This window comes from Ascidia mentula, chromosome 2 (assembly GCF_947561715.1).
Source record: "Ascidia mentula chromosome 2, kaAscMent1.1, whole genome shotgun sequence".
Lineage (NCBI taxonomy): Eukaryota > Metazoa > Chordata > Ascidiacea > Phlebobranchia > Ascidiidae > Ascidia > Ascidia mentula.
Genome location: NC_138567.1, coordinates 19,077,965 through 19,148,352, shown reverse-complemented (window position 1 = coordinate 19,148,352; position 70,388 = coordinate 19,077,965). Strand labels below are relative to the sequence as shown.

Here is a 70,388-nt window from a genome sequence, read left to right as displayed (position 1 = left end):
AAGCAAAACGGGGAGTACCGACATGACGGCCCTGCGCCACCATTACTTAAGCGCACACCCCTGGTCAGGTCAACACCAGCCCATTGACAGCTGTTTTGCAGTGACATTTGTGGAACAACCGATGGCCATAATACCATATTTTTTGAACAAAAGGTATATTGTTGTATTTCACCAGACGAACACCAGATTCATATTTCATTATGACACCTGGCGGTCAAAACCTATTTTCAGTATCCAGAAACCTTTGTGTCAGATCTGCTAATCGGACCACAAGAGACTTGGAAAGACACTCTTTTGTATACACATCCGGCCTCCGCTACACTTCAACCAATACATTGCGGAATAAAGATGATGCCCACAGAGAACCGTCAAAAAGAGAGAGGCTTTGTGAACGGACAAATACCGAAAGTCCAGAGCAAACACTGGACAAGATATGCGTCTGGACCCTTTCTTCTCAACGGATATGCATATGTTGCCCGAGTTAGACGGAAGGAGGATGAAGTTGGAATTGAGTCAAGATTTAATCGGTGATTATTCGTCAACGGAATCAACAATCAAACTTGGACTTGAGATCATGAGGAAACAGTTTGGTTAAAACTCAGCAAAACCGAGGAATTGTTTGAAAGGAAACCGAACGAAATCGTGGACTTTACAGAATAGCAACAAACACAACCGAAAGGGAAACAATTTGCGAGAAGTTACAGAATTGTTACAACAGTCGGCATTATTACGTCACATAGCCAAGGTGTGAAGTAAACATGATTGAAAACTTCACACTGTGCCCCCTATCACTGCATCTTCACAACTACGAACTGCACCACTGTGCAAGGCTCTCTGCAGCGACCTTAAGGTGTGCAGAACGAAACACTGCCGTTTATCTGACTCCTAACACTATTAAGAACATCTGCCAAAGAAACTACCTTTGCAACCTTTTAATTATTACACAAAACGATAAACAAACATACCTTGGTTTAATACACTTACAATGTTTCTTAGTATTCGCGTAATTCGGTCAATCTCCTTCCTAAGGCTGTGAGGCGGTTTTTATAATATTATCGAAAATGAGAAAAATGCGATTACTACAGGCGAATAGAAACGAAGCGATTGACCTACATGCCAGCTGCGCTTTGTACGGAATTTCAATACACAAAAAAATGACGTTTAATCAAACAGTTTCTCTGCATCTCAATTACGTAAGCACGTAAAATAATAATGACGCCCGCAGCATAAACGCACGACGTCATTGAAACAACGTTAAAAGCAATGATAAAAGATGTACTCCATCCATATAAACACAACATCAAGCAAAACTACCAGCAATTCTGCGTGGACCCGGTCTAATCAATGACTTTGGGAAGATGTTACAACAAAGGGTTGAGATGACCCTGTAAAAATAGCACTAGGTTGCTTACGTCTTAACATAATAGAAAAAGTTAAATCTGACACTCGAAATACTTTACTCAAAACTATTCTTCCTCTCTCCTGTTAAAAAAGAAACGTTAGCGTGTGTGTGCATATGTATCGTTTTCTTCTTGTACAGACTTTCTTAGACCGTATTGATTGGCATGCGATCCGAAGCAAATGGAAGACTTAAAGAATTTCACATGCGAATGACTGACAAGGCCGCATGTCGCATTATCTGAATTGAGTTAAACACTTTAGTGTCATTTGCGAAGATTTGAAAGCTTTAACACAGAGCACTTATTTCCGCAAGAGCACAAGATGACACAAGTGGGCGCCTCAATGTACCTCATTGGGATTCATTTACGTCTCATGCAGTCCAAATCCATGATGATTTTTTTGTTCACATTTAAGCAAACAAAAAGTTTTTATCTTCTTGCGATGCTATTTGTAGCGGGCTTGGCCACATTTCTGCGCAAACAAGTGCAAGGAAAAGATCTTTCAAGGACTTTGTTGCAAGCTCATACAGCAGTGAAAGCTCTGGTGATTCAAAGGCGAAGCGATCACCAAGTGCAACGCAGAAAAGACAAGTGACAACCAACGATTCGGGTGATGATGCGTTATTGAACATGGAAAGTGAGAATTCAATGCGACGGGAGGAGCTGATGGGAAGTTCAAGAACGTCACAACATGTTGAGACCGTGCAAAGGAAGAAAAAAGCTTTGAAGAAGAAGGAAGCGAGGAAGGAAATCGTCAACAGAGGAAAGAAGATAGAGGCTGGGAAAAGCGAAGTAGCAGCGAAGAGCAAGAAAAGGAAAAAGAAAACACGGAAGCAACTTCCTTCTGTGAACTTAGTTTCTTGTTTTCTACATTTTCACTATTTTCTTCACTTTTGTTTTCGTGTTCCATTGATTAAATGTGTTTCTGGTTCACAAAATGTCGTTGTTTATATGATACGTGGTTTCAATTTGTTCAATACATTGTGGAAAAAAAGTGTTTAGGGACATCATTAGGTATGTGTTTGTAAATTGGAAGAGATTGAGAAATGCACGCGTATGGTTTTCACGATGAGATGTGCTTGGCTGAAAAGCCAATGGTGCGAAGCTACCATCTGGGGGATTATGACTGAACGCCTCTAAGTCAGAATCCCGCCTAGAAAGCGACGATACTTTTGTGCCTCGCCCACGGCCGGCCAACGTAAGCGGTCGAAAGGCCGCCGTCTATGCCGGTGCTGACGTTCGACGGGCGCTGCAAGAGTTGCCCGTCGGTCGGCACACCCCCTGCCCGAAAGGCGTGGTGCTAAATAATTCGCAAACGACCTAGTTGAAGATCGGGGTGTCGTAATCACTAGAGCAATATTTTCACTGCGATTTGTTTTTGCCAAGGCGTCCATGGTGCGGGTCCTACTACGGTGCGTGTTGCGGCATAGTTGCACGTCGGCGTTACAGCTGGTTGGCGCTTCGGGCGTCCGGCCATGTTTCGCGAGTCCTTAGACGGTTTTGAGAGTTCGTGGCCGAACCAAGCGTTGAGAATCGTAGCTTAAAAGTGACTGTCGGAGCGGGCGGCGGGCCCTGCGTCTCCACACGAAGCTACCTGATCCTGCCAGTAGTCATATGCTTGTCTCAAAGATTAAGACATGCAAGTCTAAGTATGCGCTCTCGTACAGTGAAACTGCGAATGGCTCATTAAATCAGTTATGGTTCATTTGATCGTACATCGTACTTGGATACCTGTACAAAATGTAGAGCTAATACATGCGGCCTGCCTTGCGGCGGGTGCGCATTTATCAGTGCAAAAACCGACCGGGCCGGCTTCGCGTGGGTTGCAGTTGCAGCTTGATGCGGTGGTGGACCACCTTGGGAGGTCGGGGCTTAACGTGAACCCCAAAAGGGTGTCTGCCTCCACATTGTTGTTGACGGCAAGAGAAAGCGGTGGTTGGTTGACGATCAAAAAACCACCACCATAAATGGGAATCTTTTGCCTACCTTGGCAGTGAATGAAACCTTTCGATATCTGGGTGTGCGCGTGGGTGCACTTGATCCTAAAATCAAAGTCCACCTAAAGTTAGAGCATGGCTTGAGGCAGCTGACCAGGTCCCCTTTGAAGCCCCAACAAAGAATGTGTGCATTGACCCCGAGTTTAATCCCGTTATGTCTGCACCCTCTTGTGTTGGGTGAGCCCACCGCCGACTACGTCCCATTTCTCGACCGGATGGTCCGCGCCAGCGTTAGAGCCTGGCTGAAGTTTTCCCATGACACTTAACCTGGGTTCTTCCATGCCTCAACGGCATTAGGGGGCATCGGTGTTCTGTGCTTCGGCACTGGAGTACCCCTGCTCATGCGACGCAGGCTTAATAAGTTGTGCGGCAGCCGTGGTGCTGCAGTGGTAGCGAATACTGAGGGCAAAGTGTTCATTTAGAGAAGTGGCGCGGTGCTATTAATTTGGGGTGGTCGACGCGTCACCACCAACGCAGGGGCAGTAGATTCCGCTGACGGTCATGGTTTGAAAGAGAACTTGTGCGTGACAAAGGCATCGGCTTGGGTCCTTTCTGGGCATGGTGGGATAAGTGGGGCCGATTATGTCGGCGCCCTAAAAGTGAGAGGGAACATACTGGCGACATGGGCACGCGCAAGAACTCACCAACCACAGATTGTGCGCCACGACCGGGTGGCCAAAGTAGTCGAAAAAGCGGGATTAAGAAAGGGATGGAGCGCACTGTGGGCGCCGGACATCAAGGGTAGGGGCTTCCATTGGAAGCCCGACTTGGTGCTGACTAAAGGTGATAGATCTTTTGTGGTGGATGCCACGTTTGTGGCAGACAATGCCTCACTTCATAGGGAGTTTGAGGCCAAGGTTAGGAAGTACCGGCGTGCAGAGGTGACCGAGTTGGTTAAGGTCGAGTGTGCTGTATGGTGCCATCGTACTTAATTGGAGAGGCGCCCTCGCCGAGTCAGCGGACCTACTACGAGTGTTAGGAATTGATGGGGTTATGGCGACGCTCTCGCAGGTCGTCCTCGAAAAGGCCAGGAGGACCGGGGAACGCACGCCGCTACTCGCATTGTTTTTTTGCTTATTCAGTAAAGCTGGAAGCGACCTTCGGATCACGGTTCTACACCTGACGAAGCGAGGGAAAATCGCGAAATCTAGTGTAGTTTTTGCATTACAAAAGTCACTTTTACAACAGAGTGCCAATCAAGAGAATTTGGCTTGTACACATATATAGACTGATAAGGCACGTTTAATAACTCGTGAAATTGTGTGGCAGCGCAGCATCAGTGTACTGATATCGAACGCCGGGTTGTTTTCACTTCAAGGGCACTGCGTAATTCAAGGGTCAATGGCATTTGCATTGAAAAAGGGGAAGATGGGCAAAGATGATATTGAAAGTTATGCAAAGCGAATAGCATGCGAACGCGCAAAAAGTGTCAGAAAAGTTATGATCATAATGTATAATCGTTTAATCGTGTCACCCAAAGCAATCGCCTACGCGGACGATGTCACCCTTGTGGTGACCGGCCGCGACTTCCTGATTGTTTCCTCGACCATCAAGACCCAGGCGATTGCTATCATCAAAACCCATTGCAACATTACTAATAAATAAAAAAAAAAGAGAAAGAAACCAAGGACCCGATTCGATGCGTGGTTTGTAAGTTGTCGACACACATTGCCTTTATATCTTGTACATACATACATGTGCTGTTGACGCATCAATCGTAAGCACGCTTGTGACGTAACAGAGTCACTTCTAAAGCATTCGACGTTCAATCTGATAAAACAAAAGATAAGTTGGAGCAGTATTTGCAACGTTTCAACCAGTTTTTCACTCTATATGACATATCAAGTGCCAACTTTTGTCATGGTTGGGATGAGACTCCTACTCACTGCTGCAAAACCTTTCCAAAATCATTTGATGACCTGACAGAAGGCCTGTCACGGCATTTCGAAGACACTGTGCATATCCAAGCTGCACGCCGAGAGTTGTACAAGTGCAAAATGGAGCCTGGACAATCGTACAGCGATTGGGCTGCGAAGCTTTGTGGACTGGCAAGCAATTGCCGATTCATTTGCGAAAGAGATGAATGTAGTCAGAGCTATGCCGACAAACAAATCAGAGATGTCATTATCAATTTGACACTGCACGCAGATGTGGACCGTCAATGTTTGTTGGATCCTGAAAAAATATTACCGCTAAAAGGCCAGTGCTTCGTATCCGTAATTGTCGGAGTACGTAGAAAGGAAAGCATGCGTCTGCTGGTGGTCGACGACGAAAAAGCCACCAATTTGTTTGGTTTTACATGGAGTGATGGCTTTGGATGGTTTCACAACAACCCAACGTCGCCAACGCAGCTTTCACTAGAAGCCATCGGATTTTCCGTCTCTACAGACAAAAGATAAGGTTCTTCAATTAATTCGCCGTTATCCCAGGGTTTTTGCTTCCAAACATCTAGGTCTCTGCACGAAGATGAAAATGCCAATACGTTTAAAGCCTGGCGCACGGCCTGCTTTTTCAAAGCATAGACAAATTCCGTTTTCTCGAAGAGAAGCTGTAAAAGAAGAAATTGTACGAAAAGTGAAGCTTGGCGTTTTACATGACGTAGATTACAGTGAGTGGGCTGCACCAATCGTTGCAGTTGGCAAACCCCGCGGTTCTGTGCGCATTTTGGGTTCTGTGGGGACTTCAAAGCATTGAACAAACAAATTGAAGTTCATCAGCATCCTCTAACCTCGAAAATGTACTTAAACGCCTGCAACAAGTTGGATTTCGGGTTCGTTTGGACAAATATGAATTCTTCAAAGATTCAGTAAAATATCTTGGACACATCATCGTCAGATTCATCAATCGAAGCCGTACGTGAGCTACCATGTCCCAAGGACCTTCACCAACTGAGGGCCTTCCTCGGGAAATTCAACTATTATGGTCGTTTTATTTCAAGCCTCTCCGAGAAAGCAACACCCCTATACGCTCTCTTGCGCAAATCGCAACCATTTTACTGGAGCAAAGCATGCAACGACAGAGTATCCGATCGCTTATGCGTTAAAACCGCTCAACGAGCATCAAAAAAGGTACAGAAAAAGAAGTGCTCTCGATAGTTTACGGTGTAACAAAGTTCCATCAGTTCTTGTTCGGAAGGAAATTCACCTTCGTCACCGACCACAAACCGTTGCTGGCTATTTTCTCGCCAGACAAAAACATTCCCGTTCTCGCTGCGCAAAGATTGCAGCGATGGTCGATAAAGTTAATGGCGTACCAGTACGACATTCGATACAAGGCAACGAAAGAGCATGGGAATGCAGATGGCTTGTCACGTTTGCCTTTTGGTCCAGATAAAAAGTTCAACAACATGGACCTCCTACAAATGAAGAAATTTCGCATGCTGTGGAAGATTGAATGGATGGCATGCAGCTTACACATGAAACAATAGCAAAGAGCACCAAGCTTGACGCCAACTTCAATAAGTGGATCTATACTGGGAACTGGCCAAAACGCCCAAATGACGAGCTAAGTAATTACGCTCAGTCGCTTTGGATCCACAACAATGTGATTATATTGCAACGAGACAATAAGACCTGAGTGGTTGTACCAAAGGTGCTTCGTGCCAAAATATTAGAAATGTTGTTTAGTTTTTTCGAGCATTTCTACACCACTTCCTTCCAGGACATACCAGATATCTTGTTCCACTGGTTTGGTGTCGCTATCACTACTAATAGTATCAATTATCAGTAAAACTGAAAATCTGGAATGTTATACACCTGGCGTTAGAGTAAAAAAATATACCTCCTGCTGATCAGTGATCTGCAAGTCTAATCTGAGCAACTGGTATGTTGTTGGTAACCCAGTCAAACAATGGTCCTTTCACCTTGTAGCGAGTTGTAGTCTATGTCAATCTGTTAGCACTGCAATGAATTTATGATTACTACTACTAGTGGAGCATATTATTAGTTTCTCGGTAATTGTTTATGGTTAATAAACAGTGTGGTACCCAGCAGGTGTCGATTTATGCTTTTTCGCCATTCTAAGTGTTCGACACGGGTAAGGCGTACCACTTCTTTTTTTAGCAATGTTAAAAAGTGTATTTTGTCATTTTTAATATGAGCTGTTTGGTTTGCAAAATAAACTAGGTCCCTGTATACTGTTGCTTAACTTGATGCAATACAAATTGTGGATTAAATGGATCACCCTGAGGTTAGTAAGTATGTGCTTTTATTCACTTCATTAACAATTACATGTACACGTACAATAAACCAAACATCAGGCACTTGAACATTTAGATAACAATAAATGTTGTGCAAATGCAAGCTATTTTTGTTGTTCGATGTTTTGTGGATTGTCTTGCCGGTTTGGGCCTCCTGATACCAGAAGAATATGTTGACACATGAAAAGTAATGTTCAGTAGTATTGTTATTTCTTATCAAAGTGAAAATATAGCATTTTCGTGTTCTGTATTTCGCCTTTGGCAAATAAAATTTGTCAACAACAATTTCTTTTAGGTTAATTAATGTTGGGGTGGACATCATGAAGATACAAAGGAAAAAGTAATTTGTATATAAGTAGGATGGATGACATCGGAAAATTTTGTCCATGTTCTAAAATTCTTTGTGAAATTCAGCAGGTGCTCCCAAGAAAACAAAGTGTTGCTCATCATGGACAACCATGAATCCCACCTAAGCGTAGAGGCAGTTGATTATGCCAAAAATAATGGCATAGACCTGCTAACACTGCCGCCCCACACAATCGTTTCTTAGTAATGGTATTAGTGATTGGAATGTCACCCACCCAGGCAAAGTCATTTCAATATACGATCTTCCCAAAATAGCATTGCAATCATGGGATCGTACGGTGGCCCGTAAGGGCAACGCACGAAAAAGTTTAAATCGGTAAATATATTTAAAATCGACATAAGTATTGCGATCGGAGTTTCAATATTCACCGATCGGGATTTCAATATTCATCGATCGGGATTTCAATGTTCGCCGATCGGAGTTTCAATATTCACCGATCAGGATTTCTATATTCGCCGATCGGACTTTCAATATTCGCCGATCGGAGTTTCAATATTTGCCGATCGGACTTTCAATGTTTGCCGATCGTAGTTTCAATATTCGCCAATCGGAATTTCAATGTTCACCGATCGGACTTTTAATATTTGCCGATCGTAGTTTCAATATTCGCCAATCGGGATTTCAATATTCATCGATCGGGATTTCAATGTTCGCCGATCGGAGTTTCAATGTTCACCGATCGGAGTTTCAATATTCACCGATCGGGATTTCAATATTCATCGATCGGGATTTCAATGTTCGCCGATCGGAGTTTCAATATTCACCGATCAGGATTTCTATATTCGCCGATCGGACTTTCAATATTCGCCGATCGGAGTTTCAATATTTGCCGATCGGACTTTTAATATTTGCCGATCGTAGTTTCAATATTCACCGATCAGGATTTCTCTATTCGCCGATCGGAGTTTCAATGTTCACCGATCGGAGTTTCAATATTTGCCGATCGTAGTTTCAGTATTTTTTTGAGAAACAGGTAATTTGCCAACACTGAAACTGCGACCAGCGTGCAGTGCCACTTTACGTAAAGTCCCGATCATGCAAACAAGCTTATCATGTAAGGTACCACAACAATTTAAGACTGAAACTGAACGGGGTCCTTCACGGCCATTGTAATTTATAACAATCGCTCTGTATGCTTATGCCAGAAGAATTAGCAGAACATACAAGACGGCGACTGAAACAGAGTATAAGCAAAGCTAGCCGACATGCAATCGGTAGAATCTGAAGACAAAAAACCAACAGCCCAAGTTTAGCTTTGTTTTTTGCTGTGTTACTTGGCGTATGGGATTCGCGCTAACTTACCAGATAATAGAACCCGCCGCCCCAGACGACAGTAGGAGGCCTGTAAAAAGGATGGATTTGCTCTTGTGCCAGTCATCTCGAAGTTGATGCTAAATTATGTGTTTAATTTTTTTGCACAATGACAAAAAGGTAAAGCAAGAGTTCATCAATGAAGATGATAGACAACTATGATTTATAAAACATTTCATACTAAAACAGCCTGTATCAGGAAAGAAGTCATAAAATGTTTTGTTTACCTTTTATACAGTTATTAGGAAAAATGTTTTGTCAAAGCTGCGGTAAAACAGTGGAAACACACTTTAGGTTTTGTCCACACTGCTCTTTTAAAATTGCTCCTGCAAATGTTGCTGATGCAGTTTCACCTGAGTCTGCTTCAGAGGGAAAAAAATTGAAAAGACTGCTCAGCTTTGACTTTTTCAATGCAAAAAAAAAGGATGAAAAAGAATCATTTCATTTTAGAGGAAAAATGAAAAAGTCCCATCTGATGGATGTTGTAACCATAAACACAGGGATGATGTTAGCCGAGTCCGGGTCACCTAGGATCCAAAGGGGTAGCACTCTTTCCATAAAGGTCAAAAAGTCAGCCAGTGCAGAAGAAATAAAAACAAGTGCAATTGAGAAAAGAAAAAATTTTGACCAAAATTTTGATTCAATGGAAAAATTCAAACTTTTTTATCCTGATGGTAAAGAAGTGATCTCAATACCCGGCTCAAACCAACCATTTACCCTCCAAAAATACAAGGATGAGCTTTGTAAACCATACTCGAAAGTATTCCTCTACCTATGTGCATGTGAAGAGGACACTTTGTGTGTCAGTGATGATGATGATGATGATTTGCATGACTGGAAACAATATATTACCACATCAGGATCTGATAAAGATGTACAGAATGGAGATTCAAATAGGTAATTATGGCCGAGACATATTTTCATGTGTAAACTTTTTGGTGTATAATTGTCTTTTAGGGACATTCCTTCATGTAGCTATAAAGAAGTTTTGTTGAGGTGTCCAATATGCAATAAAAAATATCCCAAAGGTGAAATTGAAGAGCATGCCGATGCGTGTTTGGAGAGCCGACAACCACCATTTGCAGTCTCATTTTCAGAGACTGAGATATGCGACAGCCAAACAAGTACAGACTCTGACAATTTGCAGTCTGTCGCCTACAGAAAAGAAAGTGAAATTATCAGCAGCCTTAAAAATGGCAGTTATTGAAGTGGATAGTGGAAAGCTTACAGTCAATGTGGGAAGAGGTTTTGCATTTGAAGATTTTACAAAGTTTTTTCTTAAACCATGGAACAAGAAAAAATGGAATTGGCCATACCAAATAAGCTTCATAGGTGAAGCAGGCATAGACACTGGAGGTGTTTCAAGAGAGTTTTATTCTGGTAGGCAAAATTGCTTTAGATGGCCAACAGCTTAGCAGTGCAAATTAACCTTGATTGGTAAAAAAAAGACCAAAAAATTAAATTATGTTTTTTTGCAATTTACAGAGGCTCTTTCAGAAATAAAGAACCAATATTTTGTCGGGGATGAGGAAAACGGCTACGTTCCCTCATTTGGAATGGTAAACGTTGCAAGTGGTGTAGCAAGGTCAATTGGTCACCTTTTTGCTGCTAGCCTATGTAATGGTGGAACAGGACCTGCATTTTTATCTTTTTTGATATTTAAGTATATATTTGGTGGAGTGAAAGCTGTTACTGAATCAGTTCCGAAGGAGCTTTGTGGTTCGCTGTTTGCGTCCATTTACAAAAGGGTGGGTGTTACAATAAAAATTTCATTTGTAGTCAAGACAATGACACCTCTTACAAAATATAATTTTAGCTTTTAGTAACATATGTAACACAATAATGCCTGTGATTTTGAAATAAAAATTCCTGTTTCTGCTTTGTTCAACAAATTGTGTTTTTGAGCTGTGTTACAATACACTTACATTTTGTATTATAACCTTTTTTTGAAAGGTTTTTGATGCTGAGACTGAAGATATATTAAAAGAGATTTTGCAAACAGATGAGGGATTTTCAATGCTTGAGCTAATTGGATATCGTGGAAATCCTGGCAAAGCCACATTCTCAGACAAACAGCAAGTACTTCAGTGAGTAAATTATGATTATTGCTATGCTCTTCTGAAAACTATTATGCATATCTGATATATAATTTAAAATGGGCGAAACATTTTTTGATACATTATTAGGTGTTACAGACTTGCTCTTTATTCCACAGATCACTTTTGTTACACGACAAAATTAATCCTTTTATATCTGAAATGCATGAGATGACTATGGGCATGGAATGTTACAACATGAAAAACATCATTGGAAATCACATGTCTGCCTTTGAAGAACTGTTTTGCCTTTCCAAATCCCAAAATTGGGATTTTGAAAGCTTTTCGGAGATTGTTGTTCCAAATTTTGCAGATGAGGGAAGTTCAAAAAGGACCCTGGAAGTAACAACATATAAATGTTTTCTGGACTTTATGGAATCATACTACTATGACGGTATGTCACATCGTAAATGAAAATGTTTGGTAAAGAAGATGTAGCATAAGGTTATATTTGTGGTTTTTATATCATAGAAAAGTCTCCAGTATCATTTGAGGTATTCATCAAGTTCTTCACTGGATGTGCTAAAAAGCCTCCACTTGGTCTCCCACATGATATAACCATTGAATTTAAACATGGTTGTATCGCATCACAAAATGGTACCAAATGCAGCTGCTTACCCACTGTAAGCACATGTTCACTGACAATAACAATCCCAGTGCATATTAATAGCTATGAAAAAATGTCCAACGCTATAGTTGATGCAATTGCCTGTGGTGTTGGTTTCGGGTGTTGTTAGTCATATGAAATATCACATGATAAAGATAAATGGCTCAGATCTGTTGTTTTTTTTATGTCAGACACTTGTTTGTCCTCCATTTTGGCCAAGAAAGAGTTGTTGAAATTTCTTTAAATCTGTGCACCGCATATATAGGCACCTGAAGTTGTGCATTAACTTTTGACTGACAGGCCCCCCAAAATAGGAAATTTAAATAAACAGCTATATTTGTAAGTAAGTCATCCAGATGTTTTATATTTTAATGGTTGCACAAAAAATTATATACTTTCCACCATTAAGAACCCATGATGCCTTCGCTGTTTCTTTTTTCTCCCACTAATGGTTACCCACTGGTACTCAAACATTGGTGGAACTAATATGTTGTGAATAAAATTTGAATTGTGATGTGTTGACTACACGGGATGGAGTAACAAACATTTAGAGATTACTTGAGATTTTTTACATTTGAACTATATCTGCAAATTACAGAAAGGTGCTCGATAACAACCTGAAATGCCATGGTATGTGTACCACCGGTTGGGAAACACTGCTGTACATCCAATGGTTACCCTAAAAATAATTAAAATTTTATTGTAAAATTAATAACGTTCAATTGAATAAAATTTTGTCAGTATGCTGGCTTGGTCTCATATTAAATTGCATGTGTGTTGGTGACCCATGCGTTTCTGCCTGCTGAAACGAAAACACACCAAGCAACAACAGTTACTAGGGGAACCTAAATACAAAGTAAATGTTGACGTTTACAAAAGGAATAAATTTAATTTGTGTAGCACATACAGAATGGCAATATGTGCTACATAAGTAAGTTTATTTTTTTTAAATTTTGTCAATAACAAATAAAGGTTTATTTTATGCTGCAATAAGATTGATAAGGATTAGACAATTTTAAAGTTGGTTAAATTTCAAAAAAAAGTTTGTTGCAAAAGTGAGCTTTAATTCTCGCTGTGTTTATGCACAAGCTACCATAAATTAAGTTCCATCAATGACTGTTTGATGGTCGCACTGTTTAACCACTTATTTTTGTTGAAAGCACATCACTAGCCTTTCCTGCTCATTTTATTCCATGATAAACTTGCAGAAACAATAAGTGTCATATAAGTCACAATGTGTACATCTTGAATTATGACTGCTTTAGTGTACAATGTAACATATGTTTGGAGTTTAGACCAACATCATTCTTTGTTGTATACATTTACAATAAACAGGCATGTTAATGTAAAACTATGTCGAATTATCCGCATGATTTAGCAATGTTTGGTAAAGAGAAAGAGCATCCTGCCACTTTGCAGGTTGGTTAACAGCCAGTTCATTTCTTAAGTACTGAAAATACTCTTGATGGGTGTTTCTTGCCTGGTGTTTTGGTGGTAAATGGTTCTGTTCAATATAATCACACTGCCATGACTCCACTTCTCTCAAATAGTTTTGGGTGCAATATATTTCTGGGAAGTTAAAAATTACATTGGGCTGTCCTGAAACAGTGTTGTGTCTTGATTTTCTGATGTAGTGAGTATTCCAATGATTTTTGAAGTTTTCCAATTCATTTTCCAGTAGCGGGGCAAAACAGTGCCATAAACCCTCACCCTGAATAACATTTCCTGGGCTGTAAGTGTTCTGTTCAATCAAGTCTTTAAAAAAATTTATCCACCATGTAGTTACACTTTTCCTCAACAATGACCACCATGCTTCTATGCGTTGGTTGTGTGGTGAGGTTCCATAAATGTGGGCATCCACAGAATTCATTAAACAGCACTGAATACTGGCAAGAGTACCATTTTCTGTTCCACAGTCAGACCTTATTTTTTGGGGACAACCACCAAAGACTCTAACTGCATCCACATAAAGTTGTGCAATAATTAACGGGTCATTGTTTGAGTAAAGAACTTTTAACCAAATAATTTTTCTACTGAATCCGTCAATACAACCATGAATACAAAACCCATAAGGCTTTAATTTATCGTAACCATCGACATGCCAGCAAAAATTTGGACCAGGCACAAAGTAATTCCTGCGCTTTAAGCATTTTGATCTTCTTGTGGCAGTCCCTTCAGGATCTATCTCACGCAAATACTTCTGGACACAATGGCGTGGTAACATGACCCCATCCAAGCGTAATGAATGCCACAACCCTCTGTATCCTATTAGACAACCTGAACCATTTATCTTCCTTCTGACAAGATCCTCAATTGGGTTTGGCAATGTAATACACCTTCTCTTGAGTCCCAGACTAGCAAGTCGAGTTTTAAGTGTTCTTAAACTCGTGCAAATTCCATGATATTTTTCCAAAAATAGAATGATAATTTCATAAGTGTAACCATTGAAGAAATATCTCTGAATCAAACTTTCCTCACTGTTTAATATCTCACCACATTGATGACAGAAATAATGACTTAGCTCAATGTCAGTATTTTGACAATTTAAACAAGACATGCTGGAGCTTTTTCTATTCCTCTGTGAAAGATGCAGTACAGGTAAAAGTAAAAGAAACATGTCACAACATGTCCCAGGCACACTATGTTCTCAACAAGCACAGCGCTTGACTCCACTGAAATAGGTTGTCTCCACTGAAGTACACTATTGCAGTCTGCAACCTCAGTACACGCGACTTGCAGTCTCGGTTTCAAAGCATGTGTGTTTTTGCGGAAATACTCACCAATAGAAAATATTGAAATCCCGATTGGCGAATATTGAAATCCCGATCGGTGAATATTGAAACACCGATCGGTGAAAATTGAAACTCCGATCGGTGAATATTGAAATTCCGATCGGTAAATATTGAAACTACGATCGGCAAATATTGAAACTCCGATCGGTGAATATTGAAATCCCGATCGGTGAATATTGAAACTCCGATCGGCGAATATTGAAATCCCGATCGGTGAATATTGAAACACCGATCGGTGAATATTGAAACTCCGATCGCCGAATATTGAAATCCCGATCGGTGAATATTGAAACTCCGATCGGTCAATATTGAAACTCCGATCGGTGAATATTGAAATTCCGATCGGTAAATATTGAAACTCCGATCGGTGAATATTGAAACTCCGATCGGTGAATATTGAAACTCCGATCGGTGAATATTGAAACTCCGATCGCCGAATATTGAAATCCCGATCGGTGAATATTGAAACTCCGATCGGTGAATATTGAAATTCCGATCGGTGAATATTGAAACTCCGATCGGTAAATATTGAAACTCCGATCGCCGAATATTGACATCCCGATCGGTGAATATTGAAACTCCGATCGGTGAATATTGAAACTCCGATCGGTGAATATTGAAACTCCGATCGCCGAATATTGAAATCCCGATCGGTGAATATTGAAACTCCGATCGCAATGCATATGTTGACTTTAAAATATATTTACCGATTTAAACTTTTTCGTGCGTTGCCCTTACGGGCCACCGTAGGATCGAGCCGCTACACCCGTGAATATAAAATCCGGTTTCCTATCCACCGGCATTTGTCCCTTCGATCAGAACATATTTACAGAAGACGATTTTTTGTGTTCCTTTGTTTCTGACAGTCCAAATCCTACTTCATCCGATATTGAATTGCCAGCTTTTTCTCAACACGATCAGGAAGAACAGATGATCGATGATAGTAATGAGCAGCTTCCAGGATCATCAAACGCGTCTCATTCTGTTCAATTTACGCCAGAAAGCGTAAGACCATACCCCAAAGCTCAGCAACGAAAGCAAATGGGTAGAAAAAAGGAAAATCTTTTATTCCTACTGACACGCCTGAAAAAAGAAAAACGGAATCGGCAAAACAAGGCAAAACCAAACCAAAGCAGAAAAAGTCGAGACAAAGAAAACGACAAATTGTTTTCGAAAGTTCTTCCAGTGATGAGTGTTTACCCCATGAAATAGTTTACTCCACTGATGAACTGTCGAGTGAAGAAGACAATCCACTATGCAATTTAAAAGAAAAACCTGAAGTGGGTGACTTTGTATTAGTCAAATATGATTCAAAAGGAAAGAAAACTGTCTTCTATGTTGCCGAAGTAGTTGAGTTTGAAGAATCTGATGGGGATGGGTTGGAAAGAGATATCGCCATCAAATTTTATCGCAAGAGCTCCAACGTTCGCAATTCATTTGTTGAACCACAAGTTGAAGATATTCACTCTGTAGAAAGTACAAGAGTGGTCTTGGTGTTGCCAACTCCTGCGCGTGTTGGTGGATCAAAGCGGCAAAAGGCCACTCTGAGATTTGCTGTTAACTTGAATTGTTATAACATTCGCTGATGTGCCATAACAGACATTTCGTTCATGTTTTGTTTTTTTGTTCGTTAGTAAATAAAAATGTTTGCAAACAATTACTGTCCGAGATCACCCCAGTCTAGTCCCAAGTTACGCCGGTACCGGGGCAACTCCGGACATTTGAGACCTGTGCAAACTGGAAGGTGCTTTTACACCGGGGCACAAAGTTTTTTCAAACATGAATGGGGATTTTTTCAGTTTCCACGATCATCAATGAGATTCGTCTGCGAATGATTTTGTTTATCTCACATCAGTTATTATGTGAATGTAAAATCACCTGCGTCACGTGAGATTCTACTTACTGGATGAGGGGGAAACAATTATGTTGTCACTTTAATATCAAATATTCTACATTTTTGGTGAAAAACAACTTTGTTGTTATCACATCAAAATCAAATATTCTTATTATTTAGACCCACAAACTAACCACAGCATGTGCCACCTAGACATATCCAATTCTGCCAAAATAGCCTTAAAATATTCTTAAAACAGTCGCCTGAGAAAGCAACTACAACATAAACTGAATCCATGGAACACATGCTTATGTGACGACCAATAATCCACACTGTTACGTCATAGAGCGAACCGCGGGAAAGCAATCACGTGAACAAGGAACGTTGAAGCTTGCTAGTTGCGAGTGCAATTTGTCTTGTAGCCTTGTTAGAAGTCTTCCTTATTTTTTCTCAGCTATAAAACAAGTTCTACAATATGCGCATTTGCATTTTTAATAAATCGTTGCCGGACATTTTTTTTTATTTTTGCAGAAAAAAATGGACATAAAATTTATAAATTTGTTTATAAATACCGTCGTGCTAAATTCAGGGCAACAAAAGGCCAATGAACGGGTAAGTACATATTTGTTTCATACAAATAGTGCGTACAAGAAAAATGTCTGACTTTTTTCTAGCAGAATCCGGGAACCAAACGCAGAAGGTAATGATATTCCCTCGATGTAATCCACTGTGTTAATTTTTGATCTTTTTTAGATTTCTTCCATATCGAAGATTTAAAAAACTCCAAAAGTTCTTGCAACCAGGTTCCAAGAATAAACAATCAACATTTCTTCATCATAACTAAGCTCACTTAAATACCATAACAAAAAGTACCATTTTTAATTAGTTGTATTTACCAGTGTCAATTTGTCAATTTTTTACTGCTTTCTTTGGTTTCAGACAAAACAAAATACCCAAGAGTGCCCAGTAAGTGTAGAACTGTATATTACACTTGCAAATTATGACCAAAGTTTATTTTTTTTCAGATGGGTACCTGCAGAAATATTTTTTGGAAACAATGTAAGATTAGCAGCACCTTAAACACATAAAAATCATTCTTTTTTAATAGGCATTAAAATTCTTAGTTATACGCAGATGTTAAATATGCTACAACATCTTAAAATATGCTAACAAGCAAGTGCTCAATAATATATAAGAAACAAACTAAACAGGTGTTTCTAAGTACAATATGTATGTTGCAAGTGCATTTGGTGATGAGTAATGGGATATATAACATGCTCTTTTTTTTTGTTTCGCAGAGGAATGAAGGAAATGATGTTGTGGTGAGTATGCATTGTTTTGTTTTTAAAAGTAGTGTACTTCTTTGTTCAGTTACAAGTAGACATTGTTTAAAATAGTCCATTGGTATAAGTAATGGGATAAACAGAAAAAAGTCGCAAGCCACTCGTTGCCACGGATAATCTGGCAATACAGACGGATTAAGTGGTTCAGCAGAGTTTCTACGCCATTTCGCACAAACGGCACAATTGCCAACATAATTTTCAACGTCCGTATTTATTCCGGGCCACCACACAGATTTCGCCCTCTCTCTACATTTTACAACCCCTTGATGTCCTGCATGAATATTTTTTAGCACACTTGAACGCAACGAAGAAGGTATTAGCAAACGATCGCCTCTCATAATCAGACCTTGTTGAATGGACAGGTCTTCCGAGACCCTTTTAAATGGTATTAATTTGCAGGCCACTTACTTTGACAGTACTGCATCACCTTTGAACAAACTGGGTCCACCTTGATTTCATGAACAATTTCCTTGAGTCGCCGATCAGATACTGGCAAGGAGGCTATTACTGCCGACACATATTCCTCCACTTCATCAGAAAACATTTCCTCTTTTTCCGTGTTGCCAACAAGTGGAAATCTGGACAGTGTATCTGGAGTATAAAGACTCTTTCCGGGTACAAATACCATGTCATAATTGTACCACATTAGTCTCATGCGAAATCTTTGTATTCTGGGAGAAAGGTCATCTATATTTTTTTTGCATAAGAGGCTTTATGCTCTGCTTGGAAAACTCACATTTATCATTTAACGTGACACCCGCTTCCCGCAGTCTATTTAGAACACTTACTAGACGTTCATCATGCTCCTGTTTGGTCTTTCCACTAAAACGTCGTCCATGTGACAAACAACACCGTCCAGATTAACAAGAATGGACGACATCTGATGCTGGAAGTGCTCCGGCGCTAGCGATATGCCAAAGGGAAGTCTATTGAAGCAAAAACGGCCACTGGGAGAGATAAATGTCGTTAGTAGTTTTGAACTATCGTCCAAAGGAATTTGCCAAAAACCCGAATTAGCGTCAAGTTTAGTAAACAATTTTGCTTTCGACAATTTTGACAATGTTTCATCTACAGTGGGGAGCATTAATCTCTCGCGAAGTACACTTCTGTTTAGTTTTGTGTAATCCACACATATTCTAACCTTTCCGCTTTTCTTCCGAACCACCACCATACCTGAACACCACGCTGTCGGCTGGGTTACTCTAGATATAACACCAGACCGTTCCATTTCCTGCAATTCTTTGCGGACAGCTTCTTGAAGTGGAAGTGGCACTCTTCTGGGCGTAATCAGACAAAACGGGTTTGCATCTGGTTGTAGGCGAATTTTACTCTGTAAATTTTCCTAATCCCGTGAACACAGTGGGAAACAACTTACGATAATGCTCAGCGGAATCAAGGTGATTTATTTCGGAAAGCAAACACAGTTCTTTAATTGCAGGCCACCCAAGCAATGGCTTACTAACGGTATTAATCACGAAAATGTCATGAAATATTTCACGGTGGTCACTTTTTAAACAAGCACGAATTTTTCCACAGACTGCTAATTGCTCTTTTTGTGCACCTAGCAGTATTTGCGATGTTGGCGATAATTTGACTGATGGTGTATTGCGAAAATGTTCTAAACCGACGACTGTAACGTCTGCACCGGTGTCTATCCTAAAATGCATTGGTTTTCCATTAATCTTCAGCCATACCGTTGGTGCATCTAACGCAAAGTTAGTTTTAACATTACCTACAAATGGTTCAGAGTCATTCCAGCTTGCCTGTTGAACACAATTAGTTGCCCGTTCCTTGCACAGTCTTTGGTAATGCCCCCTCCTTCCGCAATTAAGGCAGTTTCTTTGTGCTGCGGGACAGGTGTGTCGGCCCGCAATTAAGGCAGTTTCTTTGTGCTGCGGGACAAGGAATAGACCACAATTCGGACAATTAGGCGGCTGCTTCCTGAATCTGGAAAAGTTCAATCGTCGCACCGCATCAACTTCCCCAGGTTGACTTGACACCTGTAGGAAAGCTTGTTGCTTTTTTATAAACTCCGTATTACGCACGGTTTGTACAGCTTTGGCCAATGTCAGTTGAGAATCCATTTGCAGCCGTTCCGATAAACTTTTGTCAGTTAAACCAACCACAATTTTGTCACGAATTAATTCTTCTTTCATGTTTCCAAAGTTACATCTGTCCGCTTGGACATACAAAGAAGTTATGAATTCATCACATGTGTTATCATTCTGCTCAAGGCGATTAAAAACGGCCCGCTCGTATATGACATTGATGCGGACATTGAAATATTCATTAAATTTTCCCACAACTACCTCAAATTTTGCGGAATCTTCGTTTGATAAACAGAATGACGAAAGGACGTCATCACCTTTGTCACCCAGCAAATATAATAAAAGATTTACTTGCTTTTTCGAACTTTCCTTGTTCAACTCCGACGCTTGCCTATATCGTTCAAATCTTCGCACCCAGTTGTTCCAACTGTTAGGATTATCAAAATTGAACATTTCTGGTGGTCATATCTGCTCCTGAAAATCCAACTTCTGACACCATGCAGCGTTGATTCGCCAAGCCAAGCAGTTTCAAAGAGACGGTCACACTGCATCGATCGTGAATATATATGCGTGTGCGACACCTAGTGGATTTGTACATTTTTGAAAAATTTGCAGAAGTATGTGTAATTTGTTGTATTACCTTTCAAAACTAATTTTTGTAGGAGGATGATCACACCATTGTAAGTATAGTCTAACATTTCTTGCAAGTGGGTGTACTTTTATGATATGCTCTTTTACTATGTATTTACGTATATCACCGTACTACCAAATTGAAACATTTCATTGTTCAAAGGACAAAAATAAATGTTTTCAAACTTAATCACTGAGCAAATTTGTTTTTAAAGATCATTATTAGGCGGAAAGTAAAGTGCTTATTAAAGCAAAAAACAGTGAATGAACAGAATAAACATGTCAGCATACAAATGAAATCATGTTTGTTTTGCACACAAAGTTACTAATATGAACATTGATAACACCATAAAGGTTCTCAAATCCTCATAACGTTAAGTAGACAACCAGCCATGCTGGCAAAAGCAAAACCCATAAAAATGCAAATGTTAACTCCTGCTGAGGACTGTTCGAAAAACCGACATATTCCAATAAAGTGTCAGATCCTTAAACGCACCATTTCCCCAAAGATTTGTAGCAACACGCATGTGGTCCAAGATGGCTGTGTCTTTGTCCTTCTTCACTGAAGACATCTTCCTAAAATAATGTTTGCCACACCTTCAATCTGTGACCTGAAAATGTAAATTTGTGACCGTAACAATTTTTTTGTGGATAAAGTTTGGTTATCCAAAAATTGTCCTAACCTCAAGCTTTTATTCCACATAATTGTAACTTTATGCAACCTTCATAATGCCAAGCAATTGCTAGCCCTATGTTCCTACAGGATTTCCCAACACGGCCAAGAGCCATCCTGCTTGTGGTCGCTGGCATTTTTGATAACCCAGACGCCTCGCCAATAGCCATATGAAACTGGGTGTTTGAATACATATACATGAAAAAGTACAGTAAACAAACATTGCTTAGGTTGAGGCGTTCAGCTAGCATCAGGTAAACCCATACTAGCTAGATGGCAACCACACTAAGCGTTCAGGCACATCACAATGTAATGACCTATTGGTCAACCACATTCATACATAGGGACATGTAGAACGTTGTGTCTTTAAATTTGGTTGACCACGCTTGTGTTGAACTAAGCTGTTACATTTACATGATAATGGTCGTTTTACCCACTTTTAACATAGCTGCACTTACAATGGACACACAAAGTATTTGTCGTGGTTTGCATTTTCAAATGAGTATTCAACACACTTTATATGAAACCACTGTTTACATCGAGTGCATTCAACCCAGTTTAATTTTGATGAGTCATCATCTTCAATCTTGCATGATTTACACAAGTCTTTGTTATCTGTTTCATTCAGGCATTTGCCAGCAATCATATTCAGGATTTCTAATCTATATTCATTTGTTGAAGGTTTTTCCCCAGTGCTAGTCGCTTTGCATACATGCAAACCATAACTCCACAACTTGACCCATCTGGCTGCTGTTCTCTTTCTGGCATTTCCACAGTTGCAATTTTTATCCCAAATTTTTCAGCAAATAGATAGTTTACCATTTTTTGTGCAGTGTCAACATTGTGATCTGTTTCCTTACATGGTGTTGTAATTGGGTTGATGTAAAGCATTACACCCCTTTGAATATCTACAGCAATAAGTACCCAATGACAACCAGAAGGGTTCCACGGTATAAAAATAAATCTTTTGTGCTGCAGTTTAATACCTTCCCAAAATTTTTTAATTGAAGCTCGTCTTTGTAATGCCTGAGCCACAGTTGAACAGGCATATAGGATGTGTTCATACTTACAACTTAATTGCCATAGAAAACTGTTAATTATTTCATCATACAGCCAACCAACATTAAATCTACTGTCATGCTTTCTTAAAATGCAAACTTCATGTGGTGTCAGTGTATCATCGATTGATTTTAATTCTAAAAACGAGGTTGAATGAGGTCCGTTTTTGATTGGCTTTTTTGTTGGATTGTAATTTCCGATTAGGTCTGTTATGTTATAAACGCTTTTGGGCTCAGAATATCCAGGTTTCTTGGTGATATTATCAATGCAAAAAGGTGGCTTGTGCAAACAACTGATTATTGTCGATTTCTGCTTGGTATTGGTATCCTGTTGCAACAATGGAAACAAAGTGCCAACTTGATGCAGTGGACGCATGATGTTTGCAAATTTTCCAACCCGTGAAGCAAATGGGTTTGGTTTGGGGCGCTTTAGGGGCAGTTTATCGTGTAAACTTTGTGCAGGAAGAGGTGCTTTTCTCTTTCTACTCAAGGACTTGAATTTAGAAGTTTGAGCAATTCTTAGACCAGCATCAACAGTACATGCCTTTGAAAATTTGGCCATAATTGCTTTAACATCTGCACATCCTTCGTCTAATACTTGGTTTGAAGTCACATCATATGACAGGTCTAACAATGATTTCATTAGGTCAACAAAATTCCGGTGACTTTCTTTGCGCTTTTTAATGTTATCTGTACATTCTGTGTTGTCTGATTCCAAATTCTCAATGTTTTCTGATGTATTGCTGGCAGGTTTTGCAGGCCATGATGTTAATAGGTCAACAACTTATTCATTTTGCATGTCTTGGGAAAAAGTTGTGGTCGAAATTTGATCCACAACAGCAGGATCCAAAACCATGTACACTGAGCTGTGGTACCACTCCGGTAGGCTAAACCAACCAACATCTAAAAACTTTTTAAAAACTGCAAATATGTGCTTGCATGGTAAGAAATTTAGCGTAAAAACAAGACCAGTGCATTTTGGAAACATGATACCATTGCCCAATTTTACAGTGTAGACTTGTGAAGTGGAACTGCTTACAACAGTAAAAACATCATCGCCTAGTCTACAAATTTTCAGACTCTCCTATACGTTTTATGCAATGTTTTACCACCTTCCTAGGACGATTTTGGAGAAAGATGGGAATGTTTTTGTGGTAACTTCTATAATTGCTTGAAGATTTTAAGTTTTCTTGTTTATACCTGCATAAAATAATTCTTTATATTTGATTTTTACCGTGTAATATTTTAACTTACTTGTTCCATCCATTTGGCAGAAATTCCTGTCTGTCCTAAATCTGACATGACATTCTTTCAAAACACGATTTTGTCTCTCCACACCATTGTTTGTGCGAACGAGAACCTTTAACTGGTCGGCTCGATGTAACCATAACCATCGCTAAAATATGTTGGTTTTTACATTATGAAACTATTCTATAGCTGCTATATAACATACTTTTTTTCTTTCAGCCAAATATTAGTGAAGTACTTTTGCAGTTTTACATTGTTTTTCCAATGTGTCGACTGCAAGAGTTGCAACGCTTTTTCATAACTCTCTTCACATTCAGCACTTGCTATATTTCTCACGAGTGCAAGCACTTCGTCCTTATGTTGGCCAACATTATTGTCAGACTTTCTTACCCACTGTTCTCCTTGTATCTGTAAGTAAATTTATCATATCAAATTATGTCTTACAAACTACAGAGAGGAACATGTATACCGGCAAAAACACTTTCAATTGCATGTATTTCTGCATCACATTTATCAACCATAAAGAAATTTGGTTTCCAAGAAGGTGATAAGATAGACAGTGCCTCTTCAATGTCTAATTGCCGTTCATTTTGTGTAATGAAGCTGGCCACAACTTGATAGCCAACATTTGTTTAAAGGAAGGGCATATTTGGATGTTTTGTATGTGCTATCCAGTAAACAAATATCTTGCCCATATCGAACAAGCAATCTGCGCTGCCAGGCAAACTGGTGTACAAACAACATAGTTTGTTCTGATTGAATTACTGGTGCTGATTCTCCATTCCCAATAACATCAGGTATCTTGCTGGCAACATATGGGCGATAATATATTTTATCATCTGCATCGCCACTTTGTTTCCACTCATTGGTTTGATCGATTTTTGCCAACCTGTATTTTGAAAAAGCTTTGTAGTAATGATTTTGCACATCCTTTTTTGTAGGATAAAATCGTCTATTTGAAAAGACTGGCCCCTTTTCGTTTTTAAATAGTTCATGGACTACATAGCGATTTAGGCTTCGCAAAATTTCCTCAGTATTGATCACTCCCTCATGAACCAGTTCATCTATTTTTGCAATCAACCTTTCATCAACAGGTTGTAGAAATCCAGCAGCCTTAATCATAAAAAGTAAAGATTATTTTATGTTTACACTATTTTCTACCTTATGCTGCAAGCCATTTCTTTCACCAATTGTCCATCATTGTTTGATAATAGATCTTTAATAATGGCATTTGCTCTTTTCTTAATGAGTATGTCTTGTAAGCATGACCAGGGGCGTATCCAGGAATTTTTCAACGGTAAGTATAAACTATTGTGGGCGAGAATCGCAAAATACGAACGCCAATCGTCACATAAACGGTGGCTTCCTGGCTTGCGCAATTGTGTAACGCTATGGAAAGTTATGGAATGGAAAGTTTGAACTAACATTCAAGGTTTACTGTTAACTTTACAACAATTTTACCGTAAGACAAAATTAAGCAATACAAATATCATAAATATAAACTAACCACTGTCTCATTGCCTGCTGGAAGCCATAATTGTTTGGGTACAACTTCGTCATTTGCCGTGACAGAGTTGCTGTACTGTCTTCCTTATCAGCCTTCCGCTTCCTTGGTGTTAGCGGTCTGATGAAAAACAGGCAAAATGCTGAAAATTTCCTTTGTCATACTGGATTTACAAACAAAATTATAATGCGGTCTATGTTATGAGCCATATAGTTTTAAGGTGGTTGTACACAGGATGCGTTTCGGTCCGTTTTCGTCCGTACGCAAACAGAAAGAAGCAGATAGACCAAGTGGCTCTGGTTACATACCTACACTAACCTGGCCATACTTTTCATCAGTGATGTATTTGGACAATTATACAAAGCATCGCAGGCAATATTGTTATAAAACTTATTTGGTTGTATCTGAACTTCCTGCATGTTTAGGACTGAGTCTAACATTTTGCAAGAGGACCCAACTTTGACAGCAGAAGAACAACAAGTTTACTCCGCTTTTTGTGAGGCAGCAGACATTGGTAATACAGTCAACAACATGTTAATAAACTGTTATGGTAAGGTCTTGTATTTTTTTAGGCATCAGTCCTGGTACTTCAGGTAAACAGTCTTGAAGCGTTCGATTACTTGCCTTAATATTACTAATGCGCTATCTGACTCAAAAGAAATCCAATGCTAGTAAAGCGACAAAAACCGAACCTTCATATACTAACAGTCTGACTCCATGTACGAAATTATTCTCTGTTTCTTACCAGTTTAAATATATGTAGGTCTGTTGACAATGTATTCGCCGGCTAACCTCTCACACAGCATACAATACGTCTCACCGATTAACGTAACTAAAAATCCGCGATGTTTTATTCGTACTGTTTCAACGTTTATGTATAAAGATAGGGAATGTGACGCCTTGTAAAGGACGAAGGTGTAAGAGAAGAGAGAAAGAATGATTAGAGGTTCCAAGCAGTGGTTGTTATCGGCGGTGCAGGTACGAGTTCGGTGATTGGAAAACAAAAGGGGAAGTAAAAAGACGAGAAAACGATACACAATACATGCAACGGGGTTTGGCGACAATGTGGCGATAGTCTAAACAAAATGCGGTTACTACAAGGAATTGTTTTACGACCAACACGAGACGCTACAGTCTGAAGTACATGAAATTGGAACACCTGAAGGTTTACAAACCCCCAAAAAACGAAAGCCACAAGCATTAACTGGTCGTTCACCCAGTTCAGTTGGTAAAAAGAGAAGGATTTAAATTAACACTAAAAAATAGTGTTTTAAATTAACAAAAGGATGTTTAAAATAATTTATATCATTTAATTGCAATGATTTTGCATAGGAACAATTGGGTGAAACTTTGGATGCAACCAACGCCCTCTTAAGTACCATGGCATTCCATTATGCCAAAATCATTGAACAACGATTAGATGCAATGCCAAATAACATGCATAAAGCTTTTGTAGCCATTACTCAAGTACTGGCAGATTATGACAAAGTTGAGATGCAGGAAAGTGCGGAGATTGTATAGCTTTGTATTAATTTGTATAAAAACTGCTTTCCTGACACACAACACAAGTATTGGTACTGTTCTTTTCATTTCACTGTTCACTTTCTTTAGTATTTTACTGCCAGTGTTCTGTTCTATTCATTTGCAGTGTTCTTTCATTTCTTTCAATACCTCTCCAATTTGCGTATGCATTCACTGTTCTTTCATGGTCAACATCATTGGCACCAATGTATTCCCTAGTTTCTATAGACTTCTTAAATTTTTGCCCTGCAACCAATTATGTAAAACCACAGTAGCCTTGACATCTTAAGTTGCAGTTTCAACTTAATAATCTGTTCTTCTGGCAAAGATAAAACGTAACTTTATTCACCGACGTTTCGCCTGTTATTCAACAAGGCTTCCTCAAGGTGCAGTTTCAACGTTTGCCATTATTGTTGATCTAAGTACCCGCCATCTTTGAGCAAGAATACCAAAGGCATTTTCTGCAAAAATAAAGGTTAAGCTGCTGTAAATTAAACATGCAAATATAATTTTACCTATACAGCGCCGAGCTCGACTTAATCTGTAGTTAAATATTTTTTTTGTCATCTGAAAGACCTCGATCAGGAAATGGTCGCATTAAATAATGGAAAAGCACATTTGAGGAAGGAAGCATAGCAGGTGGAGGAATGTCTATACCATCTTCAAAGTATTTACTTATTGGAGAATAATGCTTGTCTGGTTTTTGTATGGCAACATGTTTCCCATCAATACTTCCGATACACATCGGTATTCATTTGCAATTTCCATCCATTCAGAGTGATTTGCTGGAGGAGCAATAAAATGTTTTTACTTCATGAAATCTACCTAACCAGCAGCACTTCTTTCACGTGACACAAGTTAACCATCAATTCAATTTTAAATGTTACTACAACAACTTTGTGTCCACGCTTAGAAAACATGTTTCGCTTTTTATTAAAGCATCTTCAGTTCTACAAACAAAATAAACAGAAAAGACATAGTTAGACGCTAAAAATGATAAAACTGGCCGAACAGTAGAAACCTCTGGTGCTAACATACTGCACGACGCTCTGATCAGATGTTACAAGTGACCTACTTTTTTATCACCACAGGCGTACATTGGTTAATCAGGTGAAACAACGATAAAAAGATTGTAATAAAATTAATTTTTGAATGTTGATTTTTGCGTTTAAGTGTTTGTGCCATTTGTCCTCGTATATGTCCAATTGGTCCATGGACGAGTAGCATTCAGCTAGCTTTGGTCTTTCGCTGAATTGTTGATGGTGGTGTACTTCGTAATGGCGGAGTAAAGCACTTTTGTCACCCGTGGCCCTGGTGTTAAAAGTTCTCCACATTTGTCGATGTTGGTTCCATCTGGTGGAAAACTTGTTTTTCGCTTAATTGGTCGTGGAGCTTCACCAAACCAGACGGAGTGCCGACATGATGAACCTCGTCCACCATGAAGTGTCCACACAGGCCGCAGCTACCACAAGGCTTTGAATAGCCCGGCCCCGTGTGGGTGACTGTGGCAGTTGCTATAAAGGAAGTTAGCCAACTTTGCAATGTCCGTGGTTTTTTAAAAGTTACCCTGGCATTCGGTTCCAGTTCTTTGGCAGAAAGCGACATATAGCTTGGGAAGGATGTACCCCAGTATATACACTTGTCGGCGCCGGTATTTTCCTCGTGGTTGTTTTTAGGCCCAAACCTCTCCTTCCAATTACGCGCAATAGCAATGAGTATTTTCGTACTCAATGTAATCTTCTTGCTGCTCATTTAAGCGGCGCATCCTTACAGCCTCCCCGTACACAATTGCCTTAAAGATGTGCTGGGGATGATGTGACCTTCCATTGATGAATGTACGCCCAACACTTGTCGGCTTAGTGAAGTCTTTGGTTTTAAAACCCAGACACGAAATTGAAATGCCAAGTCCCGAAATATCATAATCAGCCCACTTACCCCTTGAGCTCCAATTTCCATTTTCTGCAAACAGCAAGAGGATACGTGCAATGATTTTGCACGGGAACAATTGGGTGAAACTTTGCACACAACTAATGCTTTGCATTCCATTATGCTAAAATTATAGAACAAAGATTATATGCATTGCCATTACTCTAATACTGGCAGATGCACAAGTATTGGTACTGTTCTTTTCATTTCACTTTCTTTAGTTCCATTTTATGCATTCACTGTTATTTTATTACGAAAAAAACAAGGGTTGTGCCCTGTGAAACTATGTTGTACTTCCCCCTGGCTGCTGCTGAAGTAAGTCCCTTATATGCCTTGCATACAAGGAATGGTGGTGAAATTTTTGATGTTGGGAAGACATGCAGTTTCCTCTTGTCGCCAAGCTCCCTCAACAAGTTCACCATTTTACTTCATAGGCACCAATCAAAGAAAAACCACTGATCTGCAATTGTTTTGTACATGTGCGCAGCAGCAGCAGTCATCGGTCCTTGGTCTGTGTACAATGTCCTTAACGGATGGTTCGGTATTCTGTCGATCCGTTTTTAGATGCGATTTACGCACGGAAACGCAATACGCAGTCTGTGCACAGCCGCCTTTATGCAAAAACAGCTGAGCAGTCTTTGGGCCTTCTGTATTTATGACAAAATGCAATGTACATAAAACGCACACAAAGTTACTCTCGTTTACTTTCTGTGTATAACATCAGTCCGGATGAGCCTTTGCTAATATATGCAGTGGTTGCTTCCTCAAATGAGTGTAGATTTTCGCTTCACATGTACCTAAAAGCACTTGTTTACTGGAATTCCATGCTCCGTTTGTTTTTTGGAAAGTTCCTAAACGTTTCGTACATGAATTGGCCATTTACAAGCAGTTTTTGAAATCATCATATTCTTTGGCACAACATCATTTGAGCCATCCACAAATTTAACACAAACAGTGAAGTAGCACAAATCAAAACAAAGTTTATGTGGCAAAGTCATTAGTGATGCACCGAAACAGTCTTAACATGCACTGTGAATCTACTCTATCATGTAATATAAAATAGTGACGCACAACTCAGTTTGTCAGAGAGTTATGGATTTTTTTATGGTTGAAAAGTCCGATCCTTCTACAGCTGTATGCAAACTGTGCGTCGACGTCATAAGATCTCGCGTATCGCGAGGAAGAAAAGGTAGTTCTCGAACATGGACAACCTCGTCGCTAATTAGCCATTCTTCTGAATATGAACCCTACATGTTCCAAATTGGTACCAACGAAGGTAACAATTTTAGAAAAGCTGCGCTCAGCAAAACCCTGGCCAATCGATCATATGATGGCGATAGATAACCAGCCGTGATTTCGTTCATTAATTTATTTCCGAAGCTATGCTGCCGAAGATTTATGAAGATCAAAGACAGATGATTCAAAGTAGTTTAAACGCTGCTGTACACATTTCACTCACATCTAATATTTGGACGGCACCAAACAATATCGAGTCTTTCATCAGTCTCGGTGGGCATTGGATTTCTTCCGAATTTGAGAAAAAATACACGTTGTGATACCGTGCATTGCTTCATTCACATCAATGATTCTGTGTTTAAAGAAAATGTTGGCAAGATGTCGAAAGATTGTAGGCTATTTTGAACATTCTTCTCTCTAAAAGGAATCCAAGACGATCTTAAAATGGATAAACTCCAACCCATACAAGATATTAGAACGAGGTGGAACTCCACATATTATATACTTGATCGTTTAATTCGGATCAAACGCGCTATTCAACTTGGCTCAGATTCTTCATCCATTTGAAGAATTAACCAAATTAGTGAGTAAAAATTTCTCACTTCTATCAGAAGTTATACCAAGTGTCGCTGCCTTGAAGCGTTATTTATCCAAAGCAGTACACGATAGTGAAATTCGAAGCATAAAGGAGGATTTGTTACAGTCTGTAGAAAAACGTTTTGCAAGCGCTTTTCAAAACAAACACATGCTCATTTCAACTATAATTGATCCCCGGTTTGAAAGTGTTTTTTTCGATGGAAATGCTCACTGCCATGCCAAACTGATTTTGATCGAAGAGCTGCAGCATATGACTGCATCACATGAAGGTAGCAGAGAAAGCAGTTGTTCGCCGAAGGAGGAATCGCCTGCTAGCACTTTGTCTAAAGCAGAGAGTGATATATGGTCTTGTTTTACCGAGATAGTACACGACATGCAGGTGGAATCACATGATCTGAATAAAGCGCTTTTATCTACAGAGCTTACTAGGATCAGTTCGGAATTGGATTCTTATTTAGCATTGCCTTTAATTCCGCGTTGCATGGACCCAAACGTATGGTGGAAGAAACATACATCGACCTTCCCAATGCTGTCACTTATTGCTAGGAAGTACTTGTGTGCTCCTGCATCATCAGTATATGGTGAAAGAACGTTCAGTGAAGCAGGAACTGTTTATGAAGATAAACGTAATCGACTACTGCTGCGAAATGCTGAAAGGAACATACAGCATTCACACAACTGAATTCTATTGTCGAGTTTAGCGCGGCTTCAATGCAAACTAATTTTAGTTAGTACTGTGAAATTTGATTGTGGCACAACTGTTGTGTAAAGTTTTCCTATTTCTATTCTAAGACATTAAAAAAATATAAGGAACATATTTGTAGTGTTCGTACAGTTTTTATACCAGCACATACTAAACTATGCGTTTTGCCGAATTTTGCAAAAATATTCGAAATATATTACTTTAAAACTTGCAACTAGTGCACTTTATAAATGCCAACTAGACTAGAATCAACAATGCAATTTTACATGACACATCCAATTTAATGTTTCATTGTCACAACCTGCAAAAGCATGCTCGTTTGCATGATACACAAACTTGCTAATCTGTTGCTGGGTGAATTGACAGAGAAAAGTGCGAACGGGTATTTAACAAGTTACAATGAAAAAAGGATGCGAGTTCGAGTTCTGCAGGAAAGCCTTACTCCTTCGGTCCGTTTGTGCCAAATGTGTAAAGAATTTAATAGTTATCGTCTTGGTTTTGCTGCGACGGTGATTGTTTTCTGCGTAAAACTAAATGTACATCTACAACAATTTTAAATGTTACTAGAACAACTTTGTGTCCACGCTTCTGGTTTTAGAAAACATGTTTCTCTTTTTATTAAAGCATCTTCAGTTCTACAAACAAAATAAACAGAAAAAACATAGTTAGACGCTAAAAACGATAAAACTGGCCGAACAGCAGAAACCTCTGGTGCTAACATACGCCTGTGGTGATAAAAAAGTAGGTCACTTGTAACATCTGATCAGAGCTCAGTTTATACGATGAGCTACTGATAAGACCTTTCATTTTGTTAAGCAAGGTGCTGGGTCGTTTGTTGTCAAGTGGGGTTTGGTGAAACAGTTCGTGGATTTCAGAAATTGGGTTTGTGTCGTCGCTTTAAGGGTGGAGCCTTCCCACGCTAAAATCACTTCCGGAACGAGTTCGACTTGTTCCTGTTTGAATGAAGCAACTAACAAGTTGAATTTGTCCGTCTCTGAGGTTATATTGTGGTTTTAAAAAATATTGTCAATGGAACCCCGGGTTGAAAATTATTGGTATCGGATAACTAAAAATTAAAACCGCACAGCAAATTTTTGCAACAAAACAACAGAACACAAAAAGATATTTACAATTTGCCTTCTCATTCTACTTGGGATAATAGCGTCTTCCTCTTTTATAGATCGGATATGGTGGTAATTTATTTAGTAACTCTTCTTCGATGCTGCAAGTGCTCGAAAAGGAGCCAATAAATATACATAGGAGAAGCAGGGTTCGAATTAGCAGTTCGCAAATTGCGAACCGTTTTAGAGTTGTTGCGACCCGTTTTCGGAATTATTGCGAAACAATTTTACGAAGCTGATTATAAATTAGGTGCAGTATTTTCGCCCTATTCCTGTCAACATATCCTTGCTGCAAGTTTTTTTCGGCTAGTTTCCTTATCTACCTTTCTTTGTTCACTATCTTGTGGTAACCTAAATGCTTTGTCAGTGAAACGATAGCGATGTATTCTGCAAAAGTAGCTACAGTCTGTAAGTGGGAAAAAGAATTTGGAGTTAACCATGGTCAGTGGCAAAGCTTTACGCATAAAATGTGAAATATGCGAAAAGTTTAATGAACGTATAAAGTAAATGAAAAACTACAATGCAGCGTGGTCCGAGTCAGTGAAACGCGACAGTGTGAAGAAGCACATTACATCTGCTTCTCACGTTATGGCCGTAAACAAAGATGAAGAGATGTCACGTGCTGACTTGCAGCCGGTGGACTATTACGTCCAGGAGATCGCTTTCTGTCGCAGAAAGCTGTTGATTTGTCTTTGGTTTTCTCGAAGGACGCGCTCAGCGCCCACAAACTTCGTCCCGTTGTCTGAATACAAATGAAAAACAGGACCGCGGCGAGCGATGAAACGTCGCATGGCGTTGATAAACGACGTTGAAAGATCCAGTGCAACCTCCAAATGGATCGCGCGAGTAGTCGTGCACGTAAAAACGCAGCCGTATCGCTTGACGTCGCTACGACGCGCTCTTACTGTAAACGGACCAAAAAAGTCAATTCCTGTATGCGTAAAAGGTGGCTCGTCGACTTGAAGTCTGCACAGCGGCAGATCAGCCATGCGCAAACCAAGCACTTGCTCAGGACTCTACGCGTTGCCACCCGAGCATTAACGATCCAAAATTTTTGACAAATAGAATTTAGCGAGCATTAACGCCGGAATGGCCTAGCTCATTGCAGTGGTAGTCGATGAGTGTGGAATAATTGCAGGATGTCTCGCTTCGTAGCTTATTGGGGCGTTTTCCAATCTTCCTCCCACTCGTAACACGCCATTCACCAGCACTGGATCCAGCTTGTAAATGGGCGACGCCTTATATGCGCCTCCATAACGTGCTACGTTGCGCGTTTTCGGCATCTCGTAACTCCTCTGCAGTCACTGAGGCATTTGAAAATTTAAATATTTCCTTATTTTCTTTTAAGGTAATTACGAACACGCAAAATCGCCTTTAGACGTCTCCACGACGAAAAGTATTCTATGAACTGGTCAGTTGGTACTTTATCCCGTTGCGGTAAGAAAAACTTCAACTTATGTGGCAAGATCAAAACTCTTGTAAATCGCTTCGTCGGCAGGTTCCTTTGCAAACAAATTGGGCCATTTATCTGGGCTCATTTTCAAAAACGAAGGCCCGTCGTGCCACATTCCTGACTTGAGAGTCATTCCACGCGAAGCTTGATCTGGCGGATTTAAGTGGGTTGGGACGTGTCGCCAGTCCAGCCGAGCTTAAAGTACAACCGGTGCTACAAACCCTAGGGGGTCGAACAGTGAATTTGTTATGGCAAGCATTCCGCGGCGGGACAGAGGTTAGTCAGGCAAATCGACATTAAACCTGAAATCATCGTCAGAAACGTTCCAACCGATCCCAAGGACTCTTTCCTGCACTTGACCAGGAAGCGTGACGTCCTGTACAGCTTCAGCTCTCTTTCTTCGTTGCTGATATCCATTTTGTCAATTTAAAGCCACCCGTTGTCAACCTGGCAATGATCCAGAACTTCTCCAATAGTGGATAGTGTCTTGGCAATACGATTAACCAGCAAGTATGATTTCGCATTTATTGACCAGGATTTCATGCAGTTTCGAAGGTGTCTTTGCCTAGTTTACCAGAGTGTTGCTGTTGCGACCTATATGCCAAATGTTGTTAACTTAACGTTGGATACTATTTGACTAATTCATTTGACATAAGACCGTTGTGTTCCTAAACTGATTTTAATTTCAAACCTTAGACTAAGGATACGCGATTATATTGAGGAGTATATCGAATCTAAACTATAAGTTACGTGATCACGAGATAAACTGATTGAGACTTGATGTTAGTCGAGAAATACACTAAATCAAGTCGGTTCGAAATTACCACGACAGAAGCTATTATCTTATCTGATGGACAGCAGCCCATTCTCTTCACAAAACAATTACTTGAAAACCAAACCATAACAAGCGATGCATTACAACAATTATGTGAGAAGCGGACCTTCTGTAAACAATCACTGTACGGTTCGCGTACAGATCTCGTGCGAACACAAAGACTGTTGGTCAGTGAAAGTGATCGCGTGAGAATAGCGTGGAATGTTTGAAAAAACACAATTCTACCATTCATTAGGGGATGAGGTGACCAACGAATGCATATCTCTATTTACCGCAGTATAAGTCGAATTTGAGAGGTCCCGAACTTTAATGACGTAATTTGGCTATTTGTGATCAATGTTCATGATATGTCCATGTTACGTAAACATGTAAACGTAACAGTTGCGACAAGTTATACCGAGCAAATTTGGTGCATGATGGTCACCAATTAGTAAATAGGGCGAAATCCGCCACGGAAGTAATAAATCCGAATTCGTGCGCAACCATGATGAGTCGGGTGCATTTGCTCGGTCGCAGTGAGTTCAAGTCAGCGCGCCGATATTTGTTTGTTTACGACCTCTCTTAACAAGATTAATTAACCATTTTACAAAGAAACCTATTTGACTAATTCATTTGACATTAGGCCGGACGGGAGTTCTAACTTTTGAGTTTCATGACCTGATTAAAACCTGACATCAAGTTATTACAAGCAGAGCCTCCTACTACAGTGAGTAGCCTCGGATGTTTGCTCCACCCATTTATTCACTCTATCGTCAGGGTTCGGTTTGTCCTCGGCAGGATCCATGTTTCCATCCACCGAACGACCAAAAAGTTCGCAAATGTCGAATACGGAGTTCGAAAACGATGTTACGACGCACACTCGGGCTACGCTTGCTAAACTGCCAGTGCCACGTACAGTTTATTTCCAGAGTGAAATACGCGCATCACGAAAAATAACGCGGTTTTCTGCAACACAGTAATCTAACATGACTCACCAACAAAATAGCGCCACACAGCTAACCGAACTGTGGCGTAAAGCAAGCCTTAATGCAATCCATAAAGAGCAGCTGGTAAATCAGAGCACATGTATCACAACAACTAACTAACTAAAAGAAAGCCCGCCGTCACATCAAGACAATGGCACTGTACTGACCAACAAAGGCACACATTATTACGCAACTATGACTGTGCTCCTGGGTGCAAAACTGGACAAAATTATGAATGTTTTCCATTGTCCTTTACTTGAGTTTTATTGCAAAAAAATAAACAAAATGGTCAAAACATGTTGTCACACTATAAATTGATTTAGTGAAATGCAATGTGGATATGTACCTCCAGTCCTTCTTCAATTTCAAAAACAGCATCTAAATTGGTCATTAATTCTCGAAGTATCGACTGACGATAACAAATATTTTTCAATAACTTAAATTGTTTTAATACACCTACAAGTTTGTTTGTTTTTGTTTAAATTTACATACAAACTTTATTTCCCCTAGTTCCGGATACTTCTCAATAATCTTCGAGACACTTCCATCTTCTAATTTAGAAATTTTATTACTCCGTTTTTTGAATGATTCATCTGAAATACATCTACACACCGAAGGTGCCCAATACAAGAGACATATCACAAATACCTCAATATACTAGTAGCCTTCTGGCCACCCCAATTTTGTTTGGAAATATTCTGTATACGTCAGTTTCAGTCATGAAAACTGTAAATGGTAAACAAAATATTTATCACATTTTGAAGTTTGAATGTAAACTGGGGCCAAACATATTGAAGCAAATCAATGCTAAAAATTTTCACAACAGTGTTGTCTGGTGTAACAACAAAAGCATTTAGGTTAGAGTAATATTTACAATTTTTTTTTTCATGAAAAACAGCAATGTATGCTTGTACTGCATTTTTAGAAGTCATTTGTCATTGTGCACCTGGTTACAGTTTCTCTTGTTTGCCAAAAACAATTGCCGGGTCTGATGACTCATGAAGGGGGACTACTATTGATGAACAGAAAAAAATTGATTGCAGCTGCATTAAGACAGCACATTGGGGGTTTTTGCTACATTGTCAGTCCTAGGGGGTGTACAAACAGCCCCGGTGGGGCCTAAAGACAGTTAGAGGGTTGGTGGCTTCACTTAATCGCAAATGGAGGGTACTTTAGCAGTTAAAAGTAGTTATCTCGATTATAAATTTGGCCGGAATTCCTAGTCAAGGGTCGGCACTAACAGAAAATCACAAATTGACCATACTTTATGTGATTCATTTTTCCACAAAATCTACCTCAATATTTGGGTAGTTTTTCAGCTACATGTTCAACAGCACCCTCTACCAATTTACTGCCTGACTAATAACCCTGAAAACTGCCCTGGCAACAGCCTGTTCATCTGCGCTCATTCAACCAAAACACTGGCGCCCATGCATGACCCATTGCATTGTTACACATAATTTTACTCTGTTACGCAGGGAAATACAGAGATGCGGCCTTTATTGAATTGTTTTACTAATACAGTGCCATTTGTATAAATTATTCCATTTCGTTTAATTTTTCCCACAAGTTACTACTGAATTTAGCACACAACACAAAATCAGGCAATTGTTCATGTTCTTGTAGGTCAAGAATGTTTAAGACACTTGTGTCATCGACGCTTTCACTTCACTTCACAATGGAGTCTTGGCTTCAAGAATCGTACCTTGCAGAACAAACTCCAAAATATCACAAAAACATTAAAAAAGAAATCACCCAGCGCTGCACGTTTTCACCATTACCCACAATTCAATGAACTGACGACAAAAGTCTTCTTTGTTGCGTCATACGAAGCGAACCAATACCTACTTCTCTGACAAATGACGCAACGAAATAAAAATCGAACTTTTTGCTTTTGTTAGATATATCAGTATATATGTAGTCGAATAAGTAAACTAGACAATGTGCTGTCTGGCCGTTTTTGTTTTTTTGGACAAAACTCTTCTTTTTTAGAAAATTTTTAAATTTCCCTTTTGTACTCCCGTTGCAACTTTCTTCCAACCAAACAAACACATTTTGTCAATGTGCAGAAACCCCTAAACTTTCATACCTAAACCTAAAGATCACCCAAATCCATGCAAAAAAAGGTTGTTTGTGCAAGGAACCAAAAAAATGAATTGCAATGCAAAAATCCATGTGCAAGAAATAATAAAGTTTACACAGTTTCAGGTATTTGAAATGTAGGCCTACCAAATTTGTCACTTGTTTTTTTAAACAAAAATGATCTATGAGCAATTTACCTTCTTTTTAGTCATACACTTGGTCAGAGAACTGACTTGCAGCATTCAATTTCCAACAAATGTTGTTGGGGAGGTATGTGCTTGCATAGAAAATACCAAAACAATAAGTACCCTTTACCTATCATCAATAAAGGCTGCTGGATTTCTGCAATCTATTGATGAAAGGCTAATAGCAAAAATTGATGAACTGTCTAAAAACATTGTATTTTATTGTAATTGACGCTATTTGTTTGGATTTGTCACATATCTAAACCAGGGACTGTGTTTAATGTCAAAAATAAAAAGTACTCTTACTCTGTGTGGTTTATAACACAGCACACTTACTGATTGTGGGTCTTCTGCATTTACTCTACAAAATATGGGCACGTATAAAATTAATACTTGTTAAGCAAATCATGTTTGAGGTAACAAATAAAACAGTACACTTACTGATTGTGGAGCTTCTGCATTACTCTACAAAATATGGGCACGTATAAAATTAATACTTGTTAAGCAAATCATGTTTGAGGTAACAAATAAAACAGCACACTTACTGATTGTGGAGCTTTTGCATTACTCTACAAAATAAAGGAATAGTTTTACAAGCAATGAATGGGCATGTATAAAATTAATACTTCTTAAGATAACAGCACACTTACTGAAATTGGAGCTTCTGCATTACTCTACAAAATAAAGGAATAGTTTTACAAGCAATGAATGGGCACGTATAAAATTAATGCTTGTTAAGCAAATCATGTTTGAGGTAACAAATAAAACAGCACACTTACTGATTGTGGAGCTTCTGCATTACTCCACAAAAAAAGGAATAGTTTCACAAGCAATGAATGGGCACATATAAAATTAATACTTCTTAAGATAACAGCACACTTACTGAAATTGGAGCTTCTGCATTACTCTACAAAATAAAGGAATAGTTTTACAAGCAATGAATGGGCACGTATAAAATTAATGCTTGTTAAGCAAATCATGTTTGAGGTAACAAATAAAACAGCACACTTACTGATTGTGGAGCTTGTGCATTACTCTACAAAATAAAGGAATAGTTTTACAAGCAATGCTTGTTAAGCAAATCATGTTTGAGGTAATAAATACTGATTGTGGAGCTTCTGCATTACTCTACAAAATAAAGGAATAGTTTTACAAGCAATGAATGGGCACGTATAAAATTAATACTTCTTAAGCAAATCATGTTTGAGGTAATAAATAAAACAGTACACGTACTGATTGTGGAGCTTCTGCATTACTCTACAAAATAAAGGAATAGTTTTACAAGCAATGAATGGGCACGTATAAAATTAATGCTTGAGGTAACAAATAAAACAGCACACTTACTGATTGTGGAGCTTCTGTATTACTCTACAAAATAAAGGAATAATTTTGTTAAGCAAAAGCAGACTTTCAGCCAGCTCACTTGTGTTTAAAGTAAGAAATTTAACAGCACACTACTGTTTTGTGGATCTCCTGCATTACTCTATGGTTACAAGCAAAATAAATACTTATGAAGCAAACTCAGATTTTCACCAAATTAACTTGTGTTTAAAGTAAGAAAAAAACATGCACGTACTGTATCTGCACTGGTCTGCAAAACAAAGGGATATTAATGTATATAATCTATAGTTTAGCTGTATAGGTCATGTAAAATCTCAGGAAACAGCAACACAAAAGCTCGGGAAAACAGTAAACTTATTGTAAATAAAAAAGTAAACTTACTACGCTTGTACATTCCTCATATTGCTGTAAAACAAAAGGCTGCAATATGGGAACCAGTACAATTTAATGAAAAAACAACACTACTTGAGTTTAGTAGATATGATAAATGGTGCTTACTATGCTTTGTCTTTCCACATTTGCCTGTCAAACAAATGGATACGTTAAATATGAAATGATAACATTTTGTAGCCAAAAGTTGGATGCACATGATGGAGCCTAATATGCTAATTTTTGATATGCTAGTGCTTAGTTACATTTCTTGTTAATTTGTGACAAGATAAAGTTTACGAATAATATATTTTACTCCTATTTGTGATTAATGATGTGAAGAGGAAAAATACAGATTTGTTTTAAAAGGTTTGTACTTACAGCTCAGCACATACAGTCATGTTTCACCACTAACATTTCTAAGTTTTAAAACCAAAAAGGTGTGTGTGAAATGTAACACCTAATCATACCTCTGCAACTTTCTGAACTTGGAGTATGGCAGAAATCTAAAATTAAAAAAAATTAACAAACATTTCAAACCGGTAGGCCATTAGTATTACCTCTTTCGAATCTGTTTAAAAGACCTTTGTTACACATATTGTTTTGATGCATTTGCAGAATATAGTACTTTGCACTTACGGTTTCATTTTTGTTGTTGTACACAACAATAGTATTTACATTATTTTTTTGTACTTTAATTTCCATTTTTTCCTGCATGATTGAACAAAATACAATCAACAGTTGGAAGTTTCGGCGCATGATAATCGCACCCTGCACAGAAACCGTGTTCATGTCGTTATATTCCCGCCATTTCTTCCATGACGTAACATTTCACATTGTTACATCAAAACAAAAATTTATTTTACAATGCTTTTCACAATAAAAACAACATTACCTAAAATGTAAGTCAAAAGTCGTGGCAACGATGGGCCACCATACTGCATACTGTCCACGAGTTTTTGAAGCCGCGGCTTGTCTTTGCATAAGCTTTAACCGCATGTCATCCTCTACTTCCAAGTGATTACGATGTTTCGTTTTTAATATACTCATTGCGCTGAATCCGGCTTCACGCAGCCATGTGGTTGAAAACGGGATAAGTTGTTGAATAACAAGATTTGACATAGTCGGGTACCTTGAGTGCATTGACACCCAAAAGTAAATATTTGGGTGTTTTGCTTTAAACGAGTTAAAAGAAATGCGGTTTGCCGTCGGTAAGTTCTTCAGCAATACGAAGGGGCAGTTCCTTCAAGTCTATGACAGAAAAAGGATCTATTATCCAGTCTTGTTCTTTGGACGGCGTCAGGATGTTGCCATAGTAGTGCTCAAACTTTGTGCTGAGCTGCTGAAGGTGTCCAATGATGGTATTTTGCATGGACAAATGTCTGTCAGCAATGAATTGTTGTAGTTCTGGAAACATGTCAAACTCGCGGTAATTTTAGCAGTATAATTGTAAAGTCAGAACCCTGCATTGATTGATTCAAACAGTTCAGCGAATGAAATATGTCGGCTAAGTAAGCCACGTTTGTAATGAACTTTTCCTGATCAAACTGTTCAGCCAAGGCCAAGTGATTCTGCTTGTCTAGAAAATAACAATTTCTTTTCGCAGTTCATAAACTCGCTTGAGTTCTCGACCACGTGACAGCAGTAGCAATCCTGTGTGATCCGCACTCATCTCATCACTCTCATCACACACAAACAGGAAAATAAACGCTGGTTGAGTGGCCTCGCTTTAATGTAATTTACACACTTTGTCAAAGTATCATGCAGTTCCTCAGATAAATTTTTGGCAGCGTCTGTGCAAAAAACAATGCGTCCAATTTGCATTTGGTGCTTTGTCCTGAATTCTTTTTACCACTCCCGAATTGATTCCAGTACATGCTGCCGCACCATCAGTACATATTCAAGCACATATATTCCAGGATATAGAATTATTCTTAAAGAATATCTTCACCTCTAGTATGCAACTGCAGTGATTTGCACAACAGAAACTTTTCTAATAGGTTCACGGACTTCGCAGCCAAGCTGGATCAACCACTTTTCCCGACAAGTTGGAGCGAGATCTGAAAAATCAAGCTCCCGATGAGGTTTGAATTCACGACCCTGGGCTAACCAGGCCCAACGCTGATCCAGCTTGGCTGCAAAGCCTGTGAACCTTATGATCAGAATATTAGAGCTATGATCGCTAAATATAACGGGCCTGCGCAGTGGGATGAGTAAGCATGGCATTACTTCTCTTCTAATAGGCTACAGTTGAGGCAGGCTGGCAACATCGGTAGACTCTTCTATTTGAAAACCATGGAGAAGCATTTACTTGAATTACAATTTGGTCAAGAACGTCATTGGACATATCTTTAATCGTACGTTTTACTGATGTAGCTGATAGTGAAATTGAATCCAATTTTTTGCTTCCTTTTTCCCCAATCATGATTTTCGCAACTACCTTCATTACTGGATGATTCTTTTCTTAATGATGTTCAAGTTTCTTCATCGATTCTTCTGCTAGAACTTTAAGACAGATTACACACTTTGGTTTGCCATTAAATTCAGTGAAATCAAGGTTTAAAAAAGCCTCATCATATGATCTTTTTCTGGTATTTTTTGCTGCCATTTTTGTATAATATTTAGCTGTACTGACTAGCTGCAAAGCAAACCGTAGCTACAAATTACTTTATCAGTATGCACACTACACCTGCATAAAAACTATTTGGTGTTGCCTCCTTGTCGCAACTATTCTGATTTTTATTATTGAAACACAATGGTTTAATTGTGACACGAGGTAGCAAGCTTTGCTAACTATAACAAAAAAGTATCAGCCTTTTTTTTGGTTATAAATTGAAACGTTAACAAATTTAATATGGTGAGTTAAGGCGACCCCACTTGGCGTGGCGACCACTGATAAAGCGTAGGCTTAAGCGTACCTGTACTTTCTGTTTGTCTTTTTTTTGCAACTTGGTTCTTCTGGTTGAGTTGCATTTGCAGGCATGTCTGCAGTAGCAGCATCAGAAGAAAATGAATTATCTTCTCTGGTACTTTCAATTCTGGAATCCTCTTTAAATATTATAAACCAAAAATATAACTTCTTTCATGGTATTGAGCAAAAGTGCTACAATAATGAAAGACACACTTGAACATTATAAACATTTCACATACCAGGGTTGTCGAAAAAGACTGGGGAGAACTACTGCCATCAGCAAAGTTGTCTACAGATCTACATAAACAGGAAGAACAATAAATCCTTTTTATTACTACATACCATCCACATACCCTCTATGTTTGATCTAAAAATGATAGTTGGTTGTAATACGGTACCAGTGTTTTTTACCGTATGCTGTTCGCAGCGTACGCCAACGCTTTTGACATTGGTCCTCCTGGGCAATGTTTCTCCATGCAGAATCTGTTTTGCATCTAATTTTATGGTCTGGGTTACATGGGTTGTAAAACTTGAGACACAAGGTAAATAAGCTTCATATTAAAACTTTGTTCAATATCCATTGTACTGCACTACTTCCTAGAATAACTTGCATCAGACTACAAAGATAAGCTAACTGTGGAAGATGTCATAACATTAATACCTACAAACAAAAGTGTAGGTCACAAAATAACTTAGTTTAATGTATCCCACCAACAACCCTCAACTTGCAGGGGGTTCTGGTATGTTGCCTTCACAGTTCAACTCCACAAGATTGCAAATTTGAATTCTTTGTAAGTTAAATTAGTCACGACTCGGGAGTCTGTTTTTGAAACTGTGGATTCTTTTGTTGGAATACAAACTTTTAACTTGGAAAACTCGAGTGCTGTGCAGATGTTTTTCACAATAATTTTGACTTATTGACGCAAAATTCCACCATTGTTATACAAACTTCAACAAAGAAGAAGATCACGAACATTTCATACAAGGTTGGATTACACGGAATTTTGATCCTATGAAATATAAATATTTTCCTGTAACGCCTCTGATCTCACGCACCTCCGGATCGATGAAGTTCGAGGTGTTCACCGTTTAGGGTGTAATCGCCAGACTGTAACTTCACCTGGGGATAAATTGGAATGGCAGCATGAACACCAGCCGTTCCAAGTTCTCCCTTATCGCTTTCTTTTGAGGCTTGCATGTTCCCTAGGGGCCTATTTGCACCCCCAGGTACTTCGTCCACTCGCCAGGACGGATAACGGGAACTGGATCTTCTCCAATCGTCACGAATGGGGAGGTCCGAATTCTCGTCGCGCTCGTTCTGCCTCGGGTGTGGGTAATCCCGAGGGTTGTACATTTATTTTTCTGGAGCCGCAGGCCTCTTTTCTTCAAAAATTCACTGGTGGTTTCCATCATGCTCTGTAACCCTTCAGGCGAGTTGCCGATCAGGACTAGATCATCAGCGAAAGCCAATGCCTTCACATTGACTCCCTTGATGCTATAGCCCAAGCGATCAGGCAGCTCGTCCAACAGTTCGTCTATCACCAAGTTGAAAAGAAGAGGCGACAGCGGGCATCCCTGCTTCACTTCCCTATTTACGCGGATTTTCGAAGTGGAATCTGTACCAAGACTTATTACGGTCCAACAATCTTGATACAGATCTTCCACAATGCTAATAAGCAACTGCGGCACATTTTGCCTTTTAAGAGCCCGGATAACGGAATGATGGCTCCCGGTATCGAAAGCTAAGATTGCCACTGCCAAGTTCGTGCGACGCAGCGTCATTGGTATAGCTATTCAGCAATATAACGTTCTCGCACAACCCTCCACGGGTCTGAATGCCTTCTTACGGTAATTCAGGGTTGCTGCTCCTTGTAGTCGTCTGGCCAGGATCTTGGTGTAGAGCCTCACCAGGTGCGACCCGAAGTTAATTGGTCGCCACTTTCCGACATCCTCGAGGTGTTTATTGGACTTCGGAATCAAAGTAGTCCAGCTCGCTTTCAGTTGCTTGGGTGCACGCATCCAGATGCTGAAGATCCTGCAAAGAACTTTTGAAGCCATCAGCTTCAGATGCTGCACCTTCACCTTTTTTATTTTTTTATATTTTATTCGGGCACTTAGATGGTGCCCAGTGAGTAACAGAAAGGGAAGCTAGCTCAAAAAAAGGATTGAACAGGTATTTACAATATGTACAAGAAGAGAGCGCAATATAAAAGGGGAGGATTACAGTATTATTAGGGAGGGGAAGAAAGCGCTAAAAAAGTGGTACACTCTGTGAGGTCCTGTTAATTATTTAAAAAATCTCTGGATTTGGCAAGTACCACCTCGAGGAGGGGATCTGGCCTTATTGCCGGAAGGATTGGGTCAGTTTTCTGGGGATATTTTCAACAACATTGGGATTTTTTTTGACTTTATTTCGAGTTTTTCATATTGTGTGGGTGGTGTTCAAAATAATAATCAGTGTTCGGGTGTATTGTCGTTAGGGAGTTGTAAATGTAACTACAATGTAAATAAGTAGGATTATCGAAATAATAGGGGTTTTGTGGCCTGAGTGCTCTGAGAACTAATATAACTAAGGAACGAAGTGGTTGAATATGGGTGCATTCACAAAATAAATGTTGATTAGTTTCATATTGAGTAGAACAAAAAGTACAAAAGCAGTCATTGTCTAAAAGAAAGGGGATATATGTGGACTTAGATGAACTAAGGACCAATATGTCAACTGAAAAGGGAAGGGGTTTTAACATAGGAGAAAGTAACTCAGATTCAGTGGGGGCGAACTTAAAAGTAAGGTCTAGAAGATGTTTGTAAAAAGGAGAGGGTGTTGTGGTTATTTCGGGTGCATAAATTAAAAAACTTACCAAAAGAAAGAGCAGGTGTTGTGGGGGTATCTAATATTCTATGTTTGTAGTAATTTTTAACAGGAAAGAGGAAGAATAGTTTTGAGTAAAGTGGTATGTTGGCGACGCCATACCCGCCAAGGTCACGCGACGCCCCCAGGGTTTGAATGGGAAGGGTAGGATTGTGGTGACCCCCAACGAAGCCTGCCACAATGCTGTCTACCGCTTCTCGCTGTTCTTCGGGGAGAAGTTATGTTTTTTAGATAAATAAGAAATCTTGGGAAGGAGTAGCGTGTTAGCTTTTCGAATCGTAGGGAAGGGGTCGCTTATACAGGAGACACGGGGGCGTAAAGAGGTGGCTTTGCGCCATGCCGCAGTGATTGAGCTGGGGTGTCCGATTGGTATATTTAATGGGCTTATGGCCTTACTGTTCCTGGGTTTTGACGGGGTTCACGATTAAGCCGGAGACATTAGCAAATTTGTGACGAGGTCGCGGCCGGTCACCGCTAGGGTGACATCGTCCGCGTAGGCGACCGCTTTGGGAACGTTGCGGCATGGTGCGGGAATAAACCTAATTGAAGGGTGGTTTTGAAGGGCAGCAAAAAGCGGGTCGACAGCAATCAGGAAGAGGGTCAGGCTAAGGGGGTCACCTTGCCTGACATTTCTCCTGACCGTTGTGGCAAACCCATTGAGGAGGGCTTGTAAAAAAATCAGTAAAAAGTGGGAGGAAAGCGTTTTAGTTTTAATTGTAAAAGGAGCCAGTCATGAGAAATAGAATCGAAAGCGAGTCCGAATTGCGATTTTTTGCAGAATAATGAAGGTCACGTGAGGAGTAAAACCGAGTTGGGCAAAGTGATTGGGGGAAATTAACTGTGAAATAAAAGGGGTCGGGGAGATCGGGGATAGCTCGGACGGTTTGGGGAAAATTGCGCGTCTGTCTCCTTTTCTATATCGTCCATCTGCTCAGCAACCGTTGTTACTTTCTTCTTTAAAACTTTTTTCTTCTTTTGTACTGTCTCAGCATGTAGGAATGTGTGTTGTTTGAACTGCGTGTTCAACTGCGATATGCGTTTCCCTGACTCCTGACTCCTCTCTTCGTCTACACGAAGCCCAGCGCAGAGTAGGCGATTCCACAATGTGGAATGAATTGTGACCGCAAGAACAGAGAACTTATACGCACTTGAATTATGCGTCGCGTGAGCTACGATACTATCATTATGCGATCACGATCAATTCTCCCTGGGCAGTTCCGAGAACTGTGGTATTTATCTGGGCAGTACAAAATTGCAAGTCACTCTCCATTACCTAATGGAATATTACGTGAATGTGAACACTACGTCATGCATAAACGTTACACTCGTCTTTCCCCAAAAAGTGTTTTACAGAATAGACAAAGAACAACGATGTAAGAGAGAAAATGAAAAGAAAAATGGTAGTTTAGCTTTGTCAAAGTACATGTCACAAAATAATGGCCAAACAACAAAACCATGCGTAAAATATGTCAATTTCAATCAGCAGTTACGTGCTTCATCAAAACAAAACTAGAGCAAGGATTTTTCCTATTGGGGCTTCAAACATAATAAAGAGTGCTGGGGAGGCATATAAAGGGCGACCTTGCTTAATTATGCGCCATGTAGTATAAAGGTATCAGGCCCCGTGCTAACTTTGTCATGCAGACACGTTAAGGGCAATTACGCAAGGAAAATATCAACTAACATTTCGGTGACAATAAGACTTAACAAAGTTTAAAAACCCTTTTACAGAAAGTGAACATAAGGGGATTAGTATTACGTAACCACTGAGGGCTAGGCTTGAAAGAGTAGAAACAAAAGTAGTATGCACATTACCGGGTAATTTGCGATAATGTTCCGACGTTTGTAGCCAAGATTTCTTGAAATATCCTTGATGTTTGCAATGGCAGGTAAAAATTCAGTTCATTGCGTTTAATAATCCATGAGTGTTGACAGCGAAATTGTATAGTCCAACAGCATTCCATCAGTTTGACTGTAAAAATGAAATCCACCTTCCTTCGCGCAACAGACTTTGTCGGGTTTTATTCTTGCCTGTTGGCATCGGTTCCAACACAGTGTGATGGTCCGCCGGAATTGACAGTGCGATTTCCCGCAGAGACACGCCAACGCCCGCCGGCTGCCCTGGCCAAAACAACGCGAAGGAAATTGGGCAGGGGGAAACGAACAATCACGGAAAATATCCAACGTTGTATATGGGGAACGATGAAATCCGTGCGTACGCGATCTCCTCTAAGCTCGATTAAAGCGCAGGGCTGACGAATCCTCAGGAAAGCACTTGTGAATGGAAAGAACCGACGATGAATTCAAGAGAAATGGTAGCAGCAACGTCCAGCAATGGAAAGCGAGGAACCATGAAAATCTCAGCAAGATTTGAGAGATTTGCGCGTTAATTTGCAACCGTGCGCTATCCAAGAAACAGCGAAATGAACGCCGAGATTATGGCTCGAGTATAGCTTGATAAATATTCAACCAGATGGCAATTTTGATGAAAGATTATGAAAGAATCCTCGTGGCAATTAGATGATGGAAGAATTACGACCAAAAGTACAACTGGTTTGGTACTCACGGTCAAGATTTGTCGTTCGTCTTGGTAGAAATAGTTTCAATCTTCTTTCTTCGAATGTTGCAGGAAACTTTGCAGTTACGAGGTCGCCAAGTGTAGGTCGTTCATCTTGGAAGATTTTATTCACCATAGACGAAATATATATAAAAGAAAACAACTCACAACTCAGCCCCAGAGTAGAATAAACAGACGGTGATTCTACGCTAAAGGCGAACCAAAATGTAGAATGGAATGGTGAAACTACACTAGGCAGAAGCCCAGCGCAGAGTAGCGATTCCACGATGTGGAATGAATTGTGACCGCAAGAACACAGAACTTATACGCACTTGAATTATGCGTCGCGTGAGGTACGATACGGTCATTATGCGATTCTCCCTGGGCAGTTCCGAGAACTGTGGTATTTATCTGGGCAGTACAAAACTGCAAGTCACTCTCCATTACCTAATGGAAAGTTACCTAAATGTGAACACTACGTCACGCATAAACGTTACAAGCATTCTGGAACTTGCAATCAGCTCTTTCCGACGCAAGGAATTCTCACTTTCCTTGTTCATGACATCCTCATCGCTCGAATCATTTCTTGAAACTTGCTTTTTGCTTCGCCTTCGACTCCGCACAGCTATCGCCACTGGAAGAGCTTGCAGGAAAGTCTTTCAGAAATCTTTTCCTTGTCATTGTACGTTGCGGCGCAGAAACGTGGCCAAGCTCGCCACAAACAGCATCACAATACGATGAAAAGCTTTTTGATTGCTTGAATGACAAGAAATCATCGTTGCATTTTGCAGCTATGGATTGCAAATTTCCCAAAACAAACTGCATTACCCGCAAATGAATATCTATGAGGTACATCGATGCACCCCCTTGTGTCATTTTATGCATGTAACATTTATTCATTTCTTTCATAGGTTGATTGATTTGTCTCAATTTGTCAAGATTATCTTTCAGCATTCTTTCATCGAAAGAAACCCTTTTGTTTTCGTCAGGCAACTCAGAAAGAGCAACATGCGGCCTTGTCAGCCATTCGCAAGTAAAATTCTTCAGTTTTTCTTGAAAGACTCTGTCATCGTCTAATTGATTAGCATTACATGCCAGTCCATATGGGCGAAGAAAGTCTGCACACAAATATGATGCAAAGTTTTACACGTTTATGGTTTATCACTATGTCCATACATTAGATACTAACCTTTAGGAAAATGATAGAAAAAAGAGACGCCCCTTCCTTTCTTGCTCGGACTTCCAGCTGAATCCATTCTCCAATAACTGTTAGCAAAAAGAAAATTAAATAACAATCATTGCAACAACAAACACCACAACACTAACCTTTTTGATTATCACACAAATAACGTTGATATCACAAAACTAATCATAATCCTGTAATCCGCTTAAACTTTTTTTTTTATTTATTCGGGCACTTTAGAGGTGCCCAGCGGGTAACAAAAAACGATAAACAACTGACTAGCGCAAACAAAGGATAGATACAGTATTTACAGGAAGAGAGCGCGACATAAAAGAGGAGAGTTTCCAAAAAATCTCTGGCTTTGGCAAGTACCACCTCGAGGAGGGGGTCTGGCCTTGTCCGCAGTAACCGATGTTTAAAGTTGAGCGATTGTCGGAAGGATTAGGTCCATATTTTAGGGATGTTCTTAGCAAAATTGGGATTCTTTTTTACTTTATTTCGGGTTTTCCATATTATGTGGGTAAGGGTGGTGTTTAAAATAATAATCAGTGCTCTGTGCTCGGGTGTATTATCATTAAGGAGTTGGGGAAAATGTAAATAAGTAGGATTATCGAAATAATAGGGGTTTTGTGGCATAAGTGCTCTGAGAACTGAAAAAACTAAAGAACGAAGTGGTTGTTAGTATATATGTCGACTTAAGGGGTAGCAAATTATTAAGTAATACGGAAATTAAAAGTCTTTAAATAATTGGGTAAAGAGGGATGATGAACTAAGGACCAATCTGCGTAAATAAAGTTGACTTAGGAGAAAGTAACTCCGATAAGTAAGGTCCAAAAGATATTTGTAGAAAGGAGAAGGTGTTGTGGCAAGAGAGGGGTAAACCAATATTGAACTCAACAAAAGAAAGAGCAGGGGTTGCAGGTGTATCTAAAATTCTATGTTTATATTAATTTTTTGCAGGAAAGTAAAGTGGTATGTTGGCGACGCCATACCCGCCAAGGCTAAGGGGGTCACCTTGCCTGACATCTCTCCTGATCGGGAAACCCGTTGAGGAGGGCTTGTGATGAGGATGAAGAATTGAGTGAAGATAAAAAATCAGTAATAAGTGGGGGAAAGCGCTTTAGTTTTAATTGTAAGAGGAGCCAATCAAAAGAAATGGAATCGAAAGCTTTTCGGAAGTCAAGAGAGATAAAAAAGGAGTCCGAATTACGTTTTTTAGCTGAATAATGAAGGTCGCGGAGGAGAGTAGTTGCATGAGAAGAAGTAAAACCAGGTTGGGCAAACTGATTAGGGGAAATTAACAGTGAAATAAAAGGGGTAATGCGTAAATTAAGTGTTTTAGTCAAAATTTTAAAATCTAAATTAGGAAGGGATATGGGGCGATAGTTCGATAACAAAGAAGGGTCAGATTTTTTGAAAATAAGAGTAATGTGGCCTGATGTGAAATTAGGAGGGGCATAAGCGTTAAGGAAAGAAAAATTAAGGGCTGATGTGAGGTCGGCACCGATCATAGGCGGCATTATGAACACTTGCTCGCTCGCTAAGTTAACGAGCTCGCTTTATTTTAGCGAGGACTTGTATTACGAAGTGTCCTCGCAAACGCCTCGCTAAAGCCTAACGCAAAAACGAGAGAATGCGTCGAAATCGTGAGAAAAAAGACGTCGGACTCAGCAAAATATCTTATGGAAGGCTTTTTGTGTTGGTAGTTGAGCTTCACGTGGACCTTGGCGGCATTGTTTTGCAAGTTTTATGACGAATCATTTTATTTCTTGTGTTTAGTCATTGTGTAAACTGTAGTTTTTTAAAAAGTAGAAATTGATTATGGATACAAAAAGCAGTAAAACTGTAAAAAAGCGATCTCCAAGATGGACAGCTGTTGAAGTAGAAGCACACCATATTGGCGTCACATATAGCCTGCAAAAATAATTTGAAGTCAAAACCAATTTATGACAAGGGAAAAGTATGCAACTTGCCTGCACATTGATAGAATGGTAACCCTTTCTGTTGACAAAGAGATGTTCTTCCTCACTTGGTGCGATTATGGGAATATGTGTTCCATCATTGGCCCCTATGACGCCAGAAAACCGTGCAATTGAATAAAATTGTTGCTTTATCATTGTCGAAGACACCCTGTTTGGCATGTGGATGAATTGATGTCGTTTTGAAATCAAACTATCCATAAATCGACTTAGTACTACACTGACAGTTGGTTGTGAAACATTAATATTGTCCTTGGCTGAATTTTGAAAGCTTCCTGATGCCAAAAGTTTAATGATATCAAAACTTGTTCTTCCACTGTAAGACATCTTTTACTGGCACTCTTTGGCTTCAAATCTTGGTGCAAGTGGTTGCACAAATCCATTATCACAGCTTTGGGCATTCGATATTCTGAAATTAGTTCTAAATCCGACATTTCCAGGGGATTTTGTCTTACCCTTGTTTCGTTTGTATGAGCGTTTAGCGGCAAAATAGACAGCCATTATTACTTGCTGACGCAGCTGTGCGGCTTTGTCCGGAATAATTCGGCGTTAGCGAGTGGTCTGGGCTCCTCGCTACTTAACGAGGAGTTTAGCGAGGTCCGGTAAGCGAGACGGGGGTTCGTAACACCAAATCTCGACTTAACGAGGTCGTGCGTCAATACCGAGCTCGCTAAACTTAGCGAGATGTGTTCGTAATGCCGCCCCAGGTCCCAGAACAGTTTGTAAAACTCTGAACTGAGACCGGAGGGTCCGGGGGTTTTACCGTAGGGAAAAAGGAAAAAATGAATCAGGGATAAACTTAGGAGGTTGTTTAAGAAAAATGTTCGAGGGGGTTTGGTAACTCAAGATTTTGTGATTTATTCTATGTTGAAATAAATGTTTCCGAACTTATGCGAAACGAATTTTTTTTTTCTTGATAATTTGCGCGGCCTAGTATTGCAGCCCGCGCGAATTAACAAGTTCCCATGTGTACAAACATCGTTTCGCATAGGTTCGGAAACATTTTTTCAACTTGGAATACATCACATTGTTTAAGTCCGCACGAATTGCACAGTGCCCTAGCTGCAGCAAAGTGTAAACATTGAGCAAATTTCACTTTTTTTCAAGTGCAAACAGACGGGCGTTTCGCGTAAATATAGTGATACTGGTGCACCGCATGTTTTAAACTTCAGCAAAACGAAAGCGCGCACCTGGCGCGCGGATTATCAAGTTGCCATGTGTTCAAACATACACGGAATTTATTTCACTGCAAATTGCACGTGGTTTCGTGCTCCTGCTTAGTAGACACTCATGCTGCTTAGTACAAAGGAAACAGTTGTTTTTTCAAAGTGTATTGAAGTAAGTGAAACAAAGTATCATACGAACAAGAAAAATTTTTGAACAATCAACACATTTAAGCAATGGAACACGAAAACAAAAGTGAACAAAACTGTAAAAACGTAGGAAACAACAAACGAAAACCTTAGTTTACAGAAGGAAGTTGCTTGCGCGTTCTCTTTTTCCTTGTCTTACTCTTCGTTGGCACGCTTTTTCCAGCCTCTATCTGCTTTGAGCTGCAGTTGGCCTCCTCAGTTACTGCACTTGACACCATTTCCTTTCTCGCTTGCTTCTTCTTCAAACCTTTTTTCTTTCTCTTCACGTTGCCAACAGGTTGTGACGTTGTAGAACTTCTCAACAGCTCTTCGCGGCGCATTGCATTCTCACTTTCTTTGTTGACGAACGCATCATCACTGGAATCCTCTGCCACTTGCTTCTTCTGCATTGAACTTGATGACCGCTTCGCCTTTGGATCACTGCAGCTTTCACTGCTTGACGACGTTGCAGCGAAGTCCTTCAAAGATCTTTTCCTTGAAGTTGATGCGCGTGGCACCGAAACATGCCCAAGCCCGCCACAAATAGCATCGCAATATGAAGCAAATGTTTTCGTATGCTTAAATGTCGATAAAAAATCGTCATTACACTTCGCAGCAATACATTCTAAGTTGGCAAACACAAATTGCATCACACGCGAATGAATGCCAATGAGGTACATTGAGGCACCAACTTGCGTCATCTTGTGCATGTAGCACTCGTTAACGTCTTCCATAAACTGTATATTCTCTTTCAGTTTGCCGAGATTATCTTTGAGCATGGCTTCATCCAAAGAAACCCTTTGTTCATCATCAGGAAGCCTCTTGGCAAAAGGCTTGCATAAATCCTTAGTTTGACGCATCAAGTTGTCAAACTTTCGGAAAAAACTTTTCTTTGTCAAAGATTTCATATCTTCGTAAATGACACTTCCAATTTTTTTCAAGTGTTTCGCTGAATTCAGATAGAGCGACATGCGGCCTCGTCATCCACTCACAAGTGAAATTTTTCAATTTCTCTTTGAACACTCGATCGTCATCAATTTGCTTCGGATCGCATGCCAAACCATACGAGCAAACTAAAGGCCGATCATACAGCTAACACAGCACAAAGAATCACCAAGTTTTTTTGCAATAACTTCGGACATATCATCATAATAATCTTACTTTCAATTAACACAACCTAGTGCACGTCCGCAATACCAGGCTGCGCAAATTGTCAATTTCCGATGTGTCAAAAACTCCGTTTCGTATAGGTCAAAAAAGACAAACATTTACTGATTGCTGACTTAACATCAATACCATTTACTAATGATGTCCTTCACACGAATCTTTTTTCAAAACTGTATCAAACACACTCAAACGCCGTACCATATAAACAACCAAAATTTTTCGCAACACCACCATACTACACGTTTATACAAGTCAGCCGCGGCATGTTTCATACTTTGCCTAAACGAAATACGGCGCCGGCGCGCGAACAGCAATACCACACAACGAAATTTTGAAGTTGCCATGTGTTAAGAACTTCGTTTCGTGGCTTTGCAGACTGAACTCCAATTTCCCTTTCTAATTACGTCTTTCACGCCAATCAAAGTTCTTTTTTTTTCAAAGTCTATTGAACAAACTGAAACCACGTATCATATGAACAACGAAAATTTGTCAACTCGTTCAGCACATTCAAACAATGAAATACAAACACAAAATTTAACAAATCAACACAAACACACAATAAATTCACTTCACACAAACAAGTTCCTTCCACATTTTCTTCAATCGAAAATACACACATGTTTAATATCGTCATGAAATTACACTGAAAACGTATGCAACATATCAAAGCGGGCTATACGGCATAAACTGAGACGGAATGGGTTTACTCAAAAATTCAACGCGCAACGTAAGCAACATCCCTTCGGTAAAACAGGTTTATCAAACCACACACAATTCTTTTTCAATGTTTGACCTTGAACTTTGTGAATAGTTGTAGCGTACGCTGGTACCAAAGGATAATACCTGCTTCCATCCTCGTCACATACAGGAAAAACGCGTATGATCGTTCCTTTCGCAATTTTCACAACAACTGTTTTCCCGATTGCAGAAAAAACTGTCACTAATTGTCCATTCAGAAAGTTCCTCGTCTTCTGGCATCATCCTCATGCCGTGATATATCGGCTGCGGTGACCTTGACGATGAGCTTCATTTTACGTGCATCACCGGCGCTTGTGTTCTGAACAAACGTTGTACGATCGTATTATTCACACATGCGGCAGCTTCATTGGTGAAAGTCAGAAAGGTTTGATCTCTTCTCCTCCAATACGCATCCAGGATTTCTGTCTCGTCAGGTCTATACGATGTTCCCACATGAACACCATCAATAAACTTGTCGATGTCACGTCCATCGGGTTTCATGTGACGAATTATGGACAAAAACCTTTGCAGCTCAACTCCTTTAGTTCTATGTTGCTCCACAAGCCTTGATCGTTCGCAAAGGGGCATTAAGTAGGGATCATCAAACAAACTTCCCTGAACGTCATCACCTTCGCTGCGTACTGGCTGCAACTGGTTTCGATCTCCGCAAAATATAACCAACACATGATGCAATGTTGACAATGTCGCAAGAATATGAGAAGCATGCTTCCGTGAAATCATCGATATTTCGTCCAGAATAATAATATTAAAATGCCGCAAAGACCAGTTGGTCTGTGAGCTTTCACCCTCGCCAACAGGAATCGAAAAAACACAATGAACAGTTTTGTTTTCAATTTTTCTTCCGAATTCACTCTTGTAGGTTGCTGCAAGCATTCCAGTCGGCGTTGCAACGCAAACTAGCTTGTTGGCCTGTAACGCACGCTTGATTTCCACTGTACATACAAACAATTCTTGATTCACCGACAACTGTGGAATAAAGTTTCCGGTCTCATTTGGATTTTGCAACAACAAGGTAGAGATTTCTCCACGTTGCCAATGGTGCCACAAATCCCAAAAACTCCGTACATACGAAACAAAAGTGTTCGTGTAGTAATTGCGGTTCCCGCACATATGTGACATATTTCGAACTCTATTTTCATCGCACCAAAATTCACGTCGATTTTTCACCGCATATGAGAAATTGCGCAGATCATCAGGAATCAAAGCGATGTTGTCAGGATCCAAATCTTTGATTTCTCTGAACGGGCAGTGCAGAAGTGAGTCTTGATAAAACAATTCATCGTTGAGCAAACTCACAGTTTTCAAACCAACGAGAACAGGAATATGGCTGTTGGAACGTTGATACACCCCTTGTCGATTCCACGTATACGCATGCAAGAACTCATAAAGCGACAAATGTACCGCATCTTCAGGACGTCGCATATACATTTTTATCGTATTGTCTTCTCTGACATTCTGTTTCCGTGGAAGCAGAATTCGTTTAGTCCGCGAAGGTGTATGGGCAAACTTTATATTCGACAGTGCGAGTATCATCTCCGGTTCTGTCGAACAAACTTTGTTGACGAATTGATAGGCAACGTCGCGACCTCGCGCCTCCAATGAAAAATCCTGCAGTTCCATTCTGTAATCACGGTTTTTCGAAACATATCCAGCAACATAATTGAGCAGCATATATTCGAAGATTTAGAGAATGTGCTGTTTCACTTCGCCGAAACCGAAACGTCGTTTGCCCTTCATAACCAATTTTGGCAAACTCCTTATCCTGTCTCGGTAGATCAGTATGAAACCTCTCAACATCAATTAATGCTGGATTTTCCAACCATGCAATGAAATGACAATGCACACGTTGGATGATTTTTCCAAAATGTTAGCCAACAAATGGTTTTTCCACGTATATTTGTTTTTGCCAGTAACGTAACCACGCAGCAATTCCGACATCACATGGACAAAGTGCAAAGTTTGAAGTGTTGTAGCGCCTTTCCCAGTTCGATTCATTCTCTGCTGCATCCAAAATGCTCGAGGAAAAGTCCATTCGTACGGCGACAATGTTATGAATACACTTGGAAGCCCAAACTGTCGAACTGCATCGATCAGATACGCATGCTGCCACTGCCAATAGGTCTCAGAAAAGACCTTCGAATCCAACGCTCTTGCAGGACTACATCCATGGACACGAGCAGATTCAATAGATCCAGAAACAGTTTTGTACAACCATCTATCGTACTGAAAACGCAACAGTGGGAAGGATGTCGAATAGTCACGAACGTTGGAAAAAATCTTCAACATGTAAGCTCGCTTCGCACTCTCGTGAGATTCTCCGCCTTCAATTGCCGATTTGGAGAAACTTTTGAACGGATATAATATCGGCCATATTGTGGTTTCAATGAATGGAATCTTAAACAAAAAACATGTAATTCCTATTGGTTAAAGCATGCACACAAAGCAAAAAGACTAATTACCTGGAAAAGCTGATAAAACGGTATTTGCAACCGTAGTATACTTGCTACGCCTTTCTCTATCTTCAACACCAAAATTTATTGATCGTCCTCAGAAAGACCTTGTAGCTGAGATGGCCAATCAGCAATGCGTGGAACAGTGTATCTTCCCAAGCATTCACATGTATTCAATGTGGAAAAAGAAGGGCGCCTAAATCCTGGCGTAATCGTACAAGTCTTCACGGAAAAACACCGTTCACAATACGACCAAGAACAATTGATGATCCAATTTTCCAATGCTGTACCATCCACAAGTCGCTTTGAATAACCACTTTCCTCTCGAACACGCTGATTGTCACAATCTTTCTGTGCAATAACCCTATCTTCAAGCTGCAAAAAGCAAGCAACAGTTTTAAAACAAACTGCAAACATGACTGTTACTTACCTCAGGATCAACGAGAACACATGCTTCACTATAACCACTCCAGTGTACTTGAGCACTTGAAGCCATTCTTTGCAACTGTTCAAAACGTCCACAAATCAATGTTGAACAATATAATATTCCGCATTACTGCTACTAACCACTTGTTTCTGCGAACATCACAATATCCTTTTTCTGTATTTTTCCACAAAATCAAATATGCATGACTATTCAAGAAAAAAAATCACTCAACAAACAAGTTCTAGCTGCAAACAGCACACAAAGCCCAGTTACCTTCAAGCAACAAAGTTAAAGATTTTGCAACGCTTCGCATTACCACTCCGTAGCATTCCGTTTCCCCACATTGCCAACACGTTTTTCGCCTTCATGCATACATCTCAACAAGCATCAAAATTCATCTTCATGTTCAACAAATATTGCTGTTTCAAACAACAACATTTACTCAAGCAAGCGAAAGACGTTACTACAGAAGAAAAAAAAATCAAAAAAAGAGCGCCCCAACTGCAACTCTTAGCAGCAAGAGCGCAAATATCGACCACTCACATTGAAGCCAGAAAGGCAAAAAACGGACAACATTTTGCGTTATTCCTACTAACCACGTGTTTCCACCAAAGTTGACAATCCGTTTTTCGTCTATTTCCCTATATCTCAACACGTATCAAAATTCATCTGCATCATAGGCTTATCCCTGTGGTAACTTTTCTGACACCTCTTGCTTGAAACTCGCAAGTTCAAAAGGATCGATAGGCCACGCTTTCGCGGTCTGTATTCATACTGAAAATCAAAATCAAGTGAGCTTTTGCCCTTTTACTCTACGCGAGGTTTCCGTCCTCGCTGAGCTCACCTTAGGACACCTGCGTTACTCTTTGACAGATGTACCGCCTACACCTCTCATGTCTCTTCACAAAGCCGGACTAGAGTCAAGCTCAACAGGGTCTTCTTTCCCCACTAATTCTGCCAAGCCCGTTCCCTTGGCTGTGGTTTCGCTAGATAGTAGATAGGGACAGCGGGAATCTCGTTAATCCATTCATGCGCGTCACTAATTAGATGACGAGGCATTTGGCGAGGTTAACGCTTGCACAAATGGGGCGTCGAGACGCACCCAAGTGCCGGGCGATAAGGTTTTCGTCATCGATCCCCTCGTTCGGCCAGTTACGGTCGGCCTCCAACCTCTCCTCCGCTCGCTATCCACAATTTAACTAACCTCCCCCCTCCCAAAACCTAACCCCCCACCCCCCTATCCTAACCTCCCCCCATATTAACTAAGACCATGTTTCCAGAACCCTTATCAAACCTAACACTCGGCCGCAGACTAAACCAAACCTTTCCAATCGATCCCTACGCAACCTACCATGCCAAAAGGCAACTCTTACTACCCTACTCGCCCTATAAAACCCGAACAATCGACAACAAGGTCCACTACCGGGGTCGCCACCCACCCCCTTTTCCCTACACTAAGGCGGAGTAAAACCGCACTCACCGCCGTCTTGCAGGCGCGATCATCAATCGGTTGCAGCCCCAACCGTGCGTTCTCCGGCCCTTCTGGCCCTAAAAGTACACCTCCTAAAAAAACGCCACATCTTGTGGCCCTGCTCTAGGACGACCTGCGAGAGCGTCGCCAATATCCCATCAATTCCTAACTCACCTAGTAGGTCCGCTGTCTCGGTGGAGAGCGCGCCTCTCCAATTTAGTACGATGGCACCGTACAGCACACTCCTGCTCTTCAGGCGACCCTTAACCAATTCGGTCAACTCTGGACGCCGGTACTTCCTAACCTTGGCCTCAAACTCCCTATTAAGTGGGGCATTGTCTGCCACAACCGTGGCATCCACCACAAAAGATATTTAGTCAGCCCACAGTGCGCTCCAAGCCTTCCTCATTCCCGCTTTTTCCACTACTTGGGCCACCCGGTCGTGGCGAACAATCCTTGGTCCGTGGGTTCTTGCGCATGTTTGCCACACATGTGCAGGGGTTTCTCTTTGGGCGCAACAATCACAGGCTACAATCTATCTATTCAGTAAAATGTGTTCAGAAAACACATTAATATGATTCCGATTTTTTGCTTTCTTGAGAACTTTACTTTTGGCCCACCAATATTGATTGAAAATCTAAAAGAACTGTCACATATTTTGCAAACACAATGTTTTTTTCCACAATATTTATTCAAAGAAATTCTCAAGAAATACATCAATTGTGCAACCATGCACTTATTTTAGCTTTACTTTCAATTCAGTTACTGAATCATAAATTTTGTAGTTTGAGTTTCAACACGTGCAGTTGCAAAAACTGCAAGACTTTGTTGACATGAGGGCAATATTCATAATTAAAGCAAAAATAAACAGCAAACAATGCATACAAAGCTTCTGGTATTGAACTTTTCCATTACCGGTTTTCTGCAAAAACCATGATTTTGTAGATTTTGATTGGTTCCATATCAGCCATTGCTACTATGAATGGTTGATTTCTGTCAACAAGTTTGCTTTTGATGTCAGATATTGTCATGTTTTTCTGAAAATCAAAGTAGGTCAGTGCACTTCTTCCTACTGCAAAACAACAAAAGAAGCACTTACTGGGCACAAATCAATGATGTATTTGTCCTTGGAGCATTCCCGTTTAGTATTTCCTTTCAATATTGATGAAAGAAGCTGTATACCTACCAAAGCATGTGTATCTACCAAGCAAAAATAAACAAGTTTAAATTGGTGAAGCTTTTTGTACCTATTACACATGGTTCATGAAATATTCTGTAAGTAGATAAATTTCATAACACACAGCATTTGCTTTTAATGAAAAATGTGATTTTGCCACACCTGTAAAAGGATTTTCTTCATTAATATCCTGAAGTGTTGCAATTACATTTTTTTGAATATCTGTTTTCTTTTCTTTTTCACTGACATACATAATGACTTTTTGCAATAATATTTTAACTTGTTTTTAAAGTTTGATTCTGATGGCACACCTGACTGCAGACATCTGAAGTCGTTTATTATCTGCGAGGAAAACATCAATATTATTCCAAAACATAAACCAGTTTGAACTAATGAACAACATATTCTTACGCCAGACTTGATAATTCTAGTGCCAATCATTCACATTATATGAATTAGTGGGATAGGATTACAATCAAATGCTTATTTTTACTTTTAACACAAAGACACAAGTTTAAAACTATGATGCGATAGCTACATAAGAATGCAAAATGAAAATTATCATAAAAAATAAGCCGATGTTGCTTGATAGTGACCGATCTGTCTTCAAATGTCACTATCCAAAAAAATGAGCTTGTTTAGTTTGAAAAACAGAAATTACATATGATAGATAAGTAACAGGCTTCAATAACCATTTTAATATTACCTCGTCGTACATCCTTAAAGCAGGCCATTGTTTCAAAATTTCGTTACAAGAAGGATTTTGACAAATAAAACTTCTATTGAATGTTGCCATCATTATTTCAGAAATGGTTTTTTTGTTTCAGTTAATTTCAGGCTTCTTAAATTCATCAAGCAAAATCTAAAAGTAAATACATATGTGTTTAAAAATAATTTCTCTGAGCCTTAACAATAGCTTTTTTTGCATTATCTTGATGTGATATACAATAAAGCCGTTTGACTTTAAAACTTCCAAGTCTTCACTGTCATCACTGTTTTCATCAAAAAAGCAACAGGAAGTCTTGCGGCGCTTGACTAATCCTGAATTTGCCACACCAGATTGATTATTGTGACATCTCTTTGAACTCCCTGCTTCGTTGTGTAGTAGTTTTCGTTGCTGTTTGGCCTGTGTAACGGCAGAATTTGCGCGTCTGGCACCGCGCCGTCGTCACACCAAGAAGGAATGTCAATTTCCAAAAACGCGTGTATTTGCCGCACAGGCACTTGACAACACGTACGAGGTACACGTACAAGAATAGGAACACGAGCACGTACACGGACACGAGCAAGAACACGAACACGGTTTTCTGTGAAGAAAACGTACACTAAGATTCCAGTTAAGCAATGTTAATAAAAATACCCTTATCGGAGTTTTGAGCCAGATCACACGAAACATCAACACACCAATCCGATTAATATATCTTACAGCAACTTATTCAACCTTATTCAAATAGAATCAAGGCAACTCTAGCTTTAGTAAAATAAACTTGACATTAAATTCAGCACGCTACACGTGGTACCTAACAACTCAGTTTTACGAAGCATGGCAGAAGGAAAAAAGTTCTCTTGCATTATGATGTCACATACAAGGCAAAATTGATATTGTGTGGAAATTGAATTATATGTTTACTGTGTGACGCAGGGGTTGTGCATGAGTGATTTTCGATGTTACATTCTCCCCCTTAAATGTGTGGTTCACTGCAAACACATTTACAAATAAACAAAGAAAACATTGAAATCACGAAACAACGAAGTAAAGAAAGCAACATGCGTGCCGCCGGCGAGCAAGCTCCAGCCTGGCATTTGCAATATTCCGCATTTATAAAGCGGCAAACAAGATCGACATAGCGTCCATGATCTATCTTCATCAGTGTTGGATCCTGTGCACCGCAATTCAGGGTCAGTTCGACGACTGCGTGGCCTGAATGCGTCGGATGCACTTATTCGTTTGTCGTGCTCGCCTCACAAAGCAAGCACAATTTTGCAATCGGCCGTTTATATGTGGAGCCAGATTGCGTTTTAACTTCGACCTGACGGACAACACCGTGACCGTCCGGGAACGCACGCAGAACCCGTCCCATCTCCCAACGACGTCGGGGTTGTGTCTCATCTACGATCATCACCACATCTCCGGGTTGAAAATTGCGTTGTCGGTCGGGCCACTTCTGACGCAAGGCAATTGTGGGCAAATATTCTCGTGACCATCTTCTCCAAAATTCGTCGGCGAGGTATTGAATGTGTTTCCACCGCCTTCGACTGTAGCAATCTTTGGGATTGATAAGCCCAACTGGAATGCTGTCGCAAGCACGACCCAACAACAGATGATTGGGCGTAAGTGGCTCCTCTTCTGTACAAGTGAAACTGATCGGCGTTAACGGCCTCGAATTTAAAATGCCTTCCACTTCGATCATCAAGGTTTGCAGCATGTCCCCGCCAATCGTTGGGTTCCTTGTAAGCATCGTGTTTAAAATGCGACGAATCGATCTGATCATTCTCTCCCACGAACCTCCCATATGTGAAGCAGCAGGACAATTAAAGTTCCACTTAATTTCTTGTCGTTTGAAGTATGACTCTAGGCGGGATTGCTGGTGTCCTTGTAGTCCTTCACGTAGGACCCTTTCGGCACCTACAAAGTTGGTTCCATTGTCGCTGTATATTTCTTTTGGTCGGCCTCTTCTTGCAATAAAGCGACGCAATGCGTTAATAAACGCGTCCGTAGACAAGTCGGGCGACACCTCAATGTGTACGGCTCGCATAGTCAAGCAGGTGAAAATGCACCCGTAGCTCTTTGTCTCACTTCTTCCTCGTTTCACCATGAATGGACCAAAGTAGTCGATGCCGACGTAAGTAAACGGCGGCTCGTCGGGCTTCAGTCGGGCAAATGGCAAGTCAGCCATTTGTTGTTGTCCACGTCGAACATTCCTTTTGCGACAGCATACATTTGCTGAGTTCCTTCCTCACTGCGGCGCCACCCTTTATGATCCAAAAACGCTGACGCAGCGAAGTCCATGTGTGGCCAGTCCCGCAGTGGCCAACCTTGTGATGGTGGCGCAAGATAATAAGTGCTGTCAAGTGGTGATCATACGGCAGTATGATCGGGTGTTTCGCCTCGAAGGCAATCGGCGCCTTCTCCAACCTCCCCCCAATCCGCAGAACTTCATCAAATAGCTGGGGGTTAAGCTTTGCCAACGAACTGGCATATTTCGACTTCTTCAGTTTCTTCTGCAACTCCCTTTCAGACCTTCCGACCTGTGACAAAATGTCAATCACAGGAGCGAAGCACTGACGTTGTACGTACTTGATTATTTCCAATTCCGCTTTCTTTAACTCATCCACTGTCAATTTGCCAGTGTTCGCTGAAACCTTTGAAAGCAGGAATGACTTGAATCGTAACAGCCACGCGACCGATGTCTTTAATTTATGAAGAGATGAATAGTGATTCATCAGTCGATCGGTTGACTCCGACTGTGTGCAAACGTTGACGACAATTCTTTTCCTCTCAGCTGGCTTGAACTCCTGTGGCAGCTGTGTTTTCATTTCTGGTGGGGTGGGCCATTGATCTTCTTTCTGCCAGAGAAACTTCGGACCTGTCAGCCATCGAGAGCTGATAAGCTTACGTACCGACAAACCACGCGAAGCATCGTCCGCGGGATTCTGCTGTGATCCAACGTGTCTCCATTGTTCAGGGTTTGTCTGTCGATGAATTTTAGCCAACCTGTTTGCAACAAATGTACCAAAACGTTTACTTTGGTTGTATATGCTCTGCCGGACGGCGCACGAGTCCGTCCAAAAAACGGACGTACAGTTATCCAACTTCAATTGGCGTCGAAGCCACTTGTCGGCCTTCACCGCTAGAACAGCAGCGGCCAGTTCAAGCCTGGGAATGCTCTCGGTTTTAGGTGGTGTTACCTTTGCCTTGCCAAATAAAAACGAGCAATGTACTTTACCATTAACGTTTACCAACCGGAGGTATGATACGGTTCCGTATCCTTGAGTAGACGCATCCGAAAAGTGATGCATCTCGGACTTCGCCACTGAGCCGAATGTCGCCGGCTTGAAACAGCGGGGAAAGCCAGCGTCTCCATTCCTCAACATCATCTTCTGGCAGCTCATCATCCCATCACAATTTCTGTCGAATTATTTCTTGCTGCAACACCTTAGCAATCAAAGTAACGGGTGCCGCAAAACCCAACGGGTCATACAGCGTATTAACAGCAGATAAAATATTGCGACGTGTGAATGAATTTCTTTCCTTGCATTGTATCAGCTATGCTGAACCCAAATTCATCATTCTTTACACACCAGTAGACGCCAAGCACACGCTCTTTCACGGAGGCGTCCAAATTTACATCAGTTACCGATTTAGCCCTTTCTGTCTCGGGAATTTGATCAAGACGTTTTGACTGTTAGACATCCACTTAGTGAGGCGGAATCCTCCCATTTTTAGCAAGTCACATAGCTGCGCTACAATACCAACAGCGTGTTCGACTGTATCGGTTGAAGTCAAACAGTCGTCAACATAAAAATCGTTGCGAACAATGTCCCCAACGTCTCTGTCAAATCTGCTACCGAATTTTTCGGCCGTCTCCCGCAAGCAAAATGTGGCACAGCTAGGCGAAGACGTGGCGCCAAAAATGTGCAACAGCATTCGATGAACCGTAGGAGTTTTAGATAAGTCTCCCCCCGGCCACCACAAAAATCTCAAGGCATCAATGTCCTGTTTTTGAACGCGGACCTGGTGGAACATTGCTTCCACGTCCGCCACTAAAGCGATACTGTTCATACGGAATCTCTCCAGAACGCCGATCAAACTGTTTACTAAGTCGGGCCCTTGCAGCAACGCGTCGTTAAGAAACGATGCGTACCTTTTCAGGCTTTCGTGGATGCCGAACCGGGTGGTGCGGCAAGTACCAATGCACATTGCCAGGGGAACGTCCTTCTTCTTTGAGCTCCTCTGCGTAGCCCTTGTCGATGTAACATTGAATATTCTCTACGTACTTGTCTTTTAACACGAGGTCGCGCGACAAGCGTTTCTTCAGCGACCAAAGCCGTCGCTCAGCCATAGAACGGTTGTCCTGTGGCAGACTAACTTCACTTCGCCATGGAAGCGGCAAATAGAAATGTCCATCGGTATGTTTAACCGAGTCCTTCATCATGTTGAGCACTTTCCTATCCTCAACTGACGTTGGGAATGGAATGTCATCAGGCTCTTGCTGGAATTCCTCTCTCCATGATTCACATTTAAGGAAGTTAACTGAAATATTATCAACGGCAGGATAACAGATTGACGGGCCGACGAGAGACCACCCCAGCGGTGTTCTCGCAGCAAATGGTTGTTTGCGGTCTCCTGTTCTCATCTCCAATACTCTATGGGCATACGGAACGTCAGTGCCAATAAGTAGCAGCACCTCACCATTACACAACTGAGGAAATTCCAATCCCTGAAGGTGTGGAAGACCATTCAGTTCCGTATTTCTCGGGGTTGGATTAGGCTGGACTGGAATAGAGTCAATAGACAAGGGCATTGTCTACACTGATTTCTTCATCTTCACTTAACGACAAAACGCGAAAATTTGCGCTGATTCCGCTGTAATTTGCGGGCCTTCTCCCGACGCTGGACATGGTAACTTGTCTCGGACTTCCGTCTATCGAAAGTAGATCTGCTAACCTTTTGTCGTAAAAACTTGTATCGGATCCCTGGTCGAGGAAAGCGTACGTCTTGACCTCTCGACCATTGGCTGGAATTTTCACCGGAATAACCGAAAAGTACGCTGAATGGCCATTCTTTATCACATTGCACCTGGCTGTAGAATTGTTAGTCTGGCTCCTGGGGTGTTCGCTGCGCGGAATTCTATTATAATTTTCCGACGCAGGCACGTATGTCCTCGAACGTACAGGATTTGGCATATCTTCGTGCAGCAATGTGTGGTGCGCGAGGGTGCAGCCCCGAACAGCACATGCACTTGGCCTTGTGCAAAACTTCGACGTGTATCGATATCCAAAACAGTTATAGCACATAAATTTATCCCTTAGGAACTCTCTTCTTTGAACCTTGGATTTTTTACCAAACGCCTCACATCTTTCCAATACGTGATTACGTTTGCAGCATGGACAGCTCAAAATTGGGGTAGGCGACGAACTTGGATTTGTTGTCACAGCGGCACAGGTAACACTTCTTCCACTGGGTTTACCAGCACGTTTCTTTTCTTCAATTTTCCGGGACACACACAACTGGCCGGGTAAAGTGTTCACTACGGCAGATTCTTCTTCGACAAATTCAACAAGATCTGCGAAATCTGCCTCCCTGCCAGTTTTTCTTACAATCTGCGCAACTCGGCGGCGCCAAAGCCTTTGCGATTCATATGGCAGCTTGTTCGCCAAAGCCACCAAACGATCTATAGTGTTTAAGTCAGCAAAATTTCCAAGTTGGCGGAGTACCAACGAGCATTTTTTCATAGTCTGTGCATAGGCGCGTATACCGGCTGCATCATCAGGTTTCAAGTTAGGGCCATTAGTCAACTCCTCTACGAAGGCTCTAGCGACTATATAAGGCTTACCGAAGTTCTCGTAGAGAATGTTTCTTACCTCTGGATAGCCTTCCTTTGTCTCCAGGACAGAACAGTGTTCAATCAGAGACCTCGCCTTTCCTTTGCATTGATTGACAAGCAATGTCAGGCGCATATCGTCACTTCGAGTCTTGCATTCGAGATTCGATTCAAAGTAACGTACAAACAACCAATAATCCGTAGGTTTTCCCGAGAACGTCATGTGGTCGGGCTTCGGCATACTCATGCCTTCTCCAACTGCCTTTACGATGCACGGTAATGGGCTCTCTTTCATTTCCAAGTCCGATTGTGTATTTAATACAGGAGCACGTACAAGAGGACTAACGTTGTCACGCGATACTTCCCCATTTTGGACAAGGGACGCACAATCTCTGGTAGCAGAAGACGTCGTCGGAACTTCTTCGACAGCCAGCACCGAGGAAGTCAATTCTACTTCTGGGATCTGACTATGGTTGGGACCCTTGTCCGGCGATGTCAGATCGTTGGGTTCTTCATTCAATATTCTAGCCCTTGCATCGGCAGCCTGGAAATCGTATTTTGCCTTTAACTTCCGCCTTTCTGCTTCTAAAGCAACCTTTTCCAAATCTGCCTTCTGTTGCAGAGCCACCCTTTCAAGTTCTGCCTTTCGTTCAAGAGCTGCTTTTTCAAGTTCCGCCTTTCGTTGCCCTTGAACTAGATCGTGTTCTTCCTCGACCTGTTTTAGACGAATCTCGCTCCACCTTTGCCTCTAGACGACTTCTTTCTGTCGCAGATGAGCTCGCCACAGACGAACGTGAGCGGCTGGACCGTGAGGATCTGTGGCTTGAAGCCACAGTTGGTGCCCTACGCTGTGGGCGTAGCACAAGTTCGGGCAATGCATTTGGTAGTTCGAATGGCGTTAACTCCGCAATTCTGGTTTCGAACTCCTTCTTACATTGTTCGACGGACTTCAACTCGTCCTCGCATACAACGCGGTTCTCTGAGTCTTCGCAAGAGGCAATATACATTCCGTACATATTTTGCAATTGTGAGTAGCATTCGTTAATTTGGAACTTAGCTACTTGCAGTAGAGTGGTCCTTATTTAAAATACCTGTCTCAGCCACTGCATACCAACTGTTGAGCTTATCGACATGGCGGTGTATCTCGTCATGGGACAGTACGACATGAGCGGCGAGAGGTCTCAACCGTGTAGGCTCCGGCGATTCAAGCGGAGATATAGTCTTATCCATTTCTTCACAGATCGTCAAAAAGTAGAACTTCTTGGAAACTTTGTTTCAGAAAGACTCCGAAAACTTTAATGTAACGGCAGAATTTGCGCGTCTGGCACCGCGCCGTCGTCACACCAAGAAGGAATGTCAATTTCCAAAAACGCGTGTATTTGCCACACGGGCACAGGCACTTGACAACACGTACGAGGTACACGTACAAGAATAGGAACATGAGCACGTACACGGACACGAGCAAGAACACGAACACGGTTTTCTGTGAAGAAAACGTACACTAAGATTCCAGTTAAGCAATGTTAATAAAAATACCCTTATCGGAGTTTTGAGCCAGATCACACGAAACATCAACACGCCAATCCGATTAATATATCTTACAGCAACTTATTCAACCTGATTCAAATAGAATCAAGGCAACTCTAGCTTTAGTAAAATAAACTTGACATTAAATTCAGCACGCTACACGTGGTACCTAACAACTCAGTTTTACGAAGCATGGCAGAAGGAAAAAAGTTCTCTTGCATTATGATGTCACATACAAGGCAAAATTGATATTGTGTGGAAATTGAATTATATGTTTACTGTGTGACGCAGGGGTTGTGCATGAGTGATTTTCGATGTTACAGCCTGTGTGTTGCTTTTTTGGCCAATTTTTTTCAGCCAGTATGCCTGCACAAAAAGGTAAAACATGCAGTATGTTTATACACACTTGCAAACAAAAATAATGTTGCTATGTTGTTGTTGATAACAACAAACAAGACAAATACTTTGATAAAATAGTATATACATATATATATACAAAGTAAAGCTTACCTTTGCTTCTTCTTCAGGCAAGTCCAAACAGGCTGTTACGACCGCTTGTGCGCAGCCTGGTCCTGCGCCGTTCGTCTCACTAAGCAAACGCGCCCACCCAATTCTCCACCACAACAGCCCACTCCTGGTCCGAATGGCCGTCTTGTTTATTCTGAGCATAGCGGTTTTCTGCAACCACAACATTCATAATAGCATATTGCTACGTCACAGTAGGATATTAAAACAATGCACAACGCAGATATGCCTCCCAGCACAGTTAACAATTGCATCTTAGATTAAAGAGTCCTAAAGACGTATGCGCGGATGAATACGAACGCTATACTGGTGAAGGGTAAAATCAGTGAAGCGTTAATTCTCGCTGTAACACAGGCTTTACCCTGCTTGATCAGTTCATTTACAGCCAAAACCCGCAATTTTCGTGTCGGATGACTGCAAAGAGTTAACATTAATGTTTTTTAATTGAACAATTTTGGTTCGGATTTTGTTTAAAGTATTGCTGCAAAGTTCTTTTCGAAAAAATAATGGAGATGTATTGCAAATCAACTGTATATATATAATCCACACTGGCTGTAAGCCAGATACATTGATCAGATTATAATTTTACAACAAAGAGTAATGTCTGAATTAAAGTTAAAAACGTAAATGTTTTTTTTACACTTTGTTAACAACACAAATTTTTTACACTTCCTATTGATACTTCACACTGAAATCAGGACTAACCTTTCGAAAGTTCTCATAACATTAATTAGTTCTCCAGTAATCTCTCTTTTTGCACTGTCAGTTACATTTCCCGTTCTAAATAGCTCTTTAGCAGCAAACCCAAAACGACATTTTTGAATGGGAAACAGTTTCGGCAGAAGGCAGTGGGCCTCATCAGTCGATGTAAAACTAGAATTAAGACTGCTTTCAGAATCAGTAATTGGAATGGTTGAATCCGAATCGGAAGTAACGTCAAACGTCAAACTGGACTTGAAATGACCATATATTTTTAACAGGTGGCCCTTGGGAATGCTTAAGAAAAGATTTTGTAGATTTTGGATTCCGCCAGAGAGTTTTAAAGCCTTGCCATCAATGTGGTAATAAAAAAAATATTACCATCAATCCCAGGATAATTTTTTTTCGGACGTCCTTCCTGATATACAATTTATCAAAAGTTTACACAAAACAACAACTCACATTTAAATTCAGAGCAAACGCTTTCTCCTTCTTCATCAGGACGATCATCCAAGGCCCGTCTAACAATATCACACACCTCTTCAATAGTTAAGTCCATCCACTAAACTCTGCGGTCGCAGCTGTCGACGCAACTAGCTGACATTTGGTTAGTTCACTGTCCCGCCACGAGTTTTGCACTCATTTTCCAAAAGTCTTTCGAACTATTGCGTCATGCCTGTTTATTATTTTTTATATCAGAAAGTTTTTTATTTGCGCTATTTTTTTTTTTTAAATTAATTTAATTACGTTTCAATTCAATAAGAAAATACATATTGTCAACCGTTTTGACTTCGTTGACAAATCGCTAAACAGAAGTTTCGCAAATAAGTCTTGTCACGCATTTTTGATTGAGGATGCAATTTATTTTGGCAAGCAGAGAAGTCTTGATTTACTGTTGCACGTTTTGTCACGCATATTTAAAAAATGAAACTGCATTGAAACGTCATGTATATGCAAAGCATTCCTTTGATTCTGGATTCAGTTTGCTGTGCAACATTGATGTGTCCTGCAAGCTTTATGATCAGGCATTGCCTGAAAACACACATTCGTAAATGGCATCAGGGCAAAAAGTGGGTGGTACAACATTCACCGGCCAAGTTTGCTCAAACGCAGTGTTTTTGGTACAGTAAAACAATTCACTAATGCAACTTACAAGGAACAGAGCAATGGTGATAATACAACCGCATCTGCAATACCTCAAAATGAGCACAACAGTGCGCCTGTGGCTGGATTTGATTTTACTTCAGGGGTTTTAAGCCCAACTCCTGCTTCAATTGCTGCAGATGTCAATTTGGAACAGGGTCAACAATCAACATCAAGTGTGTCTTCTGATGCTGACATACAAGTATA

The 70,388-nt window shown here is 40.4% G+C and overlaps 3 protein-coding genes and 2 pseudogenes across 3 annotated transcripts; 2 read left to right on the top strand and 3 right to left on the bottom strand.

Annotated features, from left to right (window-relative positions):
- Positions 1-9,683: 9,683 nt before the first annotated feature.
- LOC145890330 (uncharacterized) lies at positions 9,684-12,106 on the top strand (annotated as a pseudogene).
- Positions 12,107-13,152: 1,046 nt separating this feature from the next.
- On the bottom strand, positions 13,153-14,200 carry LOC145889575 (uncharacterized). Its single transcript, XM_082980554.1, has one exon. The coding sequence runs from the start codon at positions 14,198-14,200 to the stop codon at positions 13,328-13,330; it is 873 nt and encodes a 290-aa protein (XP_082836680.1). The 3' UTR covers positions 13,153-13,327.
- An 11,842-nt stretch (positions 14,201-26,042) lies between these two features.
- On the top strand, positions 26,043-39,359 carry LOC145890329 (zinc finger BED domain-containing protein 4-like). The gene is made up of 5 exons (XM_082981325.1): positions 26,043-26,084; positions 26,208-26,330; positions 26,439-26,621; positions 30,340-31,045; positions 39,304-39,359. Exons 1-5 carry the CDS (start codon positions 26,043-26,045, stop codon positions 39,357-39,359), a joined length of 1,110 nt encoding a protein of 369 aa, XP_082837451.1.
- Positions 39,360-40,626: 1,267 nt separating this feature from the next.
- On the bottom strand, positions 40,627-42,932 carry LOC145890328 (uncharacterized; annotated as a pseudogene).
- A 17,633-nt stretch (positions 42,933-60,565) lies between these two features.
- On the bottom strand, positions 60,566-63,840 carry LOC145890327 (uncharacterized). The gene is made up of 4 exons (XM_082981324.1): positions 62,828-63,840; positions 61,773-62,664; positions 60,981-61,049; positions 60,566-60,604 (listed from the first exon to the last, which is right to left on the bottom strand). Exons 1-4 carry the CDS (start codon positions 63,838-63,840, stop codon positions 60,566-60,568), a joined length of 2,013 nt encoding a protein of 670 aa, XP_082837450.1.
- Between the last annotated feature and the right edge of the window lie 6,548 nt (positions 63,841-70,388).

Coding starts and splice junctions, on each gene's coding strand:
- LOC145889575 (XM_082980554.1), bottom strand. CDS start 14,200: ATGTTACCACGCCATTGTGTCCAGAAGTATTTGCGTGAGATAGATCCT.
- LOC145890329 (XM_082981325.1), top strand. CDS start 26,043: ATGATTAGAGGTTCCAAGCAGTGGTTGTTATCGGCGGTGCAG. Junction 26,622..30,339: donor TGCAGGAAAGTGCGGAGATT/GTATAGCTTTGT, acceptor AACTTGGCTCAG/ATTCTTCATCCATTTGAAGA. Junction 31,046..39,303: donor GCTGCGAAATGCTGAAAGGA/ACATACAGCATT, acceptor AAAACATGCACG/TACTGTATCTGCACTGGTCT.
- LOC145890327 (XM_082981324.1), bottom strand. CDS start 63,840: ATGATGTTGAGGAATGGAGACGCTGGCTTTCCCCGCTGTTTCAAGCCG. Junction 61,050..61,772: donor GTCACGGTGTTGTCCGTCAG/GTCGAAGTTAAA, acceptor TTTTCTTCACAG/AAAACCGTGTTCGTGTTCTT. Junction 60,605..60,980: donor TATTCTTGTACGTGTACCTC/GTACGTGTTGTC, acceptor ATTTACTTTTAG/ATTTTGCTTGATGAATTTAA.